This window comes from Pholcus phalangioides, unplaced genomic scaffold, assembly GCF_987345545.1.
Source record: "Pholcus phalangioides strain wild (caught in Gottingen) unplaced genomic scaffold, Ppha-v1.0 ptg000015l_1, whole genome shotgun sequence".
NCBI classification, from domain to species: Eukaryota; Metazoa; Arthropoda; class Arachnida; order Araneae; family Pholcidae; genus Pholcus; species Pholcus phalangioides.
Window position 1 is genome coordinate 94,786,098 of NW_028301608.1, and position 72,089 is coordinate 94,858,186.

The 72,089-nt window shown below is 35.9% G+C and overlaps 2 protein-coding genes and 2 pseudogenes across 5 annotated transcripts; 2 read left to right on the forward strand and 2 right to left on the reverse strand.

Moving 5' to 3' along the window:
• Nucleotides 1-9,035: 9,035 nt before the first annotated feature.
• On the reverse strand, nt 9,036-27,816 carry LOC149077097 (ribonuclease H2 subunit A). Of its 2 annotated transcripts, none has more exons than XM_089244831.1 (8): nt 27,428-27,595; nt 24,262-24,333; nt 22,442-22,568; nt 20,802-20,889; nt 18,776-18,913; nt 17,421-17,508; nt 11,031-11,154; nt 9,036-9,921 (listed from the first exon to the last, which is right to left on the reverse strand). In XM_089244831.1, the coding sequence occupies exons 2-8, from the start codon at nt 24,326-24,328 to the stop codon at nt 9,765-9,767; spliced, it is 789 nt and encodes a 262-aa protein (XP_089100957.1). In that variant the 5' UTR covers nt 24,329-24,333; nt 27,428-27,595; the 3' UTR covers nt 9,036-9,764. The 2 variants fall into 2 exon arrangements, with proteins under 2 accessions (XP_089100957.1, XP_089100956.1); XM_089244830.1 differs by having other exon boundaries at nt 9,082-9,921; nt 27,553-27,816.
• LOC149077098 (U2 spliceosomal RNA) lies at nt 21,033-21,114 on the forward strand (annotated as a pseudogene).
• Nucleotides 27,817-46,439: 18,623 nt separating the features above from the next.
• LOC149077099 (NFX1-type zinc finger-containing protein 1-like) lies at nt 46,440-62,166 on the reverse strand. Of its 2 annotated transcripts, XM_089244833.1 has the most exons (4): nt 62,071-62,139; nt 59,551-59,685; nt 57,789-57,862; nt 46,447-52,927 (listed from the first exon to the last, which is right to left on the reverse strand). In XM_089244833.1, coding segments are annotated over exons 3-4 (5,979 nt in total). In that variant the 5' UTR covers nt 57,791-57,862; nt 59,551-59,685; nt 62,071-62,139; the 3' UTR covers nt 46,447-46,950. The 2 variants fall into 2 exon arrangements, with proteins under 2 accessions (XP_089100958.1, XP_089100959.1); XM_089244832.1 differs by lacking the exon at nt 59,551-59,685 and having other exon boundaries at nt 46,440-52,927; nt 62,071-62,166.
• A 997-nt stretch (nt 62,167-63,163) lies between these two features.
• LOC149077100 (hydroxyacylglutathione hydrolase, mitochondrial pseudogene) lies at nt 63,164-64,560 on the forward strand (annotated as a pseudogene). Its single transcript, XR_016194140.1, has one exon. The product of XR_016194140.1 is annotated as a hydroxyacylglutathione hydrolase, mitochondrial pseudogene (transcript).
• The last annotated feature ends 7,529 nt before the right edge of the window (nt 64,561-72,089 follow it).

The following is a 72,089-nucleotide window of genomic DNA, read 5'->3' on the forward strand; positions in this document are numbered from 1 at the left end:
TTTCTCCCTGTCGTGGTCATAGACATATTTAGAAGTTCATTTTTCCTATTGCTGTGGAACATCGCTAAAATGACACTTGATACAACGATATTTTTCAAGCATTGTTCTGAAATGTCTATACTTTAATGTTAATCGGCTGCCTCTCGATATAGCGATAATCCCACTACAGCGATATTTTTTCTTAGTCCGCAGACTATCGTTACATCGATGTTTCACTGTATATATATTTTACTTTTCTCACTAATTTATTGGCGAAAAGAAGCGTTTATATTCTATAAATGCACAGCAACACTATAACGGGGTATCAGGGATTACGCAACAAAGTTTTTCTTTTCATTTTTATTTAAAAAAATATTTAAGCCCGTTCTGAGTCTACGTAGAGTTTCATGGCGTTACAATACTTTATAATCGCACTTCCTTGCAATTTTTTCGTTCCTCTTTCGCTGACGTTGCATGCGACTTATCATTTTGTGGTACCACTAAAGTGTCTTAGCACATTTTATCCGAGAAGTGTGATGCACTTTTCCAATGCATACTTTTCAGTTTAATCGAATAGCTTTTTCGCAAGAAAAAAGGCTGCACACTTTTGAACAGTATAGGAAATTTATGAAAGCAACACACATTATGTGTGATAAGGCACAAAAATATACATATATGGTGTACCTTGAATTTCCTAGAAAGTTGAAAATAACAGTAGTCGATGATTTTAATTACACAAATATCGATATTATATCTTATGAGTAAATTTAAAATATGCAATGAATTGGAAAAAAATACCTTCGTTTTTATTTAATCTATTTATACAACACGAAATGATTTATACTTCACATATAAAAAACTAACTGATTATAAAATATATCGATTTTATGTGTATATGGAAGAAAGCAATATTATGATGTATTTAATACATGTCATTAATAATGTAAGATACATTATAAACGCAAACGTTTTAAAAGCCTATTTGAGCCTCGTTTCGATAGGTGGCATGTTCAGCAACTCGATGTATCTTAGAGAATTTTTTTTTCTTTTGATGAAATTTATTTCTTTGATGATATACAGACCAAAAAAAAATAAAAGGTAACAAAAGAAATGGAATATTTGTCAAAATTTTAATTGAATCAACGATAACAACTGCTTTTCAGGGTTTATCTCAATGTAATGTCACATTCAGTTGGTTACATATAATTGAATTTTTACGTTTCGCATAAATTACATGTGTTATAATAGGATTCTATAAACACATTCAAAAAAAAAAAAAAAACCCGCATACATACACACAGTTGTACCCGCTTATAACGAAGTTAGAAAAAACAGCGAATGTATTCAATGTAAACGAATTTCATTACATCCGTACCAGCTTGGAAAATGATACGATTAAGCGAATAACACATTTTGCACGAGCGATACGCATTTTTCAGTAATCTGAACATTCTTAAAATGAATAGATTAAAATAAAGATTAAAAATTTAATTGATGATATAATAACATTCCATATGAATAAATATGTGCCGATTATTATTTTTCTTGATATGATTGTAAATGTCAACCGTATTGCGTTTAAATAATTTTTGCCAAATAAGCATGCACAAAATATGTCTTTTATTTTAGTAAGTGCATAAACACCAAACAATTTTTGGTCTCTTTTTTGCAATCATTCAAAGAGAATGAAAGAATTATACAAAAGGAATTATATTATCAAATCCGGACCACAATCATCCCATTCTTTTTTGCATGCATGGTATGTATTACGAAAACTACTATATATATATCGAGTAGCTTTGTGTATCAAAATTATACTAAATACAACATAGGCGTTCTCAGGATTTTCTCAAGAATGGGGGGGAGGAGGGGTCAAATTTTTTTCTTCTGAAGGAGGGGGGGGGGAGTGAAGTTTTTACTGAAAATTAACGCTGTAATCTCGGCCAAAGCTTGAACCCCTTCTCCCCTTTTCATACGCCAACGAAACATTCTGTATTTGGGGGGGGGGATCGTTTCATGCCTTGACGCTGCTCAGAAAACATGTCAATTTCAATATTATTTTTGACAAACCGACATCTCTCTATGATTTTTTTTTCTTTCAAATTTCACATAAAAAAGAAAAAATTGAGGAAATTTAGATGTCGGATAATACAGTAGATTTTGCTTTCGAAGACAAATTAAACATGCAGCACAATGTTTCAAAAAGGCCACATCACATACGTTTTCAAATAAAGAAAGTCTTGGTTTTGACGTATACCGCGTACGAGCTATTTCTTTATAAAATTTAGTTCCCTTGGTAGGGTGCAAGTCACATAGACTATTATTGCTTTCAAAAGAGAAAAAAAGTCTTTCTGAGCCTTTCTGATCGGTATATCGATCTCTAAGATATCGATATACCGATTTCTTTGATCGTTAGAGTTGCTGTCGCTAGCTATAATTATAAATGGTCACAATTATCACCAAATACTATGCCAACGTGGTGATGACCCTAAATCATAGGAATCGATACATGGGGCCGGTCAAAGCACAAAATTTGGACATTGGCTGGGCAAACTGCCCAATTTCGGGCTTCGCCACTGTTATGCAGGGTCGCAACTAGATGCATGGTCACCCGGGGCAAGTGCGCATTTTGCCCTCCCCCCTTGTAATGTTGAAGGTAAGGTTGGAGAATGAAATTTGCTCCCCCCCTCTGGTCCAGGGCACGAGGCCCGCCTGCTCCCAGGGCTCGGTCGATTGCGCCGAGTGTGGAAATCGGGTTGTTTGGATATCGGGGTGAGCGCAATCGACCTATAAACGGTTTATCTTCTGCGCAATCGACTTACACCCCTGCTCCCTAGTTGCGGCCCTGCACGTTTATATATATTTATTTATGCAGACCAAAAAAGAAATATCGTTGTATATTGGTTATCGTTATATCGAGAGGCATCAATTTAACATTAGAGTAGTGACATTTCCGCACAAAACTCGAAAAATATCATTGTTGAAGGATTCATCGCTTATCGTTGTAGCGGGGTTCCACTGTATTTAAAAAAACTGTAAAATATAATTAAAACATTTATAATTAAAACAGCAATTGTGAATTAACAAATAGCACGAAATATTATGCAAGTCTCAAGTTAAATTTATATACATATAACTTAGAATAAATTCTAAAAAAATAAAATTCTGGAAAAAAATTTAATTTTAATTTCATCTCCCAGTCAATAAACTTTTTGTTGGATTTTAGTGGATTGCATACGTTTATTTATGTGTTTATATACAGTGAAATCTCGTTACAATGTCACTGATACAACGATAAATCCATGGCCCCCACATCCTGGACTAGGGCCCCTAGGCTGGAATCTTTTGCGGCCCCCCCCCCCGACCAGACTTTCGCGGGCCCTTTTATGATGGATTTATAGCGTTAAAAAACAAAAATAATGAAAATCGTCCCGGGCCCCAGGGCTGGAGCCTTGCCAGCCCACCCCTTGTGGGGGCTATGGATAAATCATACTACAACGATATTTTTTCGTCTTATTTAGCAATGCCTATAGCCTAATATTAAAGTGCTGCCTCTCGATATAGCAATAACCCTTCTACAACGATATTTTTCATGGTCTCGAGAATATCGTTATATCGAGATTTCACTGAAAAATTAAAATAAAATAAAAAACTATTTTTGAGAAAAATTTTGACGTACAGCTTCACATGTTGTGAATATAAGTGTGGAAAAAACAGTTCTCCTCCTTAGAAAGAAAAACAGTTTCTCTCCCTCTTTCTCTGTACCACCCCTCCCTAATTCCATTTTAACAATCTAGCATTCTTACTTTCAAGATACCAGTAAAAAAGCCACACCTTATTCTGTACAGACGGTATTTATTGTGACGGTCTATAACCAATTCATTGTACTGTTCAACCGAGCGCTTCATTCATTTAAAGGATTAGGAGGCGTTGAAGGTGTCAGTCAATCTACAATAGGTCAAGGGGGAAGGAACAGGTCTTCCATGACCCATATATTCGTCACCACCACTCAAGGATTGGAAAAAGTTTGACCCATATAGTCGTCATCACCACTCAAGGATTGGAAACATTATGACCCATATATTCGTCATTGCCACTTGACTGGTTAAGTCCGGCCCTGATTGTTGATATATTTGTTGTGATTCAGTCATTTGTTAATATCTAGAGGGTGGATGCTATCGGTCGCCCAATAATTACACACTTAATTTCTTGTGAAAAACTAATATGGAAAAGTGTTTTCCGTTTTAGGATCGGCCGATAATTAAAAGAGTTATAACCTTTTTGAAACTTTATGACGTGTCAGTTACGCGTCAAACACCCAGCGAAAAAAAAAAATTTCTCCGAGTAGCAATTTTAGCATTTCGATTAACATTTTTCGAAATTATCCGAAATAGTAGCGAGTTGTTTCTGAAATATAGATGGTAGCACTGAAAAACAGACACAACACTGTATCACAAAATCAGCACTTTTTTTTTGCTTAATTGTGGTAGTTTTCTTTTCTTCATGGTTGTCAAATTTTTTGAGAGAAAGGGTAAAGAAAAAAAACTGGTTTGAACAGACTTTCTTCATTACTCTCAGGGGGGTTATAGCATTGCTATCGGCTTACAAACGCCACGTTATACGTTTGATGCACGTTCGGTACATTTGACAAGATTAGAAAGGGACGTCATCAATTTTTAATGCGTTACCACTCTGCACTTTTCAATATCAGTTTTTCGCAAGGAATCACGTGTGTAATTAATGGGCTGTCGACAATATCCACCCTGTATAATACTATCCATGTATAAGAACCCCCACCCACGGGCAGAAAGTGTTTTGAGGCCCCCTTAAAAAAGAAAAAAATATGCAAAATAAGTGTCCATTTTTTTTGAGCCCCCCATTCCGCTTGGGGTTCCGGTTGCCTCAGTCTAGTTACGGCCTTGCCCCCCCCCCCAAGTTTTAGTAAAAGGGGGGGGGTCCCTTACACACCTTAGAATACGGTAATTATAATTAATTAAAATTCATTGAAAATTAATTATTAAAGGGAAATGCCCATGGCGATAGACCGAGGTTGTGCACAGTTTGAAAGGGAGAAAGAAGAAAAGAGAAAGTGCCCTCTGTGCCCAGCGAAAAAAATTCCAGTTTGCCCCCAGGAACAATGCTCTACAATAACTATACGCAGGGGCACCATAGTAGAAGGGCTGTTGGGGCTAGAGAACCGATTATCTACCCATTGCCGCAACTAGATACTCTTTTAGCCGGAGCAAGCATGAATTTTACCCCCTCCCCCGTCTAATGCTGGATGTTAAAGGCAGTATGATGGGGGGGGGGGGGGTGCCACCCTAGGCTAGAGGTTCAATATATGAATACTAGGAATTCCTTGTTTTTTGGACAGGGTTTTTTCAGCTATTAATTTGATAAGAAGTTAAAGTTAAAAAATGGGATCAAATTATTTTATCCCGTTTTGCGATCCCTCAAATTTGCAGCCGTACCCTCCTTACCCGTTCAAGTCCAGTCCTGAGAAAGCTTGAACCTCGAACCCTTACTCGTATATCGGGGTGCAACAGATGAGACTCATTTTTTACCTCTACATCATCGTTCTGCCAATTAAATGTAGTGGTGCATTGAAGCCATGGTTGGTTAAGAGAACAGGGATGATGACTATTCAAGAGTCCTCTCACACCATCTCTAGGATGGCGAAAAATTTAGGAATGTGGCTGGAAGTACATCGTTACCCCCGAGAGTTAACAGCCTCCTGCACAGGAACTAATGGATATCATATATTGATGATAATTGATGCTAACTTGTTATATGTGATAACACGATGAATATGAATAAATGATGGTAAAGTCGCCATATGATGAGCAAGATGCTGAAGATGCAGCGTGTTAATAGTGACGCTATTATTGCTATGAATATGATAGTGCCTGGGGTTGCACACACCATCGGAAGTTACTGTTATAGAGGGTAAAGTTATAAAGACAAAGCTTTTCATTATACACATATATAGGGTGTCCCATAAATTTTTAAAAAGTTTACAAAATTCATAAAAATTGAGGGAATCGGTATATTTGAATGCGGTCTTGAAAAAAGTATTCTTACGAAGGGGGAGTTTTTTTGTTACAGAAAAAAAATTGTTCAAATTTCTGTTGGTAGAGGGAGCTGCACGAAAGCAAATCACTGGAAATATGCAAATCAGAGTCTTTTAAAGTGTAAGGTGTACGATTTACTGCCCATTTCTAAATGTTCCAGTTACTGGGAACCTTTATAAGGTTTTCATTGTGATGTTGAAATTGGTAGGTTTACCATTAAGTAGCTTTACCACCTTTGTGAAGTTATTTTACCTCAGCCACGAATCGCTGGCGAAAGCTTTACGAGTGTTTTGGACGCAGAAGAGATTGGAGAAAGGTTCAGGTTTAATCAATCTTGCCCGACTTTAATGCAGCGCTCTTTCTATTGACAGAAATTAAAACCCCTTCGTGAGAATAACTTTTTCCACAAACCACATTCAAATATACAGATTCTTTCTATGAATTTTTAGAATATATTCAAATTTGTACGACACCCTCTATATAATGACCACTACATTCGCGAACACAAGTCAGTGATACAAGTGATATACCAATGATATAATGGGTACATTATTCTCTTCTTAGATTGGACGAGATTTATTTCTGCTGAAGACTCCATTCGATTTTTGTGCCGTCCGTGGAATTTACCTTCGAAGAAAGTGGTTGATTTCAGGATATTCAGTCTGCTGACTACTGTATGGTGCTATACATGAATGATGTCCTGTTCTAAGTACTAGCGCCGCAGGAGTGTGGGTTCGATTTCACCCCTGCAGCCTTGGTGCTTAACACAGCTCATGCACCTGACATCGTGCTCCTTATGCCGCCAGTACCAGCTGTATTTTTTTCCATTGTTTTGCTCACATCCACTAAATCTATTTTCCCAATAAGATTTACGAAAAAGGTATTGTTAATGCATTGATTTCCTTGTATTGACTTGGAGTAAAAATGAAGTGAAAACAGTGAAGGTATAAGGATAAAAAAAATCGGATTATGCAATCAAATTACTGCAGCGATTTACGGAAAATTTGCTGGCGAGAATTCACTGTGAAGCAATTTACCGATAGGAAAGTTCACCGACAACAGTTCGTCACTAGTGAGTGTGTGATTGAGCAAGTAGGTGAATGTGTGCGAGTGACTCGCTCACACTCACTCATTTGCTCCACTTACGCTCACTAACTTCCTCACTCCACTTAATCAATTACTCATCACTTGCTCACTCACTATATCTCTTTGTCGATGAATTGTTTGTCGGTGAAATAGGGGGTGTGGGGAGGGGAGTGAATTTTCCGCACAACAACCGCAATAGGCAAACAAGCCAATGAGATGGCTAAACAAAATATCGGCCAATTAAGGAAAACTAGAAAATAGTATCTGAAATTTGTTGTAATGACCGAATTTTCCTTTTTTATTTTTGATTAATATGCTTTTATTTAATTTATACATAAAAGTGGATATTATCGCAGAATTTGTTGAATACGAAACTAAAAACGCAAAATCACGATAACAGATGGCAGCAAGAATTGAGTGATGCGATTGATTAAAGATGCGGATGCTTGAGTTAACGCGGATTTCAAAATCGGATTTGATCATTGCGGACAATATGAAAGGGGTAATCTAGGTTAAGATTTTTGAAAGCCGACTACACTGATTTTCTAATAATATAATTATGGCGCAAAAAATTGAAAAAAAAGATAAAGCTTATCAATAACTTACGATGCATGTTAAAAGCTCTGCACTGTTTCTAATTTTTTCGTTCTTTCCTCAGACTTTTTTTTTCTGGAACTAGCTTATTCATACCAGCGGCTTATTCAGTGGAAATTACGGTAGTTTGGATGAATCATGTTTTTTATATTGACATTTGTCTACGCTTTCCTTAATCCTTTGACTACTCAAACAGTCGGAGACATGATACTCTTTCCTGCACGGAAAAAAATTCCCCTTTTTTTTCAGTTTTATATTGTGAAAATATATAGATTATGATTAAACCAACACCAGCTAAAGCGATCTACTTTAGCTGGTGTTGATCAAACTCACACAGACCGAATAGAATCAAAGCGAGGGGGGGGGGGGGGTTGCGGTACAAGCAAACCTGCCAGAGAATAGAGATATAATGGAAGGGGAGAAAATTTCCCACAAGGCAACACTACTACTTATTCCTCTACAGAATTATTTTCTAACGAATCACCACATGCCGGAGTGTGTGTGGCCCTAACGCATTTATATTGTCGAGTTGACCTTGTATCATGTTCATGCTACCATCTATCTTCCATTCTCTGAAGTAAAGATGGAAATGCTTAAATTTTCGTGCAATGTCAGTATCATGTTGTAGGTCTGCCTGCTATTTGCGGAAAGACTTCTTCAAATGGGAGACCAGCTCGCATTCGAGTCTGGAAGCACAACGATATCATTAGGATATCGTACCAATCTGGTCTGACGTCAGAATGTTGAATGGATATCGAACATTGGAAACAGGTTGAAACTTTTATGTGTCCTATATCGAACGATATAGTAAAAATGCATTCACTTGATAAATGCCAAAGTATCTTTTTTCTTCTTCTAAAATAGTTTTACTCTAATTTTTAGAGCATTTCGTTTCAAATTAGTTTTTTTTTGAAATAATCAAAATTTCTCTATGTCAAACTAAGTTGCCAAATGTATGTCATTTCTATGTCGAACAATATTGGTAACAACGGCAAACAATATTGAAATCTCTACATCGTTTTTTTCTATATTGGTGTGTTACTGGAGAAGGCAACGCTGCAATTCATAGCAGCTGAAAACAATCATCACTTTGAGGAGAAACATTGACCTGAGCTGTTTTTAAAACTGAATAAACAAAACGGCATGATCAACCACCAGGCACAAGTAAAAATAAGGGGAGCTGACAGAAATATGTAAGGTATTGCTCAATCTATCCCTGCATTTCTTAGAGCACAATCCAAAAAAACCTAAATATAATTTCATAACAAAAGATAAAGATTTGAGACAAGGTTGAATTGCAAAATTAGCAAATGAAACTGCATTTAGAACTTCGTAAAATACTAATTTTTTTGCAAACACTTTATTGCAATAAATTTCATTAAAACATTATATCAAAACTACCTTTCACATAAATACACATACATTCAGTGATTACTCAAAATAATCAAAAACATCAATGCATCCAATCATTTTAACACTGAATTATTTAATGTGATCGAAAATTCTGGCAAGTTCAGAAAACATACAGGGAAATTATTTTTTTTCATGAATTTTTTGACTAATATGTCTAAACTGAAGGATCAGAAGGGGAAATAAAAGGGAAAAAAATATATATAAATCAATCCAAATCTGATATCTCATCCTTTTGTTATTCAATAATAACAAAATTAATCTTGATTTACTTCAAATTATAATTAAAACTCTATTTGAGCAGATTGTGAATGAAAATTTATAAAAAATACTTAAATTTGATTCTGATATCAGAGTAAAATTTTGCTTTTGTGAGGAAAAATTCATACGGCACTGCCTTATCTGTAGTATTTCATCAATTGATTTTCATCTTTTTTGACTCAAGAAAATTTTAGAATAAAAAAAAAGAAACAGAATTTGATAGAATTTAGATCATTTCAAATTGGACACGTTTCTGACAAAAAAAAAAATTCAATCACTTCTGTATGAATTTTCAATGTTATGCATATGATATCATTAGTCAAAATTATGAGACTGTCTGTGCACATAAGCGCACCTGGATGGCTAAAAATTGACAGTTTGAGTGATATTTCGTTTTGTGAAAAACACATCAGTTTTTGGTTTTTTGACATAAGTCTTCTTCCTTTTCTTCACGAAATTAAACAAAGTGGTTGCCTGAAGCTTAGGATTTTCTCCACTATTTTCTTCTTCCTCATCGTCCCTAAAATATATAATCATACAATAAGGTCAAACACCTCCTGTGAAACAAAAGATAGATGTTATATTGCTCATTAATAACATTTTTACACATAATATTCAGTTGAGAATGAGTACGACACCCAAATTCAAGATTGTAGTAAATTCAATTTTTATCTTGTCCCCTTTACTTAGAAATAGCAACAATAATTTATTCAAATCATTAAAATTTGTCTACAGTATCAAGATTTATTGATTGTTTTAGTAATCCAAAAGCTTTACAGAGATTTAAAAACGAAGCAAACAGTTTTCTGCAATTAAATCACTACAATAGAATCTTAATTAACTTGGAGTAATGCTTCCAGAATCAACTCAGATAATTTGATAATTTTTGTAGCATCATTGCCATTTTACAAGGGCTGATAAAATCAGGACTTACAGTGTACAGCCAAATCTGAATGACAGTATTCAACATATATATACAAACAATGCTCGATTTTACCAACCTCCAATTTTCGAACTATGCACGTTTTTATGAACTCCTGGTCTAAAACAATAAACTATGTCTCTAAACATCTTTCCCATTTACAAACTTCGTTTTACAAGCTAGTTTTTCACTTCTCTATGGGTACATAAAAACAAACACAGATTGTATATATTTCCCCCACATATCTTGCAGAGAGGTTGGTGAACTAACCCCACTGTGGGGGAGCTTTCTGCAGTAGCAATGTGATCAATTAAGATAACACAATTATCTGTAGACAGAGACAATCTCTCTAAACAAAAAAAAGTTCCCTGTTATTGGTACAGACTTCTATTTTCAACATTTTTATAGAAATTATTTCTATCAACTCGGATAACTGACATTCTCTGTTGATAAAACAATCTCTAAAAATATTAAAAATAGAAATTCATACCAATCATGAGTAACTTGATTTACAAAGATGGAGCTTTAACTTGTTTCATCAACACATTACTTCTTGGGTTGCCCGAACCGCTTTGGTGCCTCATTCAATAGAGGCTTCCAGAAGTTATATATATTAATAGAGTTCATAGATGTTCTGTTAATCCAGAATCTACTGTACTTTGTGAATCTACAGAACTGATTTAAAAAATTTTAAAACTCAGACATACCATGAAACCTTCATGCACTTGTCTTGGATAACTTTATCTGCTGTCGACCAACTGAAGCGAACCAATTGCGGGAATCCAAACACAGGATCGATGTGCTCAGACAAAAACTTTTTGGTTACTGGATCTGGGAAGAAAGAAATTGAGAGACCCAACTTGGTTTTTGTCACGCAAAATTTAATGTAGAGGTTAATTTCATTAACTTTTTCCCTTTTATCTATACAGAGGAAACTGACATTACAAACATCTCTTCTTGCCAGTAGCATAAGTTAGGAATGAAAAAATATCTTATAAAAATACTTCATTTTTCTATCTTAATGACTATTCAACATACACACTCTGGACAAGTCAAAGCTAACAACATTGTTGTATAGATCTGTGCATTGTACTCTTGTAAGCTTCTTTTATTCTGCATGAACAACACCAGTGTTTCCCAACCTGTTTGATGTTGAAAGTGAAGGTCAATCAATGCACAGTGGACCCCCAGTACCGGTAAATGCTCCATGGATCCCTGGTAAAGTCAGAAGGTCAATTTTGATGCTCCCCATCCCATAAAATCAAAAATGTATTTTTTTTTTTATAAATCTACATGTATCATAAAAATTGAATAAATTTTAAAATTTTAATAAACTCATTTTTGACAGATTTTCAAATTCTTAACAAAATTTCACAATTTATATATATACAGGGCTCAGCACGGATCATGGCCTCAAAACTAGTGAAAATAGTGACCAAAATATTTAAAAAAGTGACCAAATAGTGACCAAAATGTTTGAAAAGTGACCCAATAGTGACCAAAATAATTTTAGAAAGAGACCAAATGGACAATGAATTTTGATTATTACCAAATTGAATGAATTTAGTTTTCACTAAACTTTGTATTTCAATGGAGCTCATCGAAATTGCTTTTTTTACATATAGCAGTGTGAAATAAATCAAACTCGAATGCATTCTGCTAACCAGAAAAGTTTTGAATAACTTATCAAATTTATCAACAACTATGTGTGAGAGAGTAACATTACATCCTTTCTAAGTAACAGTAGTAATGCCTTTCCCCCCCCCATAGGGGCCGTTCAAGTATTATGTCATCACATAGATGGGGGGAGGGGGTTTCCGATTTGCTGACGGGGGGGGGGGGTCGAAAATGACTAAAAATTTGCTTATGTAATACTTGAATGGCCCCATATTGCTATCCACAACCCATCTTAAAATCAATTTAAGCAGGAAAAACTTCAAAACGGGAAAAAATTTTCACATTCAAAGAAAGAAAAAAAAATGAAATAACACAAAATTTGATGAGAGAATTTGTCCCATCTACATCCTAGTGGATTTTTCATTATGTTATGCTATGAATGACAGTATACAAAATGTACTCAAACTCTTTTTTTTAACTAAGTACAAATTGATTTACATAATTAGGTTTGTATAACATCTTCCAACAAATTTTAAGAAATTTACTATAATGATTGATTTAAAAAAAAAACTAAAATTACATTTTTAACAATATTATTTTAAATTATTAAATTAAAATATTACTTAAACTACTGAATTAAATAAATTATTTAAATTAACTAAATTATTTTAATTGTTAGGGGCCGTTCAAGTATTACGTCATCATCGATGGAGGGGGGGGGTGTTTCTGACTTGCTGACTTTTGATGACAAGGGGGGTTTCGATAATGCTTACGTCATCAACCACCCTTTATGAAAATATGAGTTAGGATTCAGAGGGGCAGAGCTGATGACGAAATTTTGCTGACAAGGGGGGGGGGGGGTCAAAAATGGCTAAAAATTTCCTTACGTAATACTTGAACGGCCCCTTATACGTTGAGGGAGGGCAATCCATCCCCCCCCCCCCCCCAACGTCAATGGCAGAGCCTAATGATGTATATCAATTGTCATCTGCCGCATCTCTAAGACCTTCAAGTCTATCTGCACCTATGGCTGGACTGGGAAGGGTGGGTGGGTCTACTCTTTTACAGGCGAAGGAGGCTCCAAAATAATACTGCCCTTGGGTGAGGGAGAAAACAAATCAGTTTTGAAATTGTTTGGTTTTTGAGAGAAAAATTTTTAAATATATATTTTCCTTTTTTTTTTACACACAACATACACCCTTGCAAAAAAAACATTTACTACTTTACCCAGAAACAATATAATTTTGCCCCCCCCCCCCCCCCGTAATTTTTAACAGAAAAAGACTCCGCGGTCTTCCCCGGTAAATTTCCCATGAACCTTGTAAGCACCAACGTGGCGACTTTTTTCCTCGCCAACCAATCGCCGTTTTGCGGCGATCAATTCAAGATGGCTGACAAAGGGCACATAAAATTACAAAAAAATATATAATTTATAACATGAATCAACCAAATATGCGGCAATATGCGAAAATCGATAGAAATATATCGGGAAATACGGAAAATTAGGATAAAATGAACACAAAAATCGAATCAACGACATACGGGGTTTATAAATGCGGTTGATAGAGTTTATGGATGCTGCTGTCAGGGCTACTTATTTTAGCGCGAAAAAAAGTCGCCACGTTAGCTCGGACTCCTCCCGTAATTTTCAAAGAACAAAAACAGTGAATTCGCCCCCACCCGGGGCACCCGATTTACCATGGCCGTAATACGATATTTTTTCTGGAGGGGAAATGTAATTTTACTGCCCCTTGACTGTGAAATTCGATAATTTTGCAAAGGAATTTATTTCCTTTTCTTAAATATACCATTCCATCAAAAATTCCATTCGAGGCATTGCCCCCCCCCCCCTAGTTTTGGATTTGATCACGGTATGTAGCAACCCGGGCCGCAAGTACGAACGAAAATTTACTATCGCCCGGGGCCGGTATCCATTTTTAATAACGGAAAAAAGAGTAAACTCGGCACCTTTCCTCGTTCAACACCCGTGGAACCAGACCCCGCCCTCTCCTATTGCGGTCATAACAGCGACTCGAGACAAAAACGTTGTAATAACTTCCGAGGTCTGAAAAGGGGATTTTTTTTACACAACACCGAGAATGGAGCGCAATATGTCGATATTAAGTCAACAATCAGCATCGTGAAGATGCTCTAAATTAAGTTACGGCCAGAAGCGGATAAAGGTCAGTTGTTGACGGCCCCGGGCATAAAAAAAAATTAATATTACGCCCCTTAAATTAGGAAAAAAGTATAAAGTAGGGGCCAAAGGCGCGGTCGCTGTGCCCACCGTTAAATCCACCTCTATGTACGGCTCGCATGCACGTTAACTGAGTTTTCATCAGCCTGATGACCAATTTTCATCTGATTTGGTTAAATAAACGTTGAATCCGAAGGTTTTTAACAACTGGCTGTTGCGAAGATATATTTTGGAAAGAGAGAAAATTCAACTGCCCCTCCGGGGAATCGAACCCACGTCCTTTCACTTTCCGGGTGAACGCACTAGACTACAGAGGCAACGAATCTCTCAATCTTTCCTTGGAGCTCGTGTACACTGAAAAGGACCGTACATGGACGGCCAGACCAGACTCAGGCCAAGCTCACAACTGCTGACGCTGCCACTAGATGGAGACTTATGGAAGGATGACGTCACTCTCCGCTACCACACGAAGGTTTTTAATAACTGGCTGTTGCGAAGATATATTTTGGAAAGAGAAAATTCAACCGGAAAGTGAAAGGACGTGGGTTCGATTCCCAGCAGGGGCAGTTGAATTTTCTCTCTTTCCAAAATATATCTTCGCAACAGCCAGTTGTTAAAAACCATCGTATGGTAGCAGAGAGTGACGTCATCCTTCCATAAACGTTGAATTGCAGGATTCTGTGATCTTATAAACAGTTCTCCTTTCGATCATATCTGGGGCTACGGTTTCTTGCTGAGATTTAAATCCAGTTAGAAAAATAGTACGAATTTTATTTCTAGATAGATCGCGATTTTCAGTCGGATGATTTTTTTTTTTATTCTAAGTAAATTCAAAATACTTGCGAGCTTCTTTAACGTTGGCCAGCTACAAGAGTATTCTCCAAAGCGTACTAATAATACGCTTAATACGTATTAATAGTATGCATCTTTAATATGCGCGCTTTGGTATTCTCCCGCTGCGCGTAAGTTAGTTTCTGCACGGGCTCTCTTTATAAACTCGCTCAATGTAAATGAGCCTTTAAATCGTCATTTCAAATGTTAAAAAAAATTAATAAAAGTAACGATAGAACAAACAACAAATGTAACTTGCTCGATGCTCCAAGAAAGGAATTCGGCCCTTAGGACAAACTTTTTAAAACTAATAAAATAAAGGATCAATTTTAAAATAAGATGAAAATGAAAGAACGAGTGGGGAAATAAGAAAGAATGGTAGTAGAGGAGGGGAAAAAATTCTTTGTTGTAAATACGCTATTTTTTTCCGATCGGCTTTTCCATAAAATGACGACTCTTAACTATAAGGAGCTTTCTTTCCAAGCGCCTTGAAATCAAGTTATGCTGACGTCACACGGTATGCTCCCGGGAAGATAAAGACGCCTTCATATATATATATATATATATATGGGTTCCTTGTACGATCGTAGTTCAATGAAGGGAGGGAGAAAATTAGCGACCTTGAACCGGTAAAGTTCGTCCTTGAAGAAAAGAAAAACACTGACACCCGAAAAGCGCGCGAGACCGAGGTTTTTTTGCTAAAAAAAGTGGAAAAAGTGACCTGGGCCCGAAAATAGGTAATAAAAGTGACCAGCTTCTAAAAAAGTGACTTTTAGGGGAAAAAGTGACCCGTGCCGAGCCCTGTATATATATATGATGACTGGTTACTTAAACAGCATATTTAGAGGTTAAAAAAAAAGGATATTATATATATAATTTAGCAAATTTTTCTTTGTAATTAATGTAACTTTCTGATTAATTAACTTTGCAATTAAAGTATTCATTAAACTTAATTTAGCAAAAATAACTAGTAGTTATAATTTGAGGAAATGTTATGTACCTTTTGACAAAAAAAGGGGGGAAAACTGTTCTTTTCCTATTTTTAAAAAATTTACTTCTGTTCATGGCCATGGAAAAAAAATTCTTTCTAAAAATTGCATTTTTGAAAAGTCATAAAAATCAAATTTCTTTGTCAACAAACTTTAAAAAACACCATGACACACTCATTAAACTTTTTAAGTCCCAAAAATATACATTTCATACAAAAATTTGCATGAAATTTTTTTATAAATAAAGCGTTGTGTAAATGCAACATCAGTCAAAAATTGGTTATGTGACTTAGCCAACTATGTATGTCATAATGCGCTCTCATTCATGCAATGGTGGTAAATGAAAATATGGTTCTGTGGACCCCTTATAAAGTACTCATAGACAACAGGTTGAAAAAACATTGAACTATCCTCAGATGTGCCAACTTTTGGAATCCAGAAATCCTGAGATTTTCCCGAAGGGGGTCCCCCTCCCCAGCACCCGTTTGAACAGCACCCATTTATCACAAGAAAATTTAACTAAGATTTATGAAAAGTGCAATATTTAAAGTATACCAATTAACAGTACCTTCACCAATGGAAAGAAAGATAAATTTCAAAATTATTTAAAAAAAAAACACTTTTCAGGGTGAAAAATTTATTTTAATTTTTTTTCTTTTCCCTAATAATCAAGATTGGTTTACTTTTTGTGATCAATGACAGCATCTTAATTGTTGTCTCTCAGATGTGAAAGAAATATTTGGGAAAAAAAAAACAAAAACAAATGTAGACCAGAAATTCCATAAGTAAAAAAAAATTTTTTTTTTTCACCTCAAATCGTGGTAAACATATGTTGCCATAATGAGATCAAATTTTCGTGGCTATGAAAATGAACAGTGAAATCTTGATATAACAATAAAAAATTATCATTACAGATAGAAGAAAATTTAATGTACATTACCACTTTGGGAAATGGTTATCAGTGTTTCTCAACCTTTTTGAAACAGTTTGAAGGACCACTAATTTACAGATTATGGGATATATTTATTATAACTTATAACTTTTGTGAATATCACTAACACAAGTTGGAGAAAAAATTGAATAATTTTATTTTCATTAAAATAAAATTTTCAGGTCTGTCTGCGAACCATAGATTGAGAAATGCTGCTCTATACCAATGCTTCCAAAGTGGGGGTGATGGAAAGGTCCAGGGTGGGGGGAGAAGCTACGGGTATAACATAGGATCCTATGGGCTTGCTTGAGTTGGGGCCGATGAGAGAAAAAAAATTTTGAAGGAGGGCGATGGAACAAAAAGTCTGGGAAACCTTGTTCTAGCCCAACAAGTAATATTGTTTTATACAAGATTATCATTGCAGATAGTATCATAAATTAATTAAGATTTTCACTGTGCAAGTAATAAATGTGAATTCTCAAAGATGAATATGCGCCACTAATAAATGTATAATAAATACTACATAGCTCACCATTAGGATAGCCAGAACCATATTCTACATCTTTGAAATCTTCACCTTCACTAAATTTCCAAGTTTTAAGAGCATTATCCCTTGCCACCTGTGAGAAATTGAAATTAATTCATATTCAAAACAGACTGTGAATTTTAATTTTTATGGAAATATTTACAATCTAAGAGAGAACATACATCTAATAGGTCAATCTTAATCAGTAACTAAGTCATAAAATCAACAGTTCATCATATGTGAAGATGGGTGACAAAAAAAAAGAAACCTTCCGTCAAAAATATGCACCTTTGTAAAATAAATGCACCTTCGTAAAATATTGGTAGCACCAATAAAACTGTACTGAAGGATGCTCAGGAGTACAGTGACCATAATACCAACCCAGTCTTTGTCAGAATCTTTTCTAATAAAGAATACAATAGAAGTTTGGTAAGTGAAATGGTTTAGCTCTTGGAAGGTAGAGGGACTCAAAACGGGTTAAGAAACACTGGAGTAAAGCACCAAAATTTCAGAGACACGGAAAAAAAGTCTTCAGGAATTAGCTATAACTCATGAATCAGGATCGAATTTAGGCCTCGTAGAATCAGGATCAAATTTAGGCCTTGTGGACCTAAAATAACAGTGGTGTAACAAAAATTATCACATTATGAAATAAAAATTCATGCAAATGCTGTAAACACTACAAAATACTCTATAACTGAATCATAACCAAGGCCTGAACGAGTACTACTATTACTAAACCCTACATGCACCTTGTAAACATTCCTCTGGGGAAGTTTCTAACGAATTGGTACATGCAAGAATGTGTGTTCTGAGTGGTCCCAATTTATTTAACATTGTTAGAATTATGCTGCTTATTATTTTGTATTTATTTTGGTATAGCATTCAGAAGAAGCTGTTATGTAAGTATGTATAATTCTGTTATGTAAGTATCACAATGAAGGTCTGCCAGCTCTATGCAGAGAGACTTTTTCAAATGGGAGATCAGCTTGCATTTGCGCTTTGAAGTTGGAAAACTGCAGGAAAACCAACTTCAGCTGACCAGAATTGTGCCGCCAACTGTGCTTGAACCAACATCTTCATGATGTTAGTCTAGCACAATGACACACGACCAAACACTGGCAAACAGAAAGAAGTAAATGCCAAGGGAGTGGAGGACTAAATTTGGCATGCTGGAAATATGAAGGAGTGATTGGTACAACATTATAATTTAGATAGGAATAAAATGTAAAATATATATATATATAAATATATATTAGATGTTTATTTGCGCAGATTGTTTACAATTAAAACAAAAAATAAAAATCTTGATCGTTTAATTACATTTATAAAATAAAGAGAGAAAAAGAGGAACTTCTCACTTTTGCACATATGCTCGCTGCACTGACAATCGGATACGTAGAATCAGCTTTTTTTGCAACTGTGATTTTGATTTCTGGGAAAATCGAAGACAATTTTGCTTGATATTTTTCAGGTGGGCCCACAGTATCTAAATATGCCTAGAAGATAAAATAAAAATAAATTAATAAGAATATTCTAATAACTAAAAAAAAAAAAACTAAACATAACAGCTTCATTGTAAAAGTAACATTACTTCAATGATGGAAAATTAAATGGAGTATCCACCCTCTTTGCTAACATTATCAGGTAATTAACTCACATGGCTACACTACTCTGCAATGATTGGGGCTGCGACTCGTAAAACTGCACACAAAGGTCTCATACGTACTCACTTTCGTGTGAATAGTTTTCCTTTGACTTTCCTCGGTCTAACAATTAAAGGTTGACAACTTATTTATTACCGAAAAAATGTAATTAACTTATTTTATAAAATTTCTCTACAAAAAAGCTTTTTTCCCTTCATGTTGCAAGCTCTTCAACAGTTATTTTTGGCTTTAATTGGCAATTTCTCTTTCCTTGGACAATTCTTTTGAGTTAGATAATGATGTCCCATATGAATCCAATTTTCCGGATTTTCATGAAGAAAATATCACCACATCTCACCACCCACTTATACTTTTCTGCCCGAACACCTTCTGCGAGCCGAATAGAACCCCTTGGCAGGGGCTGCATTTGGCTCATAGGCTAGAGGTTGTGATTCCTGTTCTATTCAACTTCTAAAAAAAAAAATTTCAAATTTTTTGAACGATCAATTAATTTTTCTTTTCAGAGAGAGTTTTGCAAACTGCCAAACCTATAATTTGTATGATAGTCATCCTCAACAATAATTAAGTGATAACTTTTTATTCCATGAGAGTTTGTTTTGGTTCTCATCTTAAAAAAATCTAAACAGGTGTGCCAACACGAAGAAAAAAAGAATGGAGAGCCAAGGGTTACTTGACGTCAACATTGAGGAGCATAGGTTGCATTTTACATTCATGGACAGTGCTGTCTTAACACCTGGGCATGGTGCAGGGGCCTCGTGATAATGAGATTTGAAGCTATGATTTTTGAAAGGAGGCGTAGAAATTTATAAGCAGGCACTTTCAGCTAATTAGAGGCCCCAGAATATTACTTTGCCTGAGGGCCCATGATGATGTTAAGACAGTCCTGTTCATGAACATTTAAAGGTGGGGGTGGGGGGGGGGGAACTTAGCTCACTGACAAAGTTCATTTTACCCTAAATTACTTAAGTCCCCGGCACCTATGCACAACATGTAACTTTTATAAATACATATGCTTAACTTACAGGTTACACCAAATTTATGATTGAAAAATATTACCTTTTATATTTTATCAAATCTCAAAAAAGTAGCATAATGACTAGTTTCACAGAAACAACAGGACAGCCGAATTGTATGAAAAAAAGACTGTCCTGTTGAGATGTATGGTCTCTCAGTTAATACCAGTTGCCGTCTTAATGCATGGGCCCACCTGGGCATGGCCTGGGGGCCTCAAGAGAAGAAGGGTCTCACAAAAGTTATAACTGGTTGAAATTATTGAGATTTTGCCAGGTAGGGCCTCAGAAAAATCAGTTGGCCCGGGGGCCCCCGGTGCTCTTAAGACGGCCCTGGTTGATACCTAAAAGAGTGCACCCGCAACGTATATGGTGTCAAAGCAGTACAGTTAAAAAAAATGTTGGCCATCCCTCCACAACATAGCCAATAAATCTATGGTACCGTTTATGGTACAGTACAACTCTTGATAATCCAGCCGAGAGCTAGTAAAGCTCATCTAGTAATCCGGCATTTTTAGACAGTTTATTTTCAAGATTTGAGAGAAAAACATGTCTGTGAGCAGAAGTTTATATTATTTAAATGGGCTTTTTCAATGAACTTCCAGTAATCCGGTGATATCTGTGATCCAGCACACCCTGGTCTGATATGTCCTGCAGTCTACTGTACTTTTGGTTTTGATGAATGTTTGGTGAAAGTCACTCGCTCTTACCTCAGTTATATTGATTCCTCTGGAAATGGCAGTTTTTATCAACATAATGGCAGAGTCATGTGACAAGGCATTCAAGTTGTACTTGGACCTAACAAATAAGAAAGATTAATAAAAAACAACAATCTTTACCTAACAATATAAATCTTGAAAAAAAAGTCAGATGATGCATAAGAAATGTTCCGATGTTCAGTGTCTGTAACATGGGAACACCGCGTGCTGTTGGCATCACTTATCGCTTCTCGGCCTTTTGGCTAAGATCAAAGTGTAGTGTCTGTAACAAAAGTTGGCATGTTGTGAACTGTTTAGAACCTTCACTAACCATCAGAAACTTTGCGGAATGTACAGTAAAACTTTCACCTAACAGTCTTATTTCTTTTACTGCCAAATAATTTTTCTCGTGTGATAAAAGCATGCATTTTGAACCCTTGATTAACAGGTACCCCTCTCTTACATACAAATTTTTTGGCCCCTTTAGTGTCCCCAAAAGAGGGAATTGACTACTGTATTGAAAAAATTGAGCGGGGGAAAAAAGTTCCAACATTCACCACTAAGGGTGCATTATATGAAAATTATAGTGTGCATATTAATATTTTGTAAACATGTTACCAAACTGCTCAAGATTCATGACAGGGCATCTAAAAACCTCTTTATACAGTAATACCCAGACTTATGCTACCTCTGAGTCGTGCAGTTTCGGAGTTACGCAATTTTTTCTGAGAAAAATGCATATTTCCGAAATTCAATCATGGGTTTATTACTGAAATAGTACAGATTAATAAGTGATAATTAAGTAAAGCATTTTTTTATTCGATCAGAACGTAATGTGCAATAAAAAGACAGTGATTTTTGAGAAGCTACGGTATATAAAAATGAAAACTTAGAAATGGAATCCCAAAGCTCTTGTTGGTATCTCTTATTTTTACAATTTTACAAAGAAAATCACCTGACGTCCACTGCCAGTTTGAAATATCATGCTTAATGTGAGGCTTTTTGATGACAATGCACCTGGTTTGTAAACTTTGAATTAATTTCAATTGATGGCTAAAATTTGTTTTCTCGTGTCAAAATACAAGCAATTCCTTTATTTCGATGGACCAGGGTGTTATTGGAACATTTAAAGCATTTAACACATGACTTTTATTTGCACAAATTTTGAGTGATACATTTTTTTTTACTGGACCGAATTGCAATCACAATGCAAGTTAGATTTTATGGTGCCACAGAAGAAACCATAACATTAGTCACAATAAGAAACAAAAAGGTGTTCTTCCAAAAATTTCATCATAATTAATTGTTATCTACATGCATTTCTATAGGAAATTGTATTCTGACTTGTGCAGTTGTTGTCTGTCCCACCTATCATGCAATTTCGGAATATTATTGTACATAGCAAAGCCATTTCAATTATCGCTTCTTTACAAAAGAGTATGACCTTGAGTTCACAAGAATATACTTCTGTTAGTTACACTATTTTATGGCAAAAAAAAAACCTACATCTTTAAAGGGAAGTCTAAAAAAATTCTTCCTGTCCCATCATCAAAACATACGCAAAGCTTCACAATTTTATGATGCATGCTGCGCACTGCTCAGAACACACCAACTTATATTATAGACACTATCAATTACTAATTTCAGCTGACCTTTTCAACATGCTGTTGCTGATGACGTTCGGCGAATGAATCTCTAATATCCAGCCGATCATGTCATTCACTTCCTCGATCACATTGAAAAGATTTTCCCTTTTCTCTTCTGTCAACGTCTTTGAATCTAAAGAAACAGAAATTCAAGCAAAAAATTTTATATTACACTGAATGTTTGTTCTCATGAACTCAAACAGACTTGAAAAATTAGTAGGCCTAATGTCATAATGAAATTCAGTTACTGGGAAAGATGTTCAAAGAAATACAGCCCCCCCCCCACACAAAAAATTAGAAAAGTAGTATGGGGCACCACCACCACCCCCTCTCCCGTGAAACTTTTTTCCCGGCCAAAAAAAAAATTCATAGTACTATTTCAGTATCCTTATAAGATTGACTCAAGGCAAAGCAAAATGGCTGAAATGACTTGGTAACAAAAACAATTTTTAATAAAACAATGTACTAACAACCACAGATAATTCTTTTCTATCTCTCCTCACAATATAAATTATTCTTTTTTTTTTGGAGTCTTCCACAGTCCAATCTGTCAACACTCTTCAACAATGCACAGCAAATTATGAAGACACATAAGTTTTTTAAGAATGATGCTCTTTCGAGACCATTTCCAAAAGCACAGTGCAAAATGTGTAAATTACAAGGTCCAACGTGAATAAGTCAAAGTTAACCAGATGGTTTTATTGCATTGTCCATCCTAATCAATCAAAATCAATTACACAAATTTTGTTGATAGGACATAAACTATTCTAATTTATTTATCTAACAAATAAATTAGATAATATATATAATAAAATCAGATTCACAATAAAAAATAATCCCTCTAACCAAAACAAAACTGAGTGCCACGCATTATCCATAAGAAAAACTATATATACAGAATAATAAAATCTGTTATAGCAAATGAAGAATGGTTAATAAAGAATCAAAATACATTATCAACTAGATTAAGTATTGAGCATCAAGTACCAAAAACAAATAAAGCTCTATTCAAAAAAGTTTTAGTTACTGCTCCAAAAATATTAAATCAATATCAAGCTACTAATCATACTTAAGAGATTAAATTATAATATTTTTGGTTTTGCGAAGAGTATTGTTTTTGAAACAATAATACACAATAGAAATATTTGCATTGAAAAAGATTTTTTTTCTCTACTTTTACAATACACGTGTTTGTCAAAAATATGTATATTTTTAAAAATTGGCGTGATTCATCAAAATTCCAAGAGATCATACTAAAGAACAAGATATAATTATTTTCATTTGCAATTTTTACGACATATTTTCTTTTTGTGACGTATTATAAAAATTTAATTATTGTGCGTGTACACGTGCAGAAATGATTACTGTTTATGATAATAGAATGATAATTAAGGTTGCTTTGAAAAATGGAAATCTAATATTAGAAATTATTTTCGACCTTCTGGAAGGACAAGCAGTCCCTCGAGGGTCACAAGGTGGTTGTATATGTATGTCTATTTTTTTTTTATCTTCGCTTATTTTTTGCGCATTTGTATTGTCATCTGTCTTTCTTTTGCATTTTGTAATGTGTTCTGTCAAATAAATTTTTTAAAAAAAGGATTCGGTAAAAAAAAAATGGGAAAAGTAATAAAAAAACTAGAAAGTAAGGCAAAAGTAGGGCATTTTACCAAAAAGTGGAAAAAGTAGGACAAGTGGAAGCCCTGGAAATGGCAAATTGTTGAAGAAGAAGAAAAGTTCATAAAGACAAGTGAAAAAAAATAATTCCTGAACCATTGATCAATGCAAACTTGCATACATAGACAAGAGTGCTATAGATACATTTTTACCTGCAAAGCCTTTGGATTTGAGTGAATCAATGCATGAAATCGGGCAGTAAGCTGCAGCATAGACCATAGGACCTAAAAAATGGAAAAAAACTGATGATATTAAAATCATAATGCAATAGTTAAATTATAAGCTTAAGTCAGTGAGTATGATAAAGATAAAAAAAAAATGTGTAGCATAAAAAAAAAGGGTTTTTTTTAGAAAAATGCAATTTCATTACTGGTGATACAGGTACAAGAAAGTTGCAAGTGCAGATTATATGCAGTGGAGGTTATAACTTATATAGTGAATTTTTTTTTGAAATTTTCAAAAAAGAAAGAGCGAAGTTTATATGCATGACCACAAATTATTGGCAGGAAATAATGTTACTGTTGACAGGTGCTCCACAAATTGACAAAAAATTTAGGCACAAGCCTTAGGAGCCACACAGTATTTTATTTTTGGGGAGGAGGGTCCAAAATAATCCCTCTCGTGAAGATAATTTCTTATGAGCACTATTTCTTTCATAATAAATTCAGTTATTGACATTTAACTTTCAAAATTTTTGAAACAATGTTTTTCAAACCAACATACTATCCTAATCTATTTCAGCACCATTTCCATTTGTTATCGTCACCAGCACCACTGTTATCACGTGCATCTTAGGTCTTGTTATAGTACTTGTCATCATTGAAATTAAGTTAGCATAGACCGAAGCTTTGTTCGACACATTATGCATTTTTTTGCTTGTGAGCTTTTCAACGTTTTTACAGATGAGCATTCTTTAGTTAGATGAGAAAATGCTTCAGTTTTTGACAGAATTCGAAGAAAGAAATTATAGTTTCTTGTCAAAAATGTGCAGCTAGCATGGTTCCAACACGAGAGAAGATATGAGAGTGGGGGGGGGGGGGGCATTGCCCCTTCTCAGAGTCAAAAGCGGAGCTGACTGATCTAATGTATATGCGTACATATGAACTGACATCATCATGCCCCTCCCCCAGCAATCATCATTCTGCTTACCCATCCAGACTTTCAAATCTACCTCTGCCTATGGGTTGCAAACAGTAATTGCATCAAGAAATGGTCAGTGTTGCATTTGCCGGAATAGGAACACAAAATACAAATACAATGGGTCGGTATAAATCCTGTGACCAATACTTTCCTTGATGGGGTTCCAGTATTTTTCCTTGTGATATTCTAGCTTGCCAAAAAAGAATTGCCAAATTTATTTTTTTGTTAGCAACCTTGATTTTTGTGATGTTTGGCAAGCAAAAATTTTATGTTGCCAAAGGGGGCACTTTACTAATTGGACAAATAATAGGTACTAAATGTGATACTAATTTAATTTGTTAATTATTGAACATCTACTTGTCAGTAATGTCCATAAGCTCTTTGATTGGACATTGAATAAACGTCTGGCTTCCCACATTGTATTGTTTTTGTCGTCCGTTTTGACGTGAATACAGTTTTTAAATCATCTGACAGTAGTGGGAGCATTCGCAAGTTGTGTTTCAAACTCTTCAAACTCTAATTCGCAAGAAAAAAATCAATGCAAGTTAAAAACCAATGTATCGTCAAACATACATTGCAAAGGTGCATTCAATGGTGTCATTCTGGTTTAAATATCTCTTTCTGTCTAGACACCAGGCCAGATACCCTGATTCATAACAAATTGCTTTCCACTATATCTCGAGAAGTTCACAACGAAAATAGAAACATCGGTACAGTTTGTTAGCTATTCCAAAGACAACACTGAAATGATAATAACATAGTTTAATTATGCCAGTACCTACTCTGCCATTCAAGGAACAAAAAAAAAGTATTCACATCAAAACTTGTAGTAGTGTGACATAGCCCAGGGCTGTAACTAGAATTTTCGCCACTCTCACACCTTTAAAATTTTGATAATTTCATGACAGCGTTCTTTGTTCCCACCTAAAACTACAGCCTACTAAACATTTCCCCCGGGCAATTGCCTCCCGTCCTCCTCTAGTTGGGGCCCGACACTGACTTCCCCATTTTTTTTTTCAATAATTTTTTCCCTACTAACAACCATGTTTTTTTTTCCCTTTTTGGCGAGTTTCTTCTTTGGCCACATAGATATCTGAAAGCATGATTCCACTTAACTTTTGGCGACTTCCCATCTCGAGAGAGAGAGAGAGAGAGAGAAAGAGAGAGAGAGAGAGCGCGCGCATTCATATTTATCAAATTAAATGCCCAAATTTTTGAGATTTTTTTTAAAAGCGGCTGATTCTATAAGTGGGGTTGCGCCAAATTTGGCTATTTTCAATTCTACTAGAGTCTTCTCTTATTGGCAACCTGGACCAAAAAAGAAACAAAATTGACATGCCTTTTTTGGCCAGCTAGAATATCGTGAAAAGGAAATCTGGAACAATGAAGAAAGTATTGCCTACAGGATTCACCGACCTGCCACATCTGGGCTTCAAGTTCATATTCTGGCAAATCCAACGGCAACCAAGTTTTTTGGTGCAATTGCTGTTTGAAACCATGCAAGTGGCACACTTCAGCGAGAAACTATATTTTTTGCAGGTATCATGCCAAATTCCGTCAGAAACTCCTCAGACTCGACTTTTTATAGATGAGCTACGAATGCTCATCTATAAAATAAAATTGATTTCCAAGCAAAGGATACATGATGACAAACAGGGCTTTGGCTCAATAAATTTCAATAATGACGAACACGATATAATGAGACCTAAGACACTCATGCAAATAAGAAATAAAAATGGCGCAAAAAAAGAAAAAGATAAATGTAACACGTCAGGGGTCATTCAAGTATTACGTCAGCATCGAGGGGGGGGAGGGGGTTTTGGATTTGCAGACTTTTGATGACAAGGGCCAGGGCCGTCTTAAGAGCATCGTGGGCCCCCCCCCGGGCCAATTGGCTTTTCTGAGGCCCTACCTTGCAAATTCTAGAAAATTTCAATCGTATCTCATTTTTGTGAGGCCCCGGGTGGGCCCATGCGTTAAGACGGCACTGACAAGGGGGGAGGGGGGGTTTGAAGGTGGCTTACGTCATCAACCACACCTTTTTGAAGATATGAAGTATTCTAAGCTGCTGGCGAAATGTTGCTGACAAAGGGGAAGGGGGTTCAAAAATGGCTGAAAATCTTCTTACGTAATACTTGAATGACCCCTTAGCTTTAAAAATCATTACTGTGACGATACCAATGAAAAATTTTGTGAGCTACAGAGCCAAGATAATCAGTCGGCGAAAATAATAAAATAATCGCCAAATCCCCGCTTATGGAATCTTAGCCTTAGAATCAAATGAAAGGTGAATTGAACCGAACCCAGGACAGGGCCGCGGCCAGCTTCGTCGATGCCCAGCATGCACGGCTCCGATTTACATCTCTGAGGCACATCTGATTGGAGGACCGCATTCGCCGAGTTGTCTCTCTCAAATGATGAAAGGTCCATGACTCAACAAAAATCCACTCCCCAATCGAAATCCAAATGACCAAACCACTGAGCTGCAGAGAAACTTTCCTTTCTGGACCTAATGCACTCACTCCCCAATCGAGATTTGTTTGTTTACAATTTTTCCCGCTGAAATCGAAATACTTGTGTTGATGGTATTGATGATGGTGAAAATTATAGGTACCTGAATTAGATTTCGCAACTTATCCTATATTGTAATTTATAACCTTCCAAAAAGAGAGTATTTTATATATAAAATACTATAAATTTTCATATTTCATTCATATTTTCAATTTTTAATTGAATAATGCTAATTGATAACTCCAAATCATGTTCCGAATCGTGTAACTTGTGCTGTCATCTATCTACCAGAGATAGAAGCTCTCAAGAAGATCATACACATTGATGAATGGATAGATGGCAGTACCTGTTCTATTGTTTTTTATTAAGATTTGAAAAACTAAAGCTTTTGGTTTTTTCTTTTGGGTCCGATAGATGTCACGACCTGCTCCATGTTTATCAATCATTTATAAATGAAGGCGCGAAGTTTGAATTCCCTATTACGATTAAATTAATTACATATGATTAAAAAAGTATTAATAGTGATTAAAAAATTACATTCAATCAATTAGGTAATAAAGTGAGTCATTTGTAGGGTTGCAAGCTTAGAGGAGAAATAAATTATATTTCTTCTCGATGGTTGCAAGACGTCTCGAAAAAACAAAATTGACTGGTATTGCAGAGTAGAAACTTAGAATTATTACAACAATTTCAAAAACTTTAAATAATCTTTAACTTTCATCCTTAGCCAACTCATCACATAATAGAGCGGCTCCCCTGAGACAGTAGGGTCAGTAATCGGAGTAACCCTCTCTCTCCCTCCCCACAGATGAAGAAAACCCCACAATGAAAGAAAAATTTGTAAAACATTGTAATCCAGGGGGGCTAACTCCTGTCTGAAAAAAAATTACCCATCCCCCGACAGTATCTGGAACCACCCTGCCCTGGGGGTGCTATCTTCAGAGGGCCCTCCTCGTTAGTGAAGTTATAGCGTGATAAAACAAAAAATTATCACTATCGTACCATATCCCAGGGCTAGAGAGCTGGCAGTACTACCCCTGTCGGGCAAAAAGCTGGGCCGCAACTAGATTCTTTATCAGCACGCGTTTTGCCGCCCGTCCTCGTAATGCAGAGGGAACAGTTAAAGAGTGAATTCGGTGACTAGGCACCACAGCCCCCAGTTACCCACCCCCATCTCCCTAGTTGCGGCCCTGATCACAAGCTTACTGTTTATAAAAAATGTAATGATTGAAACTGTAACTTCAAAAAGGTGGTCCGCGGATTTGATCCAGAAACCTAAACCCTAATTATAAGTCACTTTTTGTTGTCCTCATTCCGAAGTTTCGTTTGTAAATATTTTGGAAGGTGGCAAAATTTTGTTTTTCTTTCTCAGTTTATGAGGAAACAACAGCGGCAGATTGTTTAATAAGTTTAAAAAAAAAGCCACAGTATCGCATGTTGGTAAAATATTATTTAAAAATTTGCCATTGTTAAATATTAACAAAGTGACTTACTGTATAACATTTTACCATCCAAGCACAGAATTACAGTACATTAAAGAAAACATCGATAATTTTATTTCCTTTTAAAAAAAAACCCCATTGACGTGCAGTTTGAATTATACCTGATTATAAATCGATCAATCGACTTCTTCTCAAGGACACTACCACAAATGTTTATGAACATGTAATCGTATTCATCATTATGCATCAAATTAACCGAAATGTGTAGTTCGCGTGCTTTGTTGGGCATTCACGGGAATTCAGTATGCTATGGTTTTAAAATAAAGGTCAAGATTTGGACTTTTACATTACCGAAAATATGTATAATATTTAAATCTTTTTCTCATAATGTCTTGTAATTTATTTAAATGAGATTCAATCATGTCGCAGCTTCCTATGCTCTGCGTGTGCGTGTACTAAGTGAAATCGATCTTAAATTAATGTATCTCAGTTTAGTTTAGTCAGAAATATTAACATAATACTTTATCGATAGTAAAATCAAAACTTGGGATACTAAATATGTATTCGATGGTCATTCTTGTGGTACGGTAAGGATCCAGAGAAATCATTAGGTCTGACCAGTTACGAAAATCTAATGGTTGGCGTTCCCATAACGAAGAAGAGAATGAATAAATAAATCATATATTATATATAATTATAATATATAGTACTTGCAAAAATTTTTCGAATCGATGAAAAAAAATGCATTTAACTGTTCAGCTCACGATTTAAAGTTAGAATGTGTGTGAGAGAACTACGGTGTTAGTTAACAAACTGTGTATGTTTCTAAAACGAGATGCAATGAAAATCCCGATGGTGAATACGAGCAAAAATTCGACAGCCCCTGCTGGTCGAGTATTCGGCACGATAGTTACAGTTTTTCTGATTCTGGGGATCAGATTTCCAAAACTTGAAACCAGTTTTTGTGCAACTGATAGATTTTCGAGCAGTTTCGTCGGATTGATTTGGGAGGTTTCAACCAACGTCCTACTTATTTTTGCGACAATGATCACCTTATGTTGCAGTGCACAGTTCACAGTGGACCTGAAATTGGTCATCATGCTTTGGTTCTTATATCCGTGTGGTCTTTTTACAAGGTTATGGATTCTTCGGAAACGGGACGGAATATCGGAAAAATTACGGGAACTCGCTGAGCTGAGGCGGAAGCTGTCACTGACATCGAGACAACGTCCCAGTGGAAATCGTACGGTGTTTAATTATTTGTTTATCATGGCGATCAGCATTACGATCGAGATTTCGTACGACAGCGTTTTTTCAAGTGAGATTTTTGCGAGCTTTGTGGAAGTAAACAATAGTTACACCATGAAACCGACTCCCATTGAGAAAATATTTTTCTTTTCGATTATGTTTTCATACATTGCTGGATTAGCGACTGCAACTCTCATAGTCTTACTTTACAGTAATATATATTCGTTATTCAATAGCTTGTTGAGAGATTTCAAGAGGTTCTACATGTCCAGCCGAAAGGACGCGGCACTGAGAAAAATAACCAAAGGAACGCGCATTTTTGGGAATATTACATCGTTGATTCGCGAATGCGACGAACTTGTGTCGAATCACCTGCTCATGATATACACGTACGTTTTGGGAAATTTATTCTACACAATTAATTTCGTCGACGTTAGCAGTATGATGCATGATTTCCTGTACATGGTATCTATATTGAATATGAGTTTCTCATCTATCTTCCTATTCTGTATCTTAACTTTCTCGGCTTCAAATATCGAAATAACGATGTCTGAACTGAAATATGAGGTGATTCGGACATTCGATCCCAGGCACGGTGATCATGCTTTTTCCCTTGTGGTTTTAGGGGCTAACGATGTACATTTCACTGTTGGGAATATGTTTAAGATTAAAAGAGGGATATTGATGACGACGATTGGTGCGCTCGTGACTTACGGGTTTCTGATATTTCCTGACAAGCTTTGAAATCATTTCAATCCTGAGGGGAAATATGGAAACATTAAAAAAATGCAGTACGTTGGCTCGGCTGAAGCTGGTTTTCTGCGGTTTTGCAGCTTCGAAACACGAATGCGAGCCGGTTCTTTATTTGGAAAAGTCTCTCCGCAGAGAGCAGGTAGACCTACAACACGATACTAACAAAACATAAAAATTCAATCATTTCCATCTTTACTTCAGAAAATGGAAGACAGATCGCAGCACGAACACAAAACAAGTGCAACTCGATAACATAAATACATTAGGGCCCACACATACACTCAGAACACATATTGTAGCATCTGCCGATTCGTTAGAAATTCATTAGAGGAATGTGTACGAGGTGCATGTGCGGTTCAATAGAAGTAGTAGTACGTATTGGCCAACATTATTACTTTTGAACACTTTTTCACGAAGCAATGCAAGCACAGACGTGAGCGAATAGCTCTAAAAAAATTGTATAGCGTTGCATCTCCCCAATTCAGTGTTTTTTAACTACACTCGAATCTACGTTTTGAACTTCCGCAGCACACTTGAATTGAGATTTTTTAAATGCTACAGTTGTAATTAACATAAACTATATTAACATATGTGAACAATTGATCGATATTTACAATCACAGTAAAAATTAAAATTTCTGAAACAAAATTCAATTAGATATCTGAGCTTGACACGTTTGTACAACATTTTTTCCTGGCAAGGTTGGATTTCCAACATGTATAGATGCAAGGCCGCAACTTGGGGGGATGGGGGGGGGGGAGCAGGCGGGTCTGATGCCCCGGGCGCTGAATCAGAAGGAGGCACCGAATTCACCCTTTCACTGCTTCTTATACATTAGGAGCCGTTCAAGAATTACCTAAGCAAATTTTTAGCCATTCTTGACACCCCCCCAATTTTTTGCAAAAAAATTTCCCCCTTTGTCAGCAAAATTTCGTCATCAGCTGTGCCCCTCTGAATCCTAACTCATATTGGTGGGATCAGAGACGTACACGGGAGAGGGGCACCCACGAACAAAAATTTATTTTTTTAACGTAAAAAAATTTTTTTTGAAATTTGAAATTTTTCGGAAGACAATACCTTTATATGTTATAATCAGTTTCTGTTAATTTTTTGAAGGCTATGAACTCAAAATTTATCTTTACTAAATTCATTGCGACCCACCCTCTAAGCCATATAATGATAAATCGCATAAGAGCCCTTGGCCCGTGGACCAAATATGACCCTGGGGGTTGTCTGATGCGGCTTGCCCTCCTCAAACCTAATTTTTTAAAAATGAACTAAGCGGCACATTTAAAGATCGGTTAAGTGTCCCATGGTACAATTCCAGAACATTTAAGCGGCCCATGGCACATTTTCAGATCACTTAAATGATCCGGGACACAGTTCCAGAACATTTAACCGATCCGTGACACATTTAGAGATCCCTTGAGTGATATGTGACGTAGTTTTAGAGCACTTAAGTGGCTCCCAGTGCGGTTCTACATCACTCAAGTTACCCGCGACACATTCTCAGATTATTTAAGCGATCCGGGCATATAATTACAGATCACTTGAGTGATGCGTGGCACAGTTCCAGAGCACTTAAGCGGCCCATACACATTTCCAGAGCACTTGGATCCGCAAAACATTTAGAGATCACTAAAGTGGCTCTGTAAGGGACTTATCAATAGAGGGGAATGTTACTTCAAGTGCCCACAAACTATCGAAAGGTTTTTTCCGTTTTTGTCGCACCGAGTAAGATGCCATTAAGACTATTTCATATTTTCATAAAGGGTGGTTGATGACGTAAGCATTATCCAAACCCCGCCCCCTCCCCCCTTGTCATTAAAAGTCAGCAAATCGGAAATCCCTTCCCCTCCATTTATGATGACGTAATACTTGAACGGCCCCTTACTTAAATGATCCGGGACACAGTTCCAGAACATTTAAGCGATCCGTGACACATTTAGAGATCCCTTGAGTGATATGTGACGTAGTTTTAGAGCACTTAAGTGGCTCCCAGAGCGGTTCTACATCACTCAAGTTACCCGCGACACATTCTCAGATTATTTAAGCGATCCGGGCATATAAAAATCCGGGCGTCAAAATGCCGGCTTGCCCCGGATGACAAAGTATCTAGTTGCGGCCCTGTATAGACCTATACTCATAAGTCCTCTCTCAAGAATTCCAGTTGTATAATTGGTTCTTTTTTTTTAAAATTGTTTATTTCAGAAAAACTGGATTCACGCGAATATGATATTACGGAAGTACAGTATATAGAACTTATGTGTGCGTGTTGGTTAATTCAAATTCTGGATAATTCGAACTTTTTTACGAACTCCCCCTTAAGTTTTCTATCTAATGATTAATGTGTTGAAACTTTTTGTTTAATTCGAAATTTTTACCAATATTTTGGATAATTCGAAGTACGGGGGAAAAATTAGGATTTTTGCGTGAGCAAATTTAGTTTGAAAAAATTCTATAAGTTAGACTTCATTTTATTTGATCAAATTGTTACAAAACAAAATTTCAAAAACAAATAAGTTTAAAAATCCTGTTTTTACCCTACTCTTTCTTTGATAATTTAATGACCATTTTAACATTGCTCAACTGGAACGCATCGAGAATGCTTACCACTTGATACCGATTTTATGTTGTTAAACCTATGGATCAAGGTGTGCTATTCAAAATCAGAATCTTTTTTAGCGTCATTAAGAGCATAGAAAGTATAAGAAATAACAATTTTTTTATAATATATTAATGAAAATATATTTCCTTTATAACATCAGAATGATAGGCAAAATTTGAGAAACAATTTCGTAACGGATGATCACGCATTGTTTCCGTAAATCAGGCTTTGAACATGGTCAAGAAATTCTACACTGATGCTGATTCTAGAACAGTGGAAGCAGCCGAGATCAATTACTACAATTATAAATTATTAAAATTTGGGAAACTGTTTCGTAACTGAGATGATAAAATTTTAATAAGTGATAATAATTATCCTATGTGAACTTGATTGAACAACGTTTATAATTAAGTTGCATTGATATATAATATATACATATACATATGTATATAATATGATATTTTTCTCATTCAGCGAAGGGTTTGAGGAACATGTAAACCGTACCGTCCGGGGTAACCTACATGGCGATTTTATCAGACGCCAATGAAGAAAACAAATCTAGATTATAATCACAGAGTAATAATACTATATCTTAAGTCTATGATTATAATCTAGATTTGTTTTCTTCATTGGCGTCTGATAAATCTTTATAAAGATTACAAATCATATTTTTTCTTCACGATGGGAGCCAGATGTTTCAATTTCCTAAGGAATCAATCTGTCTGTTCGAGTCGACAAATGCTTCGATCGAAGCTGCGAAATTTCTTGAATGTAATCTATATAGGCCATTATAAATCAATGTTGTTGTATGTTTGTCCGACTCAAAAGTAGGTTCAGCTATAGTTTCATATTTTCTTTTTTTATATAAAGATCTTTTATCAAATTTTTATAGTGCAATCCGTACCTATGAAAACTTGAGATTTCGAAAATTAGGAATTCAATGCAGTTTTTTTAAATTATTGCCTTAGAAAAAACCCGAAAATTCACGCATTTCTACATAAAACTCCACAAGTTTATAGACGATTTGGCACATCGACCATATACTACTATATCTAACGCATGTAAAGATGTATATACATCACCGGTGCTCCCAACATACAGGATTCGGATACCCAGGGCGGGGACTAACACTAACCTTGCATATTTCTTAAAAATTCTGACAGCTTCTTTTCTGAAACAATCAGCAAAATGACAAGAGAGAAAGAGAGGGTGACCCCCCCCCCCTCCCCACCGAGCATAACCATTTCACGGTGGCCCTTGGAAAAAGTCTGAGAAGTAGCCCCGGGGTACCGAGAAGGCACGCTACGGCTTTGGGAACTAATCGATATAGCCTGCCTAGAATATTGGTCAGTGTGCCTGTCCGCAGAAGCGGACTTACGGCGGTGCGACCTGTGCAATTGCACAAGGCGCGAAATTATAGGGAGCGCCGAAACGAGTTAGAAAATTTAGATACACATAAATATAAAATAATCCTTAAGAATTTTTTTTTAAATGCGTATACCGAAAAAAAAAAATTACTTTATACCGATTTCCATGAGGATAAGAATACGCACACACTAGCTCTTTTTTTTCTTTAACCCTCTGGGAGAAACTGCTTTTTCTCTTTTGTTGCCCAGTAGTGATAGAAAAGATAAAAAGGATTGAGAAAGTCATCTCCCTCCACCACCCCATTTTTCTGCTCCCCCCCACCCTGAGAAAATTCTGCGTACTCTACATCCCCCAGTGTCCATGAACACCTTCGTGTTCACTGGGCTTATATTGGCAATATAGAATGATTATTATCAAACCACGATTGCACTGAACTGCCAGTTCAGTGGTTAGAGAGCTAGCGTCTCACTGTGCAGGTCTGGGCTCGAATCCCGGTTCGGGCATGGATGTCTACTAACACACTACCAAATTCCCTGGACAGATCGTAAAAATCTCTTGGGAATACGTGATAATCACGTTATTCATTAAAAAAATAATATTGGCACTCCACAGAATGATTATCAAACCACGATTGCATCATGGTCGTAAAAAAGTCCATTTGTCAATAAATTTGGACGATAGTGACGACTGAAAAAATTTTCAAGTGTGCCCTCTCCGGCCAGAGGCGGATTTAACAGGGCACCGGGCGCGCGTCCGGGGCCTCGACTTCTAAAAGGCCCCGTGACCGAAACTTCACATTATTTTCTAATTTAAGGGGCCCCAATATTCTCTTTTGCGCCCGGGGCCTCTACCGATTTTAATCCACCACTGCCTCCGGCCCTTAAATATTGAAGGCCTTTTACCCAAGGCCTTCTTTCAGCCGGACAAGCATGCATTGTGCCTCTTCCATGTAATTTTGAATAATTTCAAAAGAATTTAATGTCCGGGGAGGTTCGATGTCTGAATTTAAAAGGTCTTAGGCAAAATTTTAAGTTATTGCTTTGTGAAAAAGTTGAAGTCACATACACATCCAAAATATAATCAAGTATTTTTATTCCGCTTTTGCGGCCCGTAAAATTTCGTGACTCGAAGCTGCTGCAACCTTCGTACCTGCCTAAATCCGGCTCTTCTTTATTTCACTAGGACAGATGTTCCCAAACTATATTCTGTGGCATTATTTTTGCACCTGGGTAAGCTACTGGAGGGGGGAAGATAGACAGAGATACGTCTAACCAAATAGATTTATTCAATGGGATAACAGTTTATTAGAGCGTTTGTATTTTTTCCCTTATGTAATGCATTGTGTTTGGGAATTCGAATAATTGTCTTGAAATTAATCAAACTGCTCTATATCTGTTAGGTAGGCTTATGTTGATTAGTCAAGTGATTAGTGTTGTTGGAAGTGTGTTTTCTTTGCAAAAAAAGTAATATTTATACGTTTATTTTCCCTCCCCCCATTGTTTTTTTTACGAAGAGAGAGTTCACACCCCCCCCCCTCCTGCACAAAGGGCACCGCGAACCAAAAAAGTTTGGGAACTAGGACGATTTTTATAACCGCGGTTTTAGGAAAATGGAAACACTTGTGAAGAGGACATCTGATAGGAATGCAGGATTTTACAAGAGCACAGATTGTATGGTCTCTTATTCCCATTAGAGGGAGATATGTGGAACAGTTAGAAGTTACAATTAGCTCAGCTTTGAATGATCACCGTTGGAACGCTTTTTTTTTTCTTTCTCGAACGGATCACATTGAGGGCTGTGCTGAAGTCGACAATGTAAGTTGTCTTTCCTTCAAGAGTGTGGAGGTTAATCAACACCTCCTATAATCAACTACCTCTAGCTATAGATGGCGTTGGGTTAATAACCATCAGTTTAGAGTAGCGGTTCTCAACCGGTGCTCCGCGGAGCCCTTGGGGCTCCTTGTGCACTCTCCAGGGGCTCCGCGGCCGCTCGAGTAAAATAAAAAAAAAATAATTATAAATATTTTCAAGTAGTAAAAATAAATCAGTAACTTTGAATAATTAATAAATTAGCCTAACGGGGCTCCGCCATAGAATTTTTTTACTTAAAAGTGCTCCGCGAGTCAAAAAGGTTGAGAACCGCTGGTTTAGAGCAAAATTTTAGGAAGCTACATACAGCTATGTTGGTGGAGTCCGAAGAAAGGAATCAAAGTGATTTTAGTGTCACGTTTTTTTTATTACTTTTAAGTGGGGATGGGCTATTTGATCACTGTTAAAAAAAAGTAAGAGGATATGTGTGAGAGACTAATTTCGTTACTGGTGACACTTTTAAACTCGTAAACGGGGAGGGCGTATTTTGTGACAACCCTTCTTTGGAGTTGTCAGACAAACAATGATCTTTCAAGCTGGAAGGTCGTAATCGCAAATCCACCTAGTAAAAATCGTTCAGAAAGAATTGATTGCTTGTCTGACATCTGTCAAACCAGGTCGTTAAAGAGGTTCACTGTTTCATTTTTACCCATTTATTTCCTATTAGTCGTGTGTATGACAACCGTCTACCATGGGCGGAGATACGGGCCCCCCCCCCCCTCCAAACGTGGAGTCGACTGATCTAATGTATATATGTATAGATGAATTGACATCATCATCATCGTGCCCGCCCCCCCCCGGACTTCCAAGTCAATCTTCGCTTATGCCGTCTACTCACAAAAAGTAAATCAATCGGGCCGCGGGCTCTCAAAAGTTGAGAACCACTGATATACAGAGTAGTTCATTTCCCGCGGAGAAAAGTGTTCTTCCCAAAGCTCATCTCAGCATTAACATCCGGGAAGACTCTTTCTTTGATGTGCTGTGAACAGGTTTGTGAAAAACACTTTTAATTCCAATTCATACATTTAAAACTAGTTTTCAGTTTTTTTCTCCCAGTCTGTTCTCATACCTTGAAGAAAAAAAAAAGCTTCTGATTTTCTTAAAACTCTTTAACCAAGTTTTTTAAAAGAAAAACTCAGAAAATCGAAGGGACGAAATTTTGAAAAGTATATCAGGGAAAAAATTCTTTGGTCTCCGTATCCGTTGAATGTTTTTGATGAAATATTACGTCGGAAGATATCAAAACGAAATTTTTCTCCGCAGGTATTGTTGCAAGCAGTGTGCGCCGATTTGAGACAACAAAGAACCCTACGAACCTTTTGTGTGAATGAATGAAAACGCGTTTCTCGCTTGAAAATTCCTTTTCTCCGGCGTCTTTGGCTGGGGAATGTTTATTAAAATGATTTGATAGATAGACGATGCAGACTGCGTTATATTAAATTAGAAATAATACCTAGTTTAATATGTATAAAAAAACACCCGTTGACTGTGTTCGGCATTATTTATGTATGTGTTACTGCCAAAGCCCGAAATCAGCCAATTCGCAAATTGACCAATTTCGTTAAATATTAACCCGGCCAACACGTCCGAAATTCGGACGTCGGCCAGTTCGTGATATGTTCGGTGATCCCTGGGCAAAGTCCGATAACGAAAGACATGATTCGGGATCATCGTCAAGTTGGCGTATTTTTTCACATTAATTATGTCCAAGTTAATAATAGCAACCCATCAAATCGCAGTCACGATGCCGTAATAATTGTTTCTCCCCAAAATTTGGCAGAAAAATTATGTTTACATAATTATTTTTTACTTCAAATTTCACTTTTTTCCCCCTCTCGTCACATAGAGTTAATCCAAAACAGCTGCTTTATACAGATATCACACGTTGGCGATTAAAAAAAAAGGATTTAGGCCCCCATAGGGCCGTCTTACATCAGCACATCGAGCTTTTACCGGGGAACTCCGACCACTTCGCGAAATGGCCGGCCAAAGTCCAAATCATTTCTGCAATTTGGACTTTGGCCAAAACTCTTGGCCACTTCGCGAATTCACCGCACATAGGGCTTTGGCCGTAACATATTTATATTACTCTTCAAAGAGTAGCCAAGGGAGAAAAAAAAAAATAATAATGCGTTGAGGTAAAGAAAAAAAGGAAACCCAAACAATTAAATTTTTACAGGTTTAACCAGTGAAGAGTTTTTTGGGGGGGGGGAGAGCGAGTTCGCGCGCGAATGTATTTCTTCCATCAACCCTAGGCCGAGATATCTCACCCATATACAGGAAGAGGTTAGAGTCAAAATAAAATCTGTAATAAATGCAATTCAATGTAATTTTGCAGCCTTAGATGATTAATCTTGAAAATTGTGCCTGTTTTACGGTGAATACACACATTAAATTTTTCCTAAAATGAATAATTTACACAATCAAGAATATATTTAGAAATTATTACCCTAGATTCTGGGGAATATGATGAAGACACCAAATCTTTCATGAAGAAATAATGTGCTTGAAGGGGTTTGTTTGGGGGCTTTACGCAGCCCCATCTGTAACTACAGGAAAGTATGAAATTCAAAATTGCTTTCGATGTTTAAAACTTTGCAACTGGACTTGAATGTGAAGAGGTGTAGGCAAATAAGCATATAACCTAAATAATTAAATTATACAGAGCTTTGTCAAATGGTAACATAAATTAATACTTTATTTTTCTAAAATGCAGACTCATTTGAGTGTTTTATTCATGCGTGCACGAACATTTTCCTCAAATCAGATTATGAAACAAATTTCCAATGAAGAATATAAACTCTGAATACATACTTCAGGAAAAAAAATAACATGGGAATAACACAACAAAGCGTGCACGCACACACATACAAAAAATTAATTTCTATCACAAATGAATCACAGAATTATAGTGAATGCTCATCTCCAAGAAAAAATGTACCTCAATTTCTTGCATCAATTGTGAGTAAATTACAAAAGTGGCATGACGACTGAAAATACTTGAATGACATTATTTATTGCATTGATTAAGTGAGCTTTGAACTTTTCTCAATAAAAGTGAGACGTTGACAAATGTGAGTTACACAGGGCTGGAAGGTTCAGAATCCACCCTTTAATTGTTCTGGGAATTATATATAACATTACGGAGAGGCACTAAACTGAAGGGTTGCTCCTTTAGCACAATGGTACCTCAAACAATGAGTGCCTCGACATGTGGATTATTAAATAGGGATGGGATGAATAGTGATTTAACCGAATACTGAGTATGGCGACCGATTATCAATTTTCTTTAAATCAATCACAATTATAAAAAAAATTGGCATATTTAATCGAAAATAAAATTGGTAGTTTCAAATGACATTAAATTTTAATTATGCAATTTATTATTTAAATAAATATTAAAAAACTGGTAGCTGAAAGATTTTTATTGCCATGATACTGACAATGAAATTTATTGATATATTGTATTTTAATATTACTGTGAATAATCGGCTAATGAAGATGGTTCATTCTAGAATCACGTTCATTAGCGAAAAAGTGATTTCCATAGGTTTCTATGGAAAATGATTTGTTTCAGGTTCTGCCCAAAATTTAAAGATAGGTTTTTTGAAAAACCAAGGAATGCTATAAAAAAGACTAAGAACTAATTGAAGGCTAAAATGAACAGCTTCAAAATTGTGTAAATAAGAATCCACAGGAAGATGAGAGATGCCGAAGATCTTATTTCACATTATGTACACAACCAACACCAGCTGTAGTCTACTATAAAGCTCATGTTGACACAAACCAATTGAGTTCATAAGTGTCCCCACCCATTTGTGAACTATCCAGCTCATTTCTTTGTCTAATACATGCAGATGGAGAAGATAATCTCTCAAACTGTTCAGCTTGATGCTAAGAGTCTTGCACTAAAAAAATGCCATGCTCTGAAAACATAGGTTCTTTTATTTTTCAAGAATTTCACCGACCTCTTGCACAGAAAGGGATAGGTATGCACCACACAATAAAATATAATCAGTACATAAATTGTTAACTTATGTGAAAAATTCTAATTAAAACTATTTTTTAAAATTAGTTTGTTGTGCTTAGATTTACACAGATATTCAGCCGAACCAAATATTTGGCAAAAGGACCGAATACAGAATAGTGGACGAATATTCGTCCCATCTCTGTTATTAAAGCAAAAGTTTTGCTTTAATACAAAGTTTTAATAATACAAATAACTTCCAGCAACCAATTACACTAGCAATCTGAGGAATCGCAGTTACTTCAGCAGAATCAGCACGAAAAAAATGAATAAAGAATATTGGCGAAAAAAAATGTGCCAACTTAAGAAAGAATATTCAACTTACGAGAGTGAAACATATGGCCCACTTGACACACAAAAGCAGAGCATCATGGGCCCCTGGGCCAATGGTTTTCCTGAGGCTGCCCTACTTGGTAAACTCTAGAAAATTTCAACCAAATCTCATTTTTGTGAGGCCACTCTTCTCTTGAGGTGCCAGGGTGGGCCCATGTGTTAAGACAGCACTGCACTAAAGCTCTGGAGTTCTATCAATTCGAAGTGATAATGACTGCCAGAATGTACTGTGATTGTCTTGCAAGAAAAATTATCTTTGTTTTGTGTAATACAGTGTACTTCACCATACTAAATGATTTTTTTATATGAGTATCAAATACAGTAAGAATGTGTAAAAAATTGAAGACATCTTCATTATTTTAAATGTGAAAGTTTGTCTCGAGATACAAGTTTTTCATGATATAAATAACTTTCAGAAGACAACTGAACTTGCAACCTGAGAATAGGCATATGCATTGGCAGAAAGCCCTCATTAGGCAGAAGAAAATCAGCTTAAGGTTATTGATTTCTAAGAATTTGACTTCCAAAACACCTTCAGTGCACATTTGCCATTCTCTAGCTAGATGTGAACATTTTGTGTGCAAAATGCTGTTCATTGGTTCAAAAATTTTAGCTATATCAGCTGAGAGGCCAAAAAGATTTAAAAAAACTTGGAATTACTCAAAGTTTGTTACTGTCCCAGTAGCAAAAAGATATAAATTTATATCGTAAAATTTTAGTTTCAAATATAGATCAATATATCGTTCTGGCTAAAAAAGGCAGTCAGACATAAATAGATCTATATGACAGGGGTGCAAGTGCCCCTCATCCATTTCGGAGCAGCAAATTTCATTTTTGGAGCAGAAATTTTGAAAATGGAGCAGAACTAAACACGAACTATATCTGCAATATAAGGAGTAATTTTTCTGTGAAATGTGAAAAGTTTTGCCAAAAATGGTTGAAACAAATAATTCTAAATAAATTCCATTCACAAATTAAAAGCCATTTAAATTTTTTCTGAATTATCTTATCTGTCATTAATAAAACGTGTATTACTGAAATGACGAATACAAATTATTACTCTTTTCAAATTAAGCAACATGCATACTGAAAACCTAGGCAGCAAGAATTTCTGCTGCTTGAACACCAAAATCTTATTCCTCCTGATATAGCAAAAAAAGTGTGTGCAGAATATAATAAGAGTTTCCGTGAAAAAAAAAAAAAATTGGCTTCTCACAGAATTTAAAGGGATTTATTAAATTTAAAAGCAAAATGCAAAAAATGAGAAAAATATAAATACCTTATTTACTTAAAGAATTTCTCAACATCATAGCATGTTAATAGATTACAAATCACGATTCGCTTTCAGAAGTACAGCATCTCAATGAATATTTTTTTCCAATTTTTTATGCCCTTGAACATAAGATTTTGTATGTCTTATTCCATTAAACATTAAAGCATTGCATGGACAGATTTTTCAATGTTCGAACAGACTTTTATTTATTTGTTAACAATGAACTCTTTTTCACTGTCTGTGTTACCATGTGCTGAAGATAAAAAGGTCTTCAACAAAACTGGCAAAATTTTGAACTTTGGGCAGCTTTCAAAGTTACAAAGTTTGAATATGTCTGCCCAATATCTATCTATCTATTCTCTGAACTGATTTCACTTCTTGTAATTGTTTGGATTGTAGTACAACCCATTCATCACACATAATCAATAGTTCTGTTGGTGATACAATGTTAAACAACATCCCAGCAATACGTGAGGGAGTAATGTACCATCCCAGCAATGCACGAGAGGGAGTGCGAAAAACAAGAAAGGGTGCAAATATTTCATTCTCTCCAACAACATGTTTTGGAAAAGTAGGACATTAATATATATTAGGTATCTCACAGAAGTTATGTAAAATGAGCATGCCCTAGTACAAACTCCTTCCTCTGACTGTTGTTAAGAGCATGCCCCTCCCCCACCAATGCAGTGGCGGACCGTGCGGCCATATTGGGCGCCGCTCAAGGAGGGGTGCCAAATGGAGTTGAAAGGGTGAAAAAGGTTTGTCGACCAAAAAAAACGTGGTCAGTAGCGCCAAAAAAAAAAAGGTTCTGCATGGGTAGAGATTTTTTTCGCTCAAGCCGGCCCCGTTCGCCAAATCCGGATTTTCGCGATGTGAAATTGTTACGATCGACAACCGCCGACGATAACCACATGACCGCATAGTGGCTAGATGACAAAACTATGAATATTTTAGATGGAGTTTTTACAGATTCTATTTTTTCCAACGATCTCCGAAAAATTTCGGTAATTTAAACGAGTAAACCAATCCTCTTTTCGATGCATGCCGTCTTAGAACGCAGGTTGGCAGCCGCGAAATTACCGTTATTTTCAGTATATAGCAGGAGAAAAAATGGTCTCCGAAATCGGAAAATTCGGCATATTTATTCAGGGACTTTGATAGCCCGCCAGTTATACCAATAACAGTACAGGACTTTATACTTCAAGGTAGTATAACTACTTTCCAAGGTCACGAGATAACGCGATTGTGGTAGATCGTGGGAAGTGAAAATAAAATTGAAGTTTCTTCCCCCCCCCGTATCTTTTTCCGTGTCTCGGAAAGAACGTGTCCCGTGAACATCATTTTCATGCGAATTTTTGCTTAATTAAGGGTATTTGACGTACTACAGTGCATTAGCGGTACCTCCGCGAACCACAAACAAGAATTGGCGCAAATGCGCAGGGATTCGGCGCCTTGGCGCACCATGTAGCAAGAGAACCGTTTCGGCGCAGTTTGGCGCAGCTCTTGCACCCGATATGAGGAGACAAACTTATATCATAAATCTATGTAAGAATGTATGCAAGTACTTCAACTTTTGGACGATAGATGACGTGATTTCAGAAAAAATAAAAATAGTAAATTCAACTTTTCAGGGCTGGGCTAAACCAGATTCCTTGACCTCACTGACTATCTATTTCAGTTGCAAGAGAGGTATTCTCGTAACTATTGGACCACTTATCCTCACTGACAAAGACTCCTTACCCTTGCCGCAGTGGTGGTCGGCTGAAGTTGGTTTTCTGCAGTTCCCAACTTTGAAAAGCGAATGCCAGCCGATCTTCCTGTTAAAAAGTCTCGCCGCAGAGAGCAACAGGCCGACAATGGCATAATTATTCATTCATTACCCTTCAATCACTATGAGTTGAGAAAAAAATCTCATAGTTTAAAGAAATTGATTGCAGATGGCAGCACTACACACGACAAGCATTACACAGAAACACACTTCACTATATGTACACACACATTCCAAGATGTACCAATTCGTTAGAAGTTCCGGAGAGGAATATGGCCGAGGCGCATGTCTGGTTTAGTAGTAGTAGAAACCTTAAAAAATCGCACCACAGCAGCACTGCCCATACATAGATTGCTGTTATAACATGAGTTTAGAAGTCAAAATCTAATTTCTTTTATCTATGAAAAATTTTAAATGATGCAAATATTGTTTGCATTGTTAATAATTTGCACTTTATTATGACACATTTTATCATGAGCTTACAAGTAATGATGTTAACTTTATTCCCATTATTATTGTTGAATAATATGGATTGAAATTATTTTAGTCCTCTTTTATTTATTTTTTTAATCCTTGTATAAACAATGAAATATCAGTATAAACAATAAAAATAATTGTTTGTGCCATTTTATAATTTGGAAAAAAAAAATTCTGGTTCAATGCATCTCAAAGAATTCACTGTATCTTTCTCAATCATTGACCGATTTCGTTTATCCTCTAAACTTTGATATAAAACATTCTTTTTAAATGGTTCACAGAAATGAGAAGAAAAATTTTTCAGATGTTCGTACTCTTACTAAAAGAAAAGGCTTTGTTTTGCATGCTTTTCAGCAAAAATGATTTAAATGTAAAACATTCACGGTCCACAATCATATCAAGAAAGAAAAAAGAAGCAATATTGACACATATTTTGATGTATTCATTTTTACGAGATTTTAATTAATTTTTTTTATTGATATTAAAATATACTACATTTACTCATGTATAGGACGAGATATGATGTTAGAGATAAAAATAAGGAAAACTACATTTATTAATTGAACTTCTCATTTTGTTTATTCACAGGTAATAGCATAAGATTTTTTGGGCGAGATGGTGTAAATGCAGAGTGACGTAAGTCAGGGTATTATTTATTGTATAGGAGATTTCTGAATAGATTCTGTGAAAGCCACTCAGAATGGTGTTTCAAAATATTGTGGGTGCTTGAGCACCCACTACAGCCCCACTGTTACTGTTGGGATTCACTGTGTATGGCCAAGGGCCCTGAATAAAAAGAGGCCCCAAAAGTATTGAAAACATTCACAAATTTTGAAATTATGTCTTAAATTTTGAATTTTCATTAATTGTAGAATTATTTCTCTCACTGGCTTTAGGTTGTTTCTTACCCATCTATTTTTCATTAGTTTATAAATAAGTTTTCAATTATTTAAGTATATTTATTTACTCCCCCGATTATAAATAATTTTTTCATTAATATTGAATTTTCAATGAAATAAATCCCAAATTATAATTTTCAATCTATCAAAATCATCATTAGTTTAAGCCATTTCTTAATTTTCGTTTTTCATTGATTTTTTTGTCTTTTAGCAACAATGTATGTTTAGATATCTGCTCGTGCATATAGGGTGACAGGTTTTTAAAGCACTGAAAAGTGAATAAAAATATTGGCCTATACACGAGTAAATACAGTATTATTTTAATCTATTCTAGAATGCTCAGATCACTGAAATCATCATGCATGTAAAATGTTTTATCTTGCTTAAACGCATAATTTTTCATGACAATATGGATGTAAGGAATAGTTTTACTGTTTTTTCCCTACTTCCTTATAAGCAGGTCTGACTTTACATAATAAATTACAAAAAAGAACAAATGTAACTTGAATGAAAAATACAGTCAGTCAAAGAACACAACTTAAAACTTAGTGACACAAAAGAAAAAAAATAAAATTTCGAAGAATTCCATTCTTGAACAACTTAGTTGTCACAATTCACTTGAAATCAATTTAATCAAATTCCAGAATCAAACATATTATTACTAACACATTTTAATAATAAAACCAATTTTAATAGTAATAAAAAACCCTACAACCAAATAAAAGAAACAATGAAGATGGAAGAGAATGAGTGCAAAAATGAAATGATAATAATGCATAATCTTTGGTGCATGACTTTCCATGACACAAATTGAAGATTAAAAAAAAGACTTGAAACAGTTCGGTGTCTGCAAGCAAGAAGGGTCAGATATGGTTGATAAGTAAAAAAATATAATAAGGCACATTATCACAAGAATCACTTGATTACCCGCACAGACAACAAAAGGCGAGAAATTAAAATGACAAAAATTTATCTGACGAAAGGAACATATTGAATTTACACATGCTTGCCTTATGCATTGAAAAAAAGGCCCCCAAAAAACTTGAATTCGCAATTAAAACTGCATCTAAATAAAAATGATAAATCAAATAGTAATCTTCCCGCCTCCACTGTTCAGTTTGGATTTTCATCCAAGTAAATAGTTCCGAAGGTCATTAGCTTGAGGCCAAGCAGAATAAACAGACCCATCCATGGCCGTAGAAACCCTGTTATCAGATCTCAAAGCATGACTGTGGCCACCGATTTTTGCATCACATTCGTTGCATCTGCTTTCCTCCATTGCGCCACCACATTCAGTGATGCAGTAAACATGACCGTTGGGACATTGATACCAATGACCTTTGGCAAGATCCATGGCTTTCAAGATGAGCTTCTTCTCATTTTCAGTGACATTGAGGACAGCGCTGCCTAGGGCTTTGGACAGACTTTCATAAGCCAAGTTGAATTTTGCCATTTCGTCAGAACGAAAAGGGCCGAACTTACATAATGAATCATAAATTTCAGCAAATAGAGATTCACTGTTATAGACAGCATTGGATGTTGCAGATTTTTTCTGAAAAAAATTGACCATGTTATGTTTCTTCATGAACTCCAAAAAACAACGCTGCAGTCTAAGTCTCTGGATTTCCCAGGTGACTTCATCGAGTTGCTGTTCGGAAGCTGTCAAGATCTCATCGGCTAAGAAATTATCAATCAAGTGACATGTCTTTGTGGAAAACGACAATATTTTTTGGCTGAAATTTTTGATGTTCAAAGAGTCTGATGCAATATTCAAACCCTGGAACTCTGGGAGTTGTTCACTTAAGAAAATAAAGTTTTCCAAAATGCTGGCAATATTTTCAAACCTCGTTATTTCTGGAGCACTGAGTGTCTGTTTTTGTGACAAAAACTGCAACAAAACTTTTATAGTGTCCTTGACTTTTAGGCCAGAATACTGAGTCGGATGAGAGCTCAGTTTCCCGACTTTAGTACGAAGTAGGTTTTGAAGGATGGAATTCTTCTTCTCATTCCCGAACACGACTTGCTTTACTTTCTCAATGTTAGCAAGACACTTTTTCACTATGTTTCCAAAATGCAAATTTTTTCTAATGACAGTCTTGCACCTTGGACATGTCTTCATTTTGATTTCCCCACTTTCATTTTTCATGTCTATGTTCATCCATTCTGTGATATCATTCACTTCAAAAGTGTGTCCACAATCCTCCAACTGTATGTATATAGCATCCTCATCATCTTCTCCCCCTAGAAATATTTCTCTGACGCCTGGATTGCATATTGAACATACTTTTGGACAAGGTTCACCGCATAATCCAATACATCTATGGCCGCATTCCAACGTTACATGGCAACGCTTATCACATGCAGGGCGATTGCAAAGTTCACCACAATGTTCTGTGCATGTATAATGGCGACAGTTCCACATACACGGTTCAGTACACATCCCACAAGGGAAGCCACATTTTTTTGGACACTTACTGTGAACACAACGGTTTTCACATTTCTTTCTGCATGGTGGGCAACTATTCATGCATTTTGATTTACATTCATGACCACATATTAAAATACGCCTACAAACCTGGCCACAAGCTACATGCAGACGGCCCTGATGGCACTTTCCGCATGAACCAGAACATACATGGCCACACTGTAATATACCGCTGCATGGTTCTGAACACTGTTCTGATAATCTGTCTATTTCTGATGACATATGGCATGGCCCTTTCATTCTGTGGCCACATGGAAGTTGAACAAAAACATCGCTGATACAATCTATTGTACATTCTGTTCTACATTTATTCTGACACTTGTGCCCACACCTGAGAATATTTTTACAAGGCTGGGTGCACACGAACTCGGTTTCTGGTACATGACAAGGAACAGAAACTTTATGCAGACAAAATGGTAATATTTTTTCAACAAGTACAACACAGGGCTTGCAAGGTTGAACACACTTTAGAGGACATTTGTGGTCCAGATTACAGAGAACTTTGCCGCACGGCTTCAGACAACGGACTTTAGAATGTTCAGCATCGTATGGGTGACACATCATAGTGCAAGTATGGCCGCACTTCAATCGGTACTCGCAAGGCTTTGAACATCCACCTTCTCGAACCTCTTTGAAATCTTCTTCTCTGGAGACCTCTACGTAAGTTTCTGGATGATTCTGACACTGAAGTTTCAAGGATGAACCAATAGCTTCCTGTTTCTTCAATACATCCAGTATATTTCCCCAAAGAGCACACTTATCGGCGAGCAGCTTAAAGTTGCCAATACAGAACAGACCTTTCTTTGCCCTTGAGAGAGCAACGCAAACTCTATTCGAAATACTCAAAAAGCCTATTTTCCCCTCAATATTGCTTCGGACAAATGACATCAATATTATGTCATTCTCTTCACCTTGAAAATTATCTACAACTGTGACTCGCACACCCTTAAATAAAGGAGCCTTAGTCATTTTGCGAATAGCAAACATTTGGCCAGCATAAGTACTTAATATCGTAATTTGTTCAGCTTTATAACCTTGGAGCAAAAGATATCTGCATAATGCCACGATGAAACAAGCTTCGTGATTATTAACTTTGCTTGTAGAGTCTGCAATATGATCTTCTTTGAACTTGTGTGTGACAAAAAACATATTCTTGCAGACACCTTTGATATTTTCATACTGGTGCACAGAATCGTGATCAATTAGAGTGGGGTATATATGAGGAACAAGTAGAGCTGATATGCATGGTCGCATTCGATGTTGGATCTTCAATTGATAATATTCTATCCCATTATTAACTAACCTTTCAAAAAGTGATATGTCCATTTTAAATCTGGCAGCCAGATCATACACATTAGGACTTGGTCTTAGTTGTTGGTGATCTCCAATCAATATCACATGCTGTGTTTCCCTCCCAAGTGAAGTAACAATATGGGATTCAAGGACCTCTGCTGCTTCTTCTACTACTATTATTCTTGGATTTAAACCAGCAACAAGATCTCGGTACTTTGCAGCACCAGTGGTAGTCATTCCCACAATTTTTGCTTTCTGAAGCACGTACAAATCTTCTTCCATTCTCATCTCATCCAATTTCTTCATTTCCTCTTGGATTGTGTCGGCGATCCTCACACACTCTAGTTGCCTGTCTTTGATGAAAAGCTGCAACCAATACTTGTAAAGTCTCCATCTATCATCAATATTCAACTGTAGTATAGATTTTACATGGCCTACTTCAGTATCAGACATTGCAATACTTGTTTGAAGATTTCTGGAAATATAACGTTTCATTCCTTTTTTGCCACCTGCCATCTGCCATCCAGATTCATTGGTTAGCATGCTTTCAGAGAATTCGTCTTCCGATGCATCACTTTCGATTCCAAGGAAGATATGACTAAAGTCTTCTGTCTCAATGTCACGCATAGCTTCAATGACATCGATGTCCTCTTCACCATCTTCATCTTCATTTTCACTAAGATCAACAGGATCATTATGCAAATTCATTTCAACCAATCTCGAAGCTTCAACGTCAATAACAGAACCACGTGGAATTACATTTTGTTCAGAAGTTACAAACATCTCTCTGGTATTGGCATTTTGAGGATGAACATCATTTCTGACTCCATTGTTCACATCACTGAAGCCACCTGGATGTCGAAATCTTGTGCCAAGCCAATCACATACTATGTAATTGTCATCCTTCAGTTTAGGTTCATAAAGTTTTATCAATGACTTGAGCTCACGGTAATGCAAATCTGTCATATGAGGTTTAAGTTCACTCTCACTTATCACAGATTTACAACATTTTGTAATTTGTTTCTGAATATGAACCATTTCCTCTTGGTGCATGCCTATGATTGCATATGTATGCCTTATGTTGGAAAATATATGATGTGGAACTTCCCTTTTATCCCGAACAGATTTCTTCAAATTTCTCAGCTGAAATTCTGCTAGTGCCTCATTTGTACATCTGCCACCGACTCGAACAATATCTTCAGTAAATACTGATAACCCTTCAAGGAACTGATCGAGAGCATGGTTAGTATAGCAAACAATAAGGATAGGTGGATTTCTCTCGATTCCAGTTTGCCAAACTGTTGCATTATGAAGCAGTAGCTGAACAATTCTCAAGCCAACATATGTTTTTCCAGTGCCAGGAGGTCCTTGAATTATTGCAAATTCTTTTGTCACAGCGGCTTTTAACGCTGCATGTTGGGACTCATCTAATTTGAGAGCTTCAGCCGAAGGCCATTGGCTGTTGTTCAGTACATGTATACAGTAAGGGTTCCCAGAGATCTCATTTGGAGCAGTGTTGGGCGGGAAAAACAATGGTCTCATATCATAGTTTTTGAATGCATCAAGGTAGGCTGGGGGGTTTATTTCTTTCTCCAAAGATACTATGTATTTGTGAAATGGGAAATTTTCAGGTATCATTTTCTGGAGAGCATCAAGATTGTGACGGTAAGCTTCAAAATATGCACTTGTTTCTATTATGGTAAAGTTGGTGAGAGGGTTGAAATTCATGACTTCACGTGACAGTGACTCAAAATGCAACAAAATAAGACCCTTCTTCAAATGTTCAGCATTCCTGTTCATAACTGATGCAAAGTACATTGTCTGAAAGTCATCTGAAGAAATACACAGCAATGCACCAGACAGAAAACGCTTACTATTTTCCCATTTTATGTTTTTCAAATTGGTTGTGTCGAATTCAATTGTGTGAACAATTAATCCTTGAAAAAACTGCTGCTTCAAAATATGCACATTTTCGTATATTTTGGCGTTTTCTATTCGTGAGACTGATTTGTTATTAGTCTTCTTTCTCATCATGTAACTGTTTATCCCTTCTCTTAAGGGTCTCACATAATCTTCACGAAGCAAACGAAACTGTACATCTAAATAATGGTCAGGATCACTATATTTGCCCTTGACAATGTTGGGTCGAAGAAAAGGGTTATGTAGGGTTATATCTCGGCAATCCGGAAGAACTGGAATCGTTCTATAACTTTCTGGTGGTTGCTGTGAATGTAATTTTTCATCATATGATGATTTTTTTATTTCTGCAGGAGTATGATCTTTGACAAAATGCAGATTCTCCGTAGATAATTCTACCAAATCATCATTCAATTTTTTCCATACAACTGCATCATCTTCAAAAGCTCTCTTACATATATCACTGAGAAGTGGTAGAACAATAGTTACTGTATCAGATGCTGAGGCAGGAAGACACTGTTGGAAACACTTGAGAAATTCAACGGTTTCCTCCAACGAATATTTATGCTGAGGTTTCACAACATCGTTTATGAAGCCAGCAAAATATTTTTGTAGAGAACATAACATAAATGTCTTATTCTTAGTCACTTTATCTATGAGAGACATGACATTATTTCTGTGCTGAGATTTGCAAGCTTTTCCAATAGCTATCAGCAGAAGAGCCATCATATCTCTACTAATGCAAGGAAAATCTAAGTTGAGATCAAAACCACTATTAGGGTCACACAAAGTAAGTAAAATCTCGTTATTCCCTTTTTTTACTAGCTCCTCTAATCTTTTAAAGCCCATGGGATATTTTCTTTTCCTTTCCTCCTGTTGATCTATTTCATCACCTTCTTTTTTGTCATGTTTTGAATTACTCTTTTGCTTTCTTTTGAGTACACCTGGACTCAATATATATTCTTTGCCATGCTGTAACACTTGACTTTTATTCGCAGAATCATCAATCTTGGCATTTCTAGCTCCATCTAATGACTGCTGTCTACTAGAATTTTTTCCGGTCTTTCCTTGTTTTGATCTTTCAGTTTTGGGATCGAGGGGCATAGCATGACGATTCAGAATGTTAGCAGATATGTTTATCACTGCATTCCTTTTCCCTCCTCTTTTACCAGAGTTGCTCTCACCATGATGCATATCGTTCACGCTACCACCTCCTCTTCTACATTGAGTTGTTCCTCTGCCCCTTTGATTTGCGTTAATACCACTTGAATGAGGATGTTGTCTGTTATGCCTGTCATTGTTAGGCATATTTTGTCTCCTGAGGAACAAATTCGTGGAGCTATCATGCCTCCCTTGTTCTGCAGAATCATCATCTTCAGAGTCAGACATAGCATTCCATAGAGCACTCCTGAATGATAAAGACATAAATTTTGAGTGTGCCAACGAAAATATAAATACTTAAACGATTTCAAAATAAAGCAAAGAATGGGGTGGGGGGGGGGGGAAGAAAATCTATTGGGTAAAGATGTTTTAGCTGATTAGAGTAGAGTAGATTTGTGATCATGAATGCACAGGAAAAAAAATTGGATTAAAAAAAACATTCTCGTATCAAAAATCAATCATGAAAAAATAGATGATGATTATAACTTGTGTAATCCATGGTGTACACTATACACTGAGAAGGGGCAATATATCAATTTATAATAAACCACCAATGTAAGGGCCCACATCGATATCCTGATTTAATGATTTTTATCACTGCGATATATTAATTCTGATGTCTAACATTGTGATGCTGATTTAGCTTCTGTGCGTGAGCGATGCATCAGGGAAATCGGATATCCTTACATAGAGTTGAAATCAGATTTAGCTAACGCGTGTGTGAAATTTTCGTTATATGTTATCATCAACAGGCATGGTAGAACCGATTTTGCAAGGGAGTACACACACATGAATGCCAACTTCACTTTCTGTCATAGAACAAGGAGGAAAGAAGGACCTATATTCATAGATAGCTTCATGGTCGGTGGAGCAGGATGATCAATTTTCCAGCAACTCTATCGAAAAACGAAGTAAACTCATCTGATTCTTCACATGACTATCTTGTGCTAAGTGAAAAATCGCTGTTGTTTAATTTTTTTTGCAATTTTCAATCCACAACTTTATCTTTTTTTTGAGCAGATGCCAAAGATATCACTAACTATCAAGACAATATTTTTTATTTTTCTGAAATTTATTTGATTTTGACGAATTTTAACCCTAACTAGTACACGCAATGATAAATCAATGAGAAGTAGTTACGCTCAGAAAATCTACGAATTTTTTTTTTTTTTTGTTATGGGGGACGGGGGAATTACAGAATAAACATTTAGATTTTTCATGTTCATCAGGCATGAATTAATTTTAAAGATATGATTTAATCAGTTTCTCCATAACTCAGCCCTACATTACTTGTTGCATGGCTCCCACATCCTAGATCAGGCTCCTAACAATGTTGGGCAACCGATGACCACACAAAAATGTGCACATATTTTGCATTATAATAACCCTTTCAAATTAGGCCCCAAGAAAAAAGTCAAACCCGGGAAGGCCTACTATTGCCCTAACATTGATGGATTAAGGGGGGGGGGGACATGGCCCCACAAGGGTGGCGCTGACAGGGTTCCAGCCCCAGGCCCGGGACAAATACCATAATTTTTTGTTTTTTCATGCTATAAATTCACTATGAAAGGGCCTGTGAAAAGTCTGGCTTGGGAGCCCTCCAAACATCCCAGGCATGGGGCCCTGAATCAGGATGTGGGAGCCATGGGGGAACTGACCTCTGGAGCAAAAAAAAGGGGGGGGGGCTCTTCTATAGTAAATTTATAGCATGGAAAAAAACATTATGGTAATTGCCGTGATTGTCAACGGGTCCTAACATTTAAACATATATAAACTGACTGTTATTAATTTTACAACTCCCCCTACTGTTAAAGTCGTCCCCTGACCATAGGAGGGTGGCGATTGCCCCATTGCCCTTAACCCCTTTCATTAAAAAGCCTTCTCCCCGCAAGGAGCTTTACCTGCTTATGATCAGGATGACATATCGCAGGGCTTCCACTTTCTTAATGTTTGGTAAGATATCCTATCTCCAGATTTTGATCTACTTTCTAGGTTTTATCTTACTTTTCCTATTTTTTATCAAATCTTGTCAATAAAATTTGTGTAACTTTTTTTAAATGAAAAAGGAATCATACACATGAAATATTGCTAAATAATACAAATGTAGTAGATTGCAATTAATGATTTCGCCAAAACAAAGGATGTATCATTTTTTCAGGTTGTTTGGGGTGGGACTGTGTGTGGGACATGTGGTTTATTAATTTTTCTTTTGCTCAGTTTGAGGGTTCAGAAACTCATTTTGTGTCAATGTCATTCTTAAAAAACTTATAGACCATCACAATTTGCTGTGCATTGCCAAAGAGAGTTGACAGACTGGACTGTAGAAGACTCCAATCATTTCATAATTTTTGTCACACCACGATCATTTTCCGCACACAAGGGCTAATTTTAGACAGAGACCTACAATTTATTGCCGATTCCGAACAGCAGGCTTGTTTTTATACTCATTGAGAGGTTGGTGCCCTAACCAAGGTCCCCTTGATGGGGGACTTTCTGGGGATTTTTTCTGAGGTCATGTAGTTGTTTCGGTTGTACCCCCTGTCAGTAAAGTACTCTGACAAGGACGAACCAGGTATTGCACTTGCGACAACTCTAAACATCCTTTGGTACTTTAGGCGAGTATTGACCTGGGTGCAGTAGTGTATTTACAGAGGGGCTAAGCGGCTATAGCCCAGAGCGGCAAATTCTTAGGGGCGGTGAATTATGGAGTATAGAAAGAGGGTGGGGAGACAAAACATTTTTTAAATTCATGTTTCGTAAAGTGTGGAAGTGTCATATGCGTTGTTTTTAACGTAAATAATATATATTTATTAAACCATATTATTTATTTTTTGTATTTTTTCCACAAACTGCCGTTAAAGTAAAAAAAAATGTGTGATTGTCTAATCTTCCTATTTACAGTGTGCGGTCTTCCCAAATAACGTTGTCACAGGTAGAGGTGGGAGGGTGAGTAGGCACCCAGCGAAGTAGAGCAGCACCCATTGAAATATGGAAACAAAAGACCACAATAAAATATATATTATTTATTTCTCATTTCGTTTTTGATTCTAATAAAAAAATTAATTGCCACTCAATAAATCCCATATTAATTTGTATTTAGAATCAATTTAATATAATAAATTTGATTATTCGTAGAATTGAAATTTTGGAAATTGTCTGGAAACTGATGAACATGTCAAGTTTTGGAAACCATGAAGTTTCGTGGCGCATTTTTGGTCACTGATTTTTAACGTGGCTCATTTTTGAATATCACTTAAAATTTTTTTCTTAAAAATTGATTTTGGTATAACAGAAGAAAATCTATAAAATATCTATTATTCTAACCTTTAAAATACTAAATTAACTTTTCAAATAATTTTTTACATATATAATCTATACTATTATTATATTTTTTTATTATGTAGCTTTCAACATAAAAGTAGCGTGGGGGAAAAAAACATGAAAGGAACAAAAGCAGTTTCAAACAAATTTCCTTGTTTCTAAATATTTAAAACTGAGATATTTTAATTTGAAAATCGAAGACAAAAACTAATGAACAACGCTTCTTTCCCAACTTTCTGAGTCTGTGAATAACAACCAAAAATATTTGTTTGAAAAAAAAAAGACAAGATCTAAATGAAGAAACTATAAGTTTTGGCAATTACAGTAAAACCTTGATAAGTCATCACCTCATGTTATCGAAAAATTATGACAGCTTAAGCGGAGTGACGACTTAAGCGAAGTGCCATCAGTTTCAATGAGCAATATTGTGAAAATCGTATAAATTTAAACTAATACAACATTTATTAAAATAATAAAAATTACAATAATAATAAAATTTATAGATAGCAAAAAAAAAAAAAAAAAAGAGAGAGAGAGAGAAATGTTTCACCTTTTTTATCTTTTATTACTCAACTTATTATGGTAAAATATACTCTGGTACACTTTGATATACACCAGTAATTTTTATTTCAGACAAATCATATCAACTGTTAGAATAGTTAGCTTTTCTTCACAATAGAATTATATTGCACATTAATTTTACATATACATGAAATTTAAAAAACTTTAGTGTTTTAATTCCTCATCAGTGGTTCATGATATAACTACAAGGTAATCTCGAACACAGGATCAACTTTTGACTTGGGGGGGGGGGGGGACAAAGAAGAATAAACATTAGAAGACCTCAACTTTGGAGAGAAAGTTTTTCAACAAAGATATTTTGTTTAAATATCAGAAATCAGCTCTAGCTCGAACAGTCCCTAACTTTTCAAAAACCTCAATCGACAAATCAACTTCCCCAGCTTAACTTTCGTTACTTAAACTCCCATTTTGGTACATAGGCCTATGTACCAAAATGGTGACTTTTAACCATATAACAATGTTGTTAACACACACACAACCCCTTTTTTAGTGGGTGCCATAAAAATTATCCGTTCCTCTCTTTCAAACTTTTTCATGGTGACAAGTAAACCAAAATTAGCGACGAGGGTTTAATAACATTGTTGTCTATGAAAGCTGGAAGGGCCTGAAGAAAAACGACGACTTAACCGGAGTGACAGCTTATTAGGGTGACGACTTAACAAGGTTTTACTGTATTATTTGAAAAAATTACAAGTATTTTTGGCATATTAAATTACTTGAAGCGGGCAGCCTTAATTTCTTAGCCTATTCCTATATTTGTTTACATCTACCGAACAGGTGAGTGAAATGAATAAATTATATTTTTATGGCATTCTATTATTATATGGTCACTAAAAATATTAGATTAAAATTCAATTAATAGGTTGATTAATCAATTAAGAAGTTTTGATTAACCAGTTAAAAATTTTAATAGATTCCCAGACCTATTCAAAATGGTCTGGTGATTTGGTGAGGGACTAGTTAATGAGAGTTTTTGCTGAAAAAAAAATAAGTACTTTTTCCAGCAGGCATGACTATGCTTGTGCATAAGCCATACCTACATTCCTTTACATTTAGCACAACATGTTTTATACTTAAAAAGTATAACTGCTTTGCAGGCAGGATAAAATTTAATAGACTGAATTAACTTTATCGTTGGAAGCTATAACCAATTTTGACAATGCAATTGTAGTTACAGCTTGTATTACACATAAAAAAATACTCACATGGTGACAAATATCACAGAATTTCACTATCAGCACTGAAGACCAGTCTTTTTCAATAAACAACGGTCACACACCTGTCAGTCATAATAAAACCAAGTTTAAATAACATCCTACTCATGAATATAATTTTAAAAACTTACAATATATATGACAGTCAACACTCATTATAAAGGACCCCTCCCCATACATAGTTTTGTTGAAAGCAAACGTTATATCAAAGGAAAAATATATATATAGGATAGTCATTATACGAAAACATTTGGTAAGTTATAATGCATGGTTGGATTGAATGATTGGATTGATTGCAAAATGATTTTATTTCTCATGGTTTGTAAATAACAGGTGCCAATTCCCAGAATTGGAAAATCGATAGTTTGTGGTCAGCTGATACAGAACTCATCAAGACGAAAAACAGTTATAACGGAACCTACGGGCGCAACCCGCTCAGAGTGTCAGGAAAATGTGAAGCAAATTGTCCATGTTGAAGTCCCAACAATAAAAAAAATACATAACAAAATCATAAGCTACAAATAAAATTGTTTTTAATTGAAAATGAAATTATTGGTAATTTTAAATGACATTGAATTTCAATTATGCAATTTATTATTTAAATAAACATTAAAACCTGTGGTAATTGAAAGATTTTTATATTCATGATACTGACAATCAAATTTAACGATGATATGGAGTCGAACTAGGTTAATCCAGTCCAAAGTCACTGGGAAAAAGTTTGATTTATCTAAAATTTAAATTATCCAATTCATTTATTCTGGACCTGTAAAAAGGCTACAAATTGTAACTTAATCATGAACATTCATGATCATTAATCTTGACCCTAGAATACGAACTCTACGTCTCAGAGACATACACTTATAGGCATTTGACGTGCAGGCTTTATCAGCTTTTTTTAGTTAGCATTATAGGGTTAAAAGAATTTTTTCATCTTTTACAGTCATTCTTTATAAACTGAGAAATCGATTACAGCATACAACTGCAGTGAAAAAAAAAAGAGGATATCTGTGTTTTCTAATGATCTTTAAAAATAAGATGAAATTTTCTTTTTGCACTAGTATGAAAGAGATCAGTGCCGTTTAATAAATGAATAACCTTTAATTGTTTTTAATCATTTTGTGACTTGAAAAATTCAAAAATAATTTTGTCAATTAGATTGAAATTAGATAAATAGATTTCAAGACTTTTTTAATAAAATTTCTTCAGGTCTAATGAAAAGATTCTGCTAGATATGTTACCTTGATCAAAAGACTGACATAATTTTTACATTATAAGTGTAAATGATGAATACAAAAGGAACACTAATTTCTTCTGCTGGGAAAAAGCAGAGTTGATTTGTTGCAGTTGCAGCACAGTTTCTTCCAAGCAAAAGAAACTGCTTAATTCTGCAAAAGATTGGTGCAGTTACTAATTTGTATGCATAACTAAGTTAGTGAAATTAAATTTATTTAATGTTATAGAAAATACACATTTCTATATCTAAAGCATAAATTCTAGCTTATATGATAAATTATTGAAGGAAAACTAATTTCTTCCAGCCGGCTTTTTCCGCTGCTCCCAGGATACCTGACTCAAGTTCTTCTGCACATACACGATGGCCGGTCACATTTAGCCCACCCTCCCCAGTTTTTCTTTGTGTCAGCACATGGTTTTTTTTACTGGTACTCGGTGAAATGAACTTTCAAAAGACAAAAATAAGGAACATACAATGAAATTAAAATAAATCAAAATAAACCAGTATAATTTAAACCTCAAAGCTCTTCTAAAGAAATTTCATCCATGTATACTTCTCATGCTTTGTGTGTGAGAAGTGACACTCTTCCAGTAAGAACTTAAAAGGCTCCTAATAATATATAGATCTGAGTCGCTGATCCGAGAAATAATCCTAAAAAGATCAATATTATAATATTACATAACAGGATATAGCTCGATGGCCTACAGCAGTGGCCTCACTACCAATCATCATGGCATCAATGTGGGTATTAATGGAAGATGTGTGCCTGTTTGGTCTATGAAGTGATTTTTAAACTTTTGAAGAATCAGTTATATACAAACCAAGAATCACTTCACATCGGCTGCAGATACATGTTCAGTAAGGCAAGATAGCCATGGAAGAAAAAAATTTGGGAGAACCCATGGGCTTTATTAAAATTTACGTGTTTAGCATTGCAAGAAAGGTTGAATATAAGGGACGAGAGAACGAAACATTTATATCTCCTCACCCAGCCAGTTTACAGTATCTGCCATATTCTTATACTTGTCTGGGACTTAAGGAATTCTTTCTGTGCAAGCAGACACACTAGATCGGGGTGGCCAAGTCATTGTGGCGACTAGGAAATTGGTATTGGCACCCAAAATTTTTTCTGTGTAGTTGCTAAATTAGTCTGAGAATTGTAAAAAAATGTTCGGAATTTATATCAGCATATCTGCCAACATGAAAGAGAGTTACTATACTCTAGAAAAGTTAAGGGGGGGAACATTATTTTGGATCTGTTATTCTTGATAATTAAAAAAAATTTATGGCTCTTAAAAAATTGCTCTGGCTAATAGGTGTTTTTTTTTGTAATTTGTCCAGCCCTGCACTAGAAGTACTAGATTTTCGATGAATTTTTACTATCCCCAGATTTCAGTTGTTTTAATATAAAAAAAAGTTAAATGCCCCAACGCGTATTTTTATTCGCCATGGAGACCAGGCACATTGGCACACCTGAGATTTGTCAAGCCCTCACGCATTCTTCATCTTGCCACCCCCTTGAGAAAGAAATGCATTTGGACCATCTTATTTTCAGTACTTTTCAAGCTAGTCGTTTACATGTGTTTCACACATTTATAATGCTATTCTATTTTTCCTTCCCTCTATATCATTGATCAAAGTTTCCGTGTGTGGGGTCAAAATGACCTCACCACGCCACTTGTCTTTTTTTTATCAGACGGCAAGAGTGTTTAGATTGAAATGACGTATTGGAAAAGCACCAGTTTTCTCGATAACGGTTACAAATTAAGCTTGAAACATTGGATATCCGAGGTGAGCTAAAAGATAGTGTTGCTAGTGGATTGTATGTAATATCTGTGTGATCAAACATGTCATAGTGTTATTTACAAGTACTGTGTTACCAACTCAGAATAAGACTAATTTTGGCGCTAATGAAAATATAGTGAATATTATTTTCATTCGTAAATTTTATTTTCTGGTATATTTTAATCATGAAAAATTTAATAAATAATTGAAATTTTTTTTTCAAAAGTTATGTATCCATCCATTTGTTTTGAATGTGTGCCTTTAGTAAAAGAAAACTTTTAGGCTGGTATTACACTATAAAACTTTGATAAAAATTATTTCATAAAACTTGAGTAATGTAACCAATAAACACATCTGTTACATTCGAGCGAACTTAATTGATCGGTCCATTGGTTGCATTTTTCAAGTTCTATAAACAAACTTTTATAGTGTAATACCAGCCTTAGGAAAATAATTAAAGAAATTTGAAAAAATATTTAGCGAATTAATTGACAGATGAATGAAGTCATGTGAAGAAAGCTTTTATGAAGACTCTTATTTTTAAAATGAATTAATACTTGCTGGGGTGGAAATGACCCCACAACACCAGTTAAGGGTTAATATAGTGAGCATGTGCCCCCCAAGGGTGGGACTAGCAGGGTTCTAGCCCAGTGGGACCTGGGACGATTATCATTTTTTTTTAAGCCATAAATTCACTAGGGGGGGGGGGGGAGAAACGTCACCGATAGGGCCCAGGGGCCCTGCAGTAGATTATGGCGGGGTTGGGGAGGATCCATGACGTCATAGTTCGAAGTTAAAAGTCCACCCGAGGTGGGCTAAAGCCGGTCGGTCACTTCGCCAAATGGCCAGTGTTTGCAGTCTGGCCAGTGCATAGGCGGAGATAGACTTGGAAGTCTGGGGGGGGGGGGGTCACGGTCATTATTTCTGGTGGGCACGGGGGGGGGGCCCGTATCTCCGTCCATGGGCCAGTGACGAAGTGGCCGACACAACAACTTCAACATAAAACTTTCAACTTTTACCGTAACACAAGCGCGACAAATCGAAGAGATGAAAATAAAAACACTGTACTCAAATTAGCTATATATTTCAAAGGATGGGTGGTAACCTCACCAAGTTTCATTGAACGTGAATCGAAATAATGAGAAACGGATGAGACTCACAGGGAAAAACTAAATACTTTTGCCGTTTATGTTTTAATTTGGTAATACTCTATTTAGGGGAAAACTAATAATAAACCTAATAAAAACTTACCATATATACATACACACACACTACCTCGTGATTGTTGCACAGACAATGAGAACCGAAACTAAACTCTGTTCACCAACGCCTTCAACAACAACTTTTGTTGGTTCATAGTTTTTGAATGATGAATAATGGAGTTCACTGAAATAGCTCAACTATACACTAGATGGCGCGGACGCTCCGAGATGTTATTGATACTTCTTACTATTCGATGTTACTGATGTATCGAAACTTGATGAGTATTATTGATGTTTTTTTAAATTATAGTTTCTGAGATCTTATGATAGTTTCTTGATGTATTTTATTCATCCTCTAAATAATTACATAAAATTCCAAAAAAACACACACATTAAAATTTCAATTTCATCTTAACTAGAATTGACATAACAGAGTCAAGTCAAACAAATTTCATCGTAACATCTTGAGAATAACATCGTACTTCAATCTTGCATATTGATCCCATTTCGATGACTATACATCCCGCATTTGTTAAGAAGAGACTAATTTTTTCCATAGCACTCGGCTAATTAACCTTTTTAGTGAAACTAACAATTTTGTTACGTATGTTAAGAAACTGCACTTTCAAATTTTTCAACCATGAACTCGTTATATAACGTGAGCTGTACATCAATGGAATGTACCGTTTTTTGAATGGGTTCAGATTATAATTAATCATTTTCCTTAAAGAAAAATACAAAATTTGGATACAGAAATATTTAAAATAAATATAAAAGGAGAGATTACAATTGTGTATACACCTTCCGGTCAAAATTAAGGTGAAATAGGATAATCTCCCGAGAAAATATATGGTCAGATTAATGAATATTGTTTGCAGCAACATCTGTTGTGATGTTTTTCAAATATTGAACGATATTAAGAAATTAAGCGAAACGACGAGCCTCGTAAAAATCAGAGTAGTCATTTTTATGCTAAAATATGTATTGTGTATCTTTTGTTCATATTTACGACTATAAAATATTATACATAAAACTCCGTATAATAATACTTCAACTACACTAAAAAAAAAAAAAAAACCATTTCAATTTTATCGTATTCAGAATCCTGGATGAGACAATTGAGTCAAGTCAAACCAATTTCATCCTAATGTTGTAAAGATAAAATCGTACTTAAGGCCCTTGCACGTTGTTGTTTTGATGTGACTGTTTTGACCGCTGTTGAAGTAAATTGTGTTGTGATATGATTAAAGTGTTTGTTGTAAGAATATAATTATAGTGTGAAGTCCGTGTACCTGGTACTACATAGACATTAACACGTAGAGACATTTGCTTTTGTTGTAATTTGTGATAGCCAGAGTCCGAGATGATTTTCGGCGTATTCAGTAGGGTATCGTTTCTTCGCAATGGTAGTAAATTTTTGTCGAAAAATCCATTCAAATTTCCATATAATAACTTGAGAGGGCGCAGGCTGTGCTCGTTGGCAGCGGAGAGCTTGAAGAACAAGCCCAGTGTTGTACACGCTATCCCAGCCCTGAGAGACAATTACATGTACGTTGTGATCAATCACGCCGAGAAGTTAGCCTTTGCAATAGATCCCGTTGAGCCCGACAAAGTCCTTGATTTGGTCGAACGCGAGGAAGTCGTTCTACAAAAGGTCTTGACCACTCACCACCACTTCGACCACAGTGGTGGAAACGAAGAGTTAAAGAGAAGAGCACCGCAAGTGGACATATATGGGGCTGATTCTCGCATCCCTGCCATGACCTACAAAGTTGAACATGGGAATACCTTCACCATTGGATCATCCTTCACAGTAGAGTGTCTGTTAACGCCTTGCCACACACGCGGTCATGTTTGCTTTTTCGTTAAGCAAAAAGGTGTGGATCCTATATGTTTCACGGGTGATACGCTGTTCGTTGCGGGCTGTGGGCGGTTCTTTGAGGGCAACGCAGAGAATATGCTCAGCGCTCTCAATATTCTTTCGAATCTCCCACCTCAAACAAAGATCTATTGCGGTCACGAGTATACAGTCAATAACCTGAAATTTGCTCTTGAAGTCGAGCCGTCGAACCTTGCTGCAGCGGAGAAACTTTCTTGGGCTATTGCGAGAGAAGAGGAGTATAAAGCCACTGTACCATCAATGATCAGTGATGAACTGAAATATAATCCATTTTTGCGTGTTCGGGAAGCTGGAATACAAGATTATACCAAGCAGACTGACCCGGTGAAAGTTATGGATGCCCTTCGCACTGCTAAAGACAATTTTAGACCAACATAATTGCAATCGCTAGTTAACAGAAATTTCACAGCAGTCAAATTTGTCTTGAGTCGTGTTGAATTTCTGACGATTTTCAGTTATAAATTGACTTTTGTTATAAATCTGGTATTAGCACAAATTATAATCTTTGTTAATGCCAACAAACAAAAAATATCAATCCAGTATATTTTAAGCTTCGATACTTTTTGATGTACATGTGTATAGAGAACTGAGTAGAAAGTATATTGTATGGAGAACGGTCAATAAATTATGATCAACCTACTCATTTATATGTGAAGTCTCATTTGAATGAGCTATAAAAGGCCATTCAAGTATTACGCCAGCAACTTTTTTTTTTTCCATTTTTGACCCCTTCCCATCAAAACTTCATTAGCTCTGCCTTCCTATCTCTTAGGGGCCGTTCAAGTATTACGTAAGCAAATTTTTTGCCATTTTGGACCCCCTTCCCAGCAAAATTTTGTCATCAGCTCTGCCCCTCTGAATCCTAACGCATATTGGTGGAATCAGAGACGTACACAGGGTAGGGGGGGGAATAGGAGGCTCGTGCCCCCCCCCAAAGATTACGAATTTTTTTAAATTGAAATTTTGGAAGAAATTACTTTTATATGTTATGATATATTTCTGTTAATTTCAATGTTATTTGAAGCCTATGAACTCAAAATTTATCTTTAATAAATTCATTGCGACTCACCCTCTAAGCCATATAATGATGAATCGCATAAAGGCCCTTGTCCCGTGGACCAAATGCGGCCTGCTCCCCTCAAACCTAATTTTGTAAAAATGAATTTAGTGGTGCATTTACAGATCGCTTAAGTGTCCTGTGGTACTATTCCGGAGCATTTAAGCTGCCCATGCATATTTTCAGATCACTTAAATGACCTGGGACACAGTTCCAGAACACTTAATCGATCCATGACACATTTAGAGATAGATCCCTTGAGTGACATTTGACATAGTTCTAGAGCACTTAAGTGGACCCTAGTGCGGTTCTACATCTTAAGTTACCTGCGGCACATTCTCAGATTATTTAAGTGATCCGCGATATATAATTACGAATCACGTGAATGATGCACCCCAAAGCAGAATATTTAGCACTGTTCTGTGGTAAAATTCCCTATTCATGTAATAGTGTTCTTTTGCACTTTTTCTTGAAATTCTTCCAAATTGTTCTGCAATAGCTGTAATTGTTCTGCGATGTACGTTGCAGATTTTGGAACATTCTGCTTAAGGGGTGATGCGTGGCACAGTTCCAGATCATTTAAGCGGCCTGGACACATTTCTAGATCATTTGGATCCGCAAAACATTTAGAGATCACTAAAGTGGCTCTGTAGGGCACTTATCAATAGGGGGGAATGCTACTTCAAGTGCCCACAAACTATGGAAAGGTTTTTCTCGTTTTTGGCACATCGAGTAAGACACCATTAAAAATATTTCATATTTTCATAAAGGGTGATTGATGACGTAAGCATTATCCAAACCCCCTCCCCATAATGGTCCAATAATGGACGTAATACGTGAATGGTCCCTTAATGCATATTGGAGACGCATGCAGGGAGTAGGGGCATGAGCCACCTTATGCCTCCGTTTCCCAGATCAAAAATTTATTTTTTTATGCAAAAAATATTCAAATCGGAAGAAAATACCTTTATGTTATAATAATGAATTTTGATAATTTCAATGTTATTTGAAGGCTAAGAACTAAAACTTTCCCTACAAGAAATTCATTGCAACCCACCCTCTAAGCCAGATATGCTGAACCCATGATCTGCGGGCTAAATGCAGCCCTCTGGGTTATCTGATGTAGCCAGCTACATCAAACCTAATTTTGTAAAAAATATAAACTGAGCGGCACATTTACAGACAACTTAAATGACCCGCTGCACTGTTCTAGAACATCTAAGTGGTCCATGCACATTTAGAGAACACTTAAGTGACATGCGGCACAGTTTTAGAGCACTTAAATGGCCTGCAGTGCAGGCCTATGTTACTCAAGTTACTTACGACACATTCCCAGATTGCTTGTGATCCATGGCATATTTACGAATTGCTTGAGTGAGGCGTGACACAGCTCCAGAGCACTTAAGCAACCTGTGACAAATTTCTAGAGGGCTTGAGCAGCCAGGTTACATTTCCAGATCACTTGAAGGATCCACGAAATATTAGAGATCACTAAATTGGCTCTATAGAGGACTTATGACTAGGGGGAGTATTAGTTCAGGTCCCCACAAAGGGAAAGGTTTTTGTCGCACTGATGCCGTTGAGAATATTTAATATTATTATTATAAAGGGTGGTTGATGATGCATTATTGTAATTTTAGCATCATTCAAACCCCATATCGATGTATATTACCTCCTAATATTACTGTAGGAACAGCCATAGTAAAATCCTGTTTTGGCAAAAAAAAAAAGCAATGGTTATGTGTGATAAATTGGCAAAGAAAAGAATTTCATGAAAAAGACAATGTTCTAGACCAAATGCTGAACTATTTAGGGTGAATTTTTTGTAGGTCTGGTCAGTGCCAATGTGACATTTTTGCTAGACTCATACTTGAATTGATCAAGCAGTGATTAATTGACCAATCAATTAAGTTAATTCAAGATGGCTGACAAAGAGCTCGTACAATTACACAAAAATACAATTTATGTCATGAATCTAGTATGCGATAATAGAAAATATATGATGGGAAATGCAAAAAACTGTCGAAAAAGCATAACAAAAAATTGAATTAAAATATGCTGCTGATAAAGGGTTACCAAAACTAGCATAAATGCATGTGGCTGTCAGGGCAGTGCCGTCTTAACAAATGGGCCCCACTCGAGCACCTCAGAAAAAGAGGTTAAGTCTCACAAAAATCAGATCTGGTTGAAATTTTTTAGAGTGAGCATGTAAATTTGTCTGGTCCTCAGAAAACTCTCTTGGCTCTGTGGCCCACAATCTGTGTCAGGGTTGCCAATTTTAGTGCAGAAAGAAGTTGGCATTCATTACATTTATAACTAATCCCCATTTAGGTTGAAAACAATGGTGAAATAAAATAATTTTTCAAACTATTGTCACCACTATCAAAAGTATGGTGATTACCAATTTAAGGCTTTAAACCAGGATTTTTATGGGGGGGGGTCAAATATGTTTATAGTGCTCCCACCACTGCTGTAAAATTTGATTTTATAGCATTGTTCTCTCTTAAAATTTGCCGGATTCACACCCTTAAGTTGCTGTCTGGCAGTTGCTCACTTTGGGTCTGTTATCTAGTTCTAACTTTGCCGGCACCTTGTGCTTTCCAAGTGTGTGTACTGTCTATTTTTCTGTAAATAGGAGGACAATTTGAAATTTTCGGAATGCATGACAATTTGTCTTTCAACTTGGAAAAGGTTACCAAGTCCCTGAAAATTAGAAGAATATGATTACAGTTAAACTTGGTTGTTACGACACCTCGGCTGTAACATCAATAATTGGTGATTCAGACATTTCCATAGAGAATAATGTTAATGAACCATGCTTATTCTAACATTGATAAAAATCAACCACCTCAGATATAATGTCAAGTTTTTCTTCACTTTTGTTTCAGTTTCAAATGTCATTTACCCAAGAGATTAGAGATGATCACATTCAGGGAATGCTCGTCTGTTGTTCTATTTATAACTAGCTTTGAAAAAAAAACAAATTTATTGCATGTTTGATGATGTGGCTTGCTCATTGACATGGCCACTATACAAAACATTTTCTTATTTTCCCTTCCTGGTAATTCTTTATAAAAAATGTCCTGTTTTTTTCAACGAAGCTTGCTTTGATTCCCCCATCTTCACTGGAATCAGGAATGAAGGAAATTTGCATAATTTATGAATTGTATTTTCATGAATATGACTAAATATTCGACTCTCATATATTTGCCACGTTAATTTTTTTTTTCAGTGAAATTCATTTTAGCACACTTGCTGTAGCATTTTTTTTTCACCTCAAGGGTTATTTCTAAACAATATTTGGTAATTGCGTTAACATTTGGCAACATGTTTGGCTATGTCCTATATTAAATACCCTGATTTTCTGTATTTTTCTCGATTGAATTGGTCACCTTAATCACAAAGAAATAAAAAATTCACTTTAAGTACTTCATTTCCTCTGATCATATTTTTCATAAAAAAGGTCGAAAAAAACATCAGCCTTGGTTATAATGATATCTTAGTCATAACACAATTTTGTGGCATTTTTGATGTCCATATGACTGAGTTTGACTGTATTTTGGACCATTTTTCTTGGGAAGAAACAATTTCTTATCACCTAAGAAATTTGGCCAGCTCCTAAATTTGTTTCAGTTTGTCAAGCCTTGATTTGAACTACATGTATGTTTGAAGAGACTTTCCTTCGCATAGGACAAAATAGTTTCGCATTGACAAGGTTCTGTTGTATGTGTTCAAGTGTAGAAATATAACTCATGATAAAGTTTACTAACATTAATAATGAATTCGAACTGTATTAATCTAGTGTTGCTACATTTATTTTTCAGACGAAAGTGGGGCATCGGTAAGGTCGCCATATTTGACTGAGGCAGAAAGATGTCAGGATGGCTATAAAGATTATCACAGTTTTCGTTGATTGGTGACAAAAAAAGTTTCAAACTAAAGGTGATGGAATTTATTGACCATATTTATCCTAAAGTGGTGTGATAAATGAAACATGTTAGGCTTCCGCAACCATCATTTGCAACATGATGGAAGGATTAGATTATTTAGCTGTTGTGAATGAGTGGAAGAATTGGACATTTCGTTTGTATGAGTGGCAGCATCTCTAAAAGACAGTGATCAAGTCTTTCATCCTCAACTTTGATTTTTAGACATAATTTTACTGCTTATTCACGATGCTGAATGACCCGAAATGCTTCCATCGTGGTGTGATAAATGTTCGTAACTGTTTTGGGAAAAAAGAATTCTTCCTATATTAATTTCTCTCCCCCCCACACCTGCTAACAATATTAATAAGCTTCATTTTATTTCCCTCTTGAAGTTTTTTGTGAATTACGATGATAAATGACATGAATACACTTGCATACCAGCGCTTGACAAATCCTAGGTGCATCATAATCACCATCATGTCTAAAAATTTGTTCTTGGTGTCTAAAATTTTATACCAATGTAGTTGTAGTCTAATAAGTTTTGTGGTCAAAGTTTTGGAAATCATGTGCGTGAAGGCTGAGAAAATGTCACCAGGTCCTAGAAAAACAGGAGAAAATGGTACGCATCATCCGTCCAGAAAAATAAACTGCTAGTTAGTGGTACTAGCGATAGTGGGAATTATAGCAGTCTTTTTTTTTTGTGGGAAAGCCATGATAACTGCATAGTTTGTCTTGTGTAGGGAAGCAGTTATTTTTTCTACAAGGCAGAAAGGCAAAAAGAAAACTACAGAACAAACCCTGTTTGACCCGAAGGGATATGATCCTTCCATAGGTTGTACACTCAAATAGAACAACACATTAACTCAAATAGAACAATTTTCGCAGCAACCTTCAAAGTGAACAAAAACAATAATACTCAATATCAATACCCAATTTAAAACCTTTTTATTGAAGAATACTACTTAAATGTTACCACTCACTCTCAAATTATAATATTGGTTAATTATCAAATGAAATTAGCTGTTCAACATCTGTTATTTCAAACACACAATTTTTTATAGCTTTTTTAAACATTAAATGAAAGCTGTTGCCAAAACACTGAAAATTGGTCTTCTGAGCTGTTGAATTTCTTAAAAATCCCTTCTTAAAAACCCCAATTTTTGTCGTTTTCCTCCTCCTTGCAACCAGATCATGGCATGCCGCTCTGTCTCATGAAGAGATTTTAGCAGGTGGTCGGAAAAGACCTGGGTCATGCTGGAAAATATACATGCATGTGTTGTGTACCTAATGTAAAGTTTGTTTCTGTGTAATGCTTGTTATAGTGCTATCATCTGCCATACATTTAATGTAATTTAATGTATGGCCATTAATTGTAAATAATCACTACGTTCTCTGCATTAACCACTTAACATACAAGCGTTCAGCAACAAATTCAGATGATCTCTACTTAACGGATCAGAGATAAATCTGGTAACTTTGTGCTAACCTAATCGCACATTAGAAAAAGGGCGCAGGGGAAAGAAAAAAATATGAAAGGAAAACATAATAGATAAGTACAAAAGTATTTTTTTAGTATCTTTTCACCCTCACCCTATCTATTTTCTTTCGCTCTTACATGTACAGCAAGATACATTATATGTGGGAGGAAAAATAATTAACAGGAGTATAGAAAAAGCAAGGAGGGAAAGAAAAACAACACTTCAGTTGATAATATTACTGTGAAGCTTTCCTGATAGTGTAGGGAAAAGAAAAAAAAAAAAAAGGGTTAAAATATCTTTTAGATCATTTCATTTTAATATTAATGAACAGAATTCTAGTCATGAAATTGATTCTTGGTCTCACAGCTGTTAATTCTCCGACATTTTTGCATAAAATTTAATATTCAAAGCAATTTAGTTGCCCAACTGGAACAATAAAAGTTTTGTAATTATTACTCGCATATCACTTCCATGGCCTCAACATTTTTCTGCTAATTGGAAAATTTTCTTAGTATGATTTTTTCATTCATTCGGAAACAAAGTCAAACTAAGTTCTCTGGTCCCATGGTCTCTTAGTCACTGGGAGGGGCAAAAGTCAAACACAGTTATCACAATGTGATGATATCGATACAAGATATGTTATAGCCCATGTGTGTGTAGTGGGGAAGCTCAAAAGAAAGGCGGGAGGTATTAGAACAATCTAAATTTTCTGTGCCCGTTCTTTGTAAGAAGTGCCTTAGAGTAAATTTTACAAAAAACACGTGCCGCATGATCATGTTAATTCTTAGGAAGAGAAGAGGAAAAACTGTTTTTTTTTTTAGATTTTTCTGACTATTGTAAATGCTTCCCGATTCTCAACTCGCTATATCCAAATATTTTTTGTAATTTTATCGTGAGCTATTTGACAATTATTGGCAAATTACTAATAAAGTAAACTACTAAGTAAGGAAAAAATCTTCCTGGAGGATGTTTTTTTAATTTTTCCCCCTAACTGAATAATGAACCTTCTATTTCATGATGGTTATAACTCTGCGGTCAGACAATACTGTACTTGTATGTTTTACTATATAGATGGTGCAAATTAATTTTCAAAAATGTTGTATTTCACTTTTTACAAATCATTGTTTGTTTTAAAAATCATTCAGTACAATCACCATACACACCAAAATCTGAGATTGTTACAGTTCATGTTTTTTTTTTGAGCTGTTGGAGGAGGAGTTGAGCTGTTGGAAAATAATAATTTTCGATGAGTTGTCTATTAGGGATGTATATACTACTTTAATGCACACTAACTCCGGTCATATATCGCCATATGGCAATTTCCAACCAGTGGAGTTGGGTGGCCGCCCCAGGCTCGGTAGGTAAAGAACTTGCTTCTAATGTTCTATGCCTGTGTTCGAACCCATGGACCTTGATGGTAACCTTCATAGTGGAAGACGAGCATCTTTATTACTGCACCACTCGGGCATGGAGGTATATACTGACAATAGCAGTCATAATGTCTGCTTGTGATTTTATATCCAAACTGAGACAGGACCCAACATTTTTAGAAATCATTTGAGGGATGATCTGTATGAGTTGTAATAGAGTCCGCAATGTTATAGGTCGATTTTGCAAACACAAGTATGCAAGTCATTGTATCTGTGGAGTAAATTTATATCTTATAATTAAAATTTTGTTATAACATGCAATATATTGGACTTT

Excerpts from the sequence above, each read along its gene's own strand:
- LOC149077097 (XM_089244830.1), bottom strand. The coding sequence starts at position 27,679 with ATGGACCTTTCATCATTTGAGAGAGACAACTCGGCGAATGCGGTCCTC. Across the intron at positions 20,890-22,441 it reads AGCAACAGCATGTTGAAAAG|GTCCAAGTACAACTTGAATG; the intron begins GTCAGCTGAAAT and ends CTTATTTGTTAG. Across the intron at positions 18,914-20,801 it reads GAGGAATCAATATAACTGAG|GCATATTTAGATACTGTGGG; the intron begins GTAAGAGCGAGT and ends TTTATCTTCTAG.